This window comes from Scardinius erythrophthalmus (assembly GCF_964197995.2).
Source record: "Scardinius erythrophthalmus genome assembly, chromosome: 22".
Classification (NCBI taxonomy): Eukaryota; Metazoa; Chordata; class Actinopteri; order Cypriniformes; family Leuciscidae; genus Scardinius; species Scardinius erythrophthalmus.
In genome coordinates, this window is record NC_138242.1 from 9,899,420 (window position 1) to 9,971,508 (window position 72,089).

Genomic DNA, 72,089 nt, shown 5'->3' on the forward strand with positions numbered 1-72,089 from the left:
ATATCATAGCAAACATGTTTATTGTCTTCAAAACGACTGTATCTCCATGCTACAGCCATAGTTACAGCGCGATCTCTTGTTAGCTGTGTGTGTGTTCGAGGCTTCCTGGATTGTCACATGATTATGGCACTTCTTCATGTTCTAATACTGTGCACAGGGCGGCGAGGGCGCCCTCAGGCTATTGGTATGAATTGAAAACACATTAATAGAGTATACAAACGCTCATAATGATTACATCGACGCATTTGGGTATAAATTCAATAAATATTATTCCTGTCTATAGAAATCTGATGTAAACCTATGAGAATATATCAATATTTCTCCAAATCTGCACATTTTTTAGCTAAAAGCCCGGAAGGACGTTGTTTTGTGTATCGCTGTCATGACGACGGCACGGGAGTTTTTTTATGAATGAAAGTGGCTGACGCGCATAATTCATATCAAAGGTATCGACTCATTTTTTCATTTCATAACTCCTGACACAAATTAAGAAATAACTGTCGCTATAAGTTTCTCAGAATACAATAGTGGTCAAATTCTGAAACTTGAGTCTTATATCTTTGTAATGATGTATAGTTTGTCAAGGTATAACATTAAATCTGATAGTAACTTTGAACTATTTATAAAAAAAAACGCTTCAGTGCGCCCGCGCTCTGGCAACGGTTAACAGGTTAAAGGGGGGGGGTGAAATGCTATTTCATGCATAGCCTACTGAGTTTTTTACACTATTAAAGAGTTGGATTCCCATACTAAACATGGACAAAGTTTCAAAAATTAAGTTGTACGTTTGATGGAGTATTTCTGTGCCAAAAATACTCCTTCCGGTTTGTCACAAGTTTCGTAAAGTTTTTTTTCGAGTATGGGCCTGTGTGACGTCAGATGGGGCGGAATTTCCTTATACGGGTCCTAAGGGCACTTCTCCCGGAAGGGCGTAGACCAGAGCGAGAGAGCGAAAGCAGTACGCCCATCAAAGCGCTGTGCTCGGCTTTAGGGAAGTCATCGGCTGCGCTGCCCAGTTCAACGCCGGATTTGCAGATCTTCTTCTCAGATCCACGGTCGTGCGTTGGAACCGCAGGCGGTGAGTAAAACTGCTTCAAATGTCTGTGTGTTGTTAGCTATCGCATAAGCACAGCAAGTAAACAACATTCGTGATACTTCTACCTGGTACAGCCTATCTTTCTTTTATAAATATAATAAAACTAAAGACTTTTTGGAGATATGAAGGATGCAATACTACTCTATAGGTACTCAAGATTAACATGAGATTGACTGAAACTGAGTGTTTAACCCCCCTTTAAATATGTCTTTTTGGTGATCAAAGATAAGTTTTAAGAGATCAAATGATTGACTATAGGGGGACTTTAACATTATATATTCCAAAATACTAACTAAAGGCAGTAACAATTTAAACAATACATTTTATTTGTGATTTGATGTTCAGCTGTTCTTTTGTATGTCAACTTTTCATCAGTCGTCAAGCTCGGTAAACTCTGGTCACAGACACGGAAATGTAGGCTAATTTCACCAAGCTGATTGCTCACTAACCCCCCCCCCCCAACCTTTTGCCACTTAAGTGCCTTTTTGGCATTAGTAATGCCCACTCTGTGCCCTCCAAACAACATTTTACTCCTCTTTTCCACCTCGCCAACGATAATTTCTACTTCACATTAAGCGAAGTTACATTTCTTGGTTTTCCTCTCTGTGTTTGCCATGATTTCACAATCGATGAATATTAACTTGTGGGCGTTTCACAGACTATTTATGGGCAACTATGGGCGTGACATGAAGCCGCAAAAGCTGTGCTACATTTAGAATTGATTGTGATTTATTAAGGGAAAACTGCGTAGGATGTGCGTGCGCACGGTTTTATAAATCCGAATAGTACGCACGTCCTTTGTTTCATCCGTACGCCACTTCTGACGCAAATCCTACAGTACGCAAAGTTTTATAAATGAGGCCCCAGGTCATTTCAAGTTTGATGTGACAAAGCAGTGATATCTAAGTAGGTGAGTTGTTTACTATTTAATTAGTCTTCCCATTAATGCCATAATTTTCTTCATTCAGGCTGATTTGGCAAACCTGCACACATTTTTTTAACAAAAACAAAACAAAACAGGATTGCTCCTGTCTGCCTTGCTGCTGATTTGTGTCTGTATGCTCCGTATAGCTTTCTGCTTTGAATCTCAATTTACTATCATTCCTTGTTGTTTATATTGCTAAATATAACTTACTCATCAACATACATAAGATATTGTCTAATACTGCCTATCACATTAATCTGACATCGCTAGCTTTTATCTAAATCGTTATCGCTACGATTAGCTTACATAGTAAATCACGCTTGACATTTGTGCTGGCTAATATACAGGCCACCAGGGCACCATACAGACTTTATCAAAGAATTTGCTGATTTTTTTATCGGAGTTAGTACTGGCTGCAGATAAAGTCCTAATTGTTGGTGATTTTAATATACATGTAGATAACTAAAAAGACTGGGATTGGCATTTAGAGACATTCTGAACTCTTTTGGAGTTAGACAACACGTGTCAGGACCCACTCATTGTCATAATCATACTTTAGATCTTATATTGTCACATGGAATCAATGTTAATGCCGTTGAAATTCTGCAGCACAGCGATGACATCTCAGATCAATATCTTGTCTTGTGTATCCTCCATTTAGCCAAGGTTGCAAAGCTGACTCCGTTACAAATATGTTAGAACTATCACTTCTGCCACTAAAGATTACTTTATTAATAATATTCCTGATCAGTTTCATTTCCTCAGCATCCCAGATAGCTTAGAAGAACTCGATATTGCGACAGAAACTTTTGACTCTCTCTTTTCCAGCACTTTAGACACAGTTGCTCCTTTGTGCTTAAAAAAGATTAAAGAAAATAGTCAAAAGCCGTGGTACAACGAGCACACTCGGACCCTTAAAAGAGCACCCAGAAAAATGGAGCACAACTGGAAGAAAACAAAACTAGATGTTTTTTGAATTTCAGAGAGAGAGAGAGAGAGAGAGAGAGAGAGAGAGAGAGAGAGAGAGAGAGAGAGAGAGAGAGAGAGAGAGAGAGAGAGAGAGAGAGAGAGAGAGAGAGCACGATTACATACAGAAAAGCCTTAAAAACTGCTAGATCTGCTTATTTTTAACTTATTTTTTAAAAGAAAACAAACAACCGGAATTTATTTGACACAGTGGCTAAATTAACAAGAAATAAAGCTTCTACTTCTGAAGTTTCCAAAGAGCATAGCAGTAATGACTTTATGAACTTCTTTACTTACAAGATTTATAATATTAGAGAGAAAATTATAACTATGCAACCATCTACTACAGTATCGCATCAGGCAGTGCATTGTGTCCCTGAGGAAAAATTCCATTCATTCGTTGCAATAGGAGAGGAAGAATTGTCTAAACTCATTAAATCATCTAAATCAACATTGTGTATGTTAGACCCAATACCGACCAGGGACGGACTGGGGCTAAAAAACAGCCCTGGACTTTCTCCCAAATAGGCCCATCATCCGGCCATTCGCCTCTAGCCGTGTGCGACAGACACTAGCCAGGATGTCCTGATATATTCCACATACTGTAGCCTATCAGACAAGGTATTCACAGTAAGTAACATCTCAGAACCAATGCTGATAATTTTGGGGTTGTGTTTATTAATGAAGCCTCAGCCTTCAAATAAAAACAAAAAATGTGCAATGACATAAAATACAAATAATGAAGTGTCACTGCCAACAGAAACCCCAAATTACACAAACTTGTAATTATAAAACATAGTTACTATATACCAGGGGTCTCCAACCTTTTGTGTGCAAGTAGCCTATGTGTATACTCAATAATATACATATAACATGGTGGTGCTTTTTTACTTTTCACCATCATATGCAAAATAATACAATATCTTGATATTCTGGTTCAGACTTACAAGCATTTAAACAAAATCAACAATTCCTGAAAAATAATGAAAATATGTATTGATCTTTTTATTTTATTTTCTATAAACCAATTGTATGTGTTATCAAAAACAGTAGACCAAACATTTAGTATTTATAAATGCAAAAATAAATAAATAAACTGCCATAACTTCTAAACAAAAACATTACTGCATTACATTTAATACTGTATATACATGACTATATTAATATAACAGCATTTTTCATATGAATATATACAGGCACATTTCTGCCAAAAAAAGCTTGTTTTACTACAGTTAATTCATAAGTTGTGGAGTGAAATGTCTTTTAACTGGTTTGTTCTTGAGATAGAGAATTCTGTGCTTAATTTAACTGCTTCTTAGTGGATCGCGCAGCTCTGTGTAGTAATGTTCGCGCTCGCGCTTTTTGAGCGTTTGCCATTTGATGTTTCTGCTGTTGGCTGTTCATATTGCTTTATTTATTAGACTTTTTTTTTTTTTTTTTTGTGCCGACGGCCCTTGGTTGGACGGCCGTTCTGGACTTTTCCAGAACGCACAGATTGTCAGTCTGTCCCTGATACCGACTGCTACTGAAAGAAATGCTTCCAGAGGTCATAGATCCTCTTCTTAATATCATTAATTCATCTTTGTCACTAGGATATGTACCGAAAACTTTTAAGCTGGCTATTATTAAACCTCTTACTAAAAAAACACAACTTGATCCTACAGAATTAGTCAATTACAGGCTGATCTCAAATCTAGCCTTTTTGTCAAAGATACTAGAAAAGGCAGTATCCTCACAACTTTGTCCCTTTTTAAAAATAAATGGTATCTGCGAGGATTTCCAGTCAGGATTTAGACCATACCATAGTACTGAGACTGCTCACATTAGAGTTACAAATGATTTGCTCTTATCATCCGATCGTGGTTGTATCTCTCTATTAGTGTTACTTGATCTTAGTGCTGCATTTGATACCATTGACCTCAACATTTTTTTAAATAGACTCGAAAATTATGTTGGCATTAGTGGAATTGCATTAGCATGGTTTAAATCATACTTATCGGACCGTTATCAGTTTGTAGCAGTAAATGGAGTACCACAAGGCTCAGTACTAGGACCGTTGCTGTTCACTCTGTACGCTACCCTTGGGAGATATCATTATGAAGCATGGGATCGTTTTCACTGTTATGCCGATGATAGCTAGAATATCAAAATCGACTGCTGGTAGTAGATCCTTTTCCTATTTAGCACCTAAACTCTGGAACTCTTCTTAACATTATCCTGGAAGCAGATATCTTTAACCTGGCATACACATAGAAAATTATACATTCCTATTATTCAAATCAGTTAAATGATTATTAGGCTGCATAAATTTGGCCAGCCGGAACCGGGAACACTTCCTACAACACCCAATGCACCCATTACATCATAAGAAGAATGGCATCTTCTGCTTATTCCGAGGTTTACTGTAATCAGCTGGATCCAGGCCGTATCCAGATCAGATGGTGGACCTGCGCATATACACGACCACAATGCATCCCTGAAGTGTCAGCAGAGATTGTGTCAACTAGACTCTCCCCTGTGAAGGCCTCATCGACACGACAGCCATCAGCACTGATCCTCAACAAACCCATCTCCATACCAGCGTGACTCCGATCTTCAACCAGATGGAACTGGATAATATTTTGATTGTTCCAAACCAATCTGACTTCTGACCTATAATGCTGCCTGAATCATAATCATACACTGTTCGTTTATTGGCCAGAGGAGAACTGGCCCCCGGACTGAGCCTGGGTTCTCCCAAGGTTTTTTTTCTCCATTCTGCCACCTGATGGAGTTTTGGTTCCTTGCCACTGTCACCTTTTTTCCACCTTTGTTGCCATTGGCTTGGCTTGCTTAATTGGCGACATTAAATTTAACATTTTAATTTAATATTCAACAGTAATATTGATCTGCCTGCATTGACACTATTATACAAAAACTGAACTGAGCTGGACGATGACATCACGGTTTACTCCAGAGCAGCTATATATAAATGAACTAAATTAATAACTTTTTTTTTAAAACAAAAATGAAACACCACTGAACATACTTAAGCTGGACTGTGATGCTATTTTCTTCTGGAAACAAACTCTTTTGCATTATTCTCCTGTTATCTCTGTAAAGCTGCTTTGAAACAATCTGTATTGTAAAAAGCGCTATATTAATAAATGTGACTTGACTTGACAAAACAAGGGGCGGGATTTATTGCACAAACCAATCATAACCGATCATAGTCATCTTCATTCAAGTCATCTTCATTTATATAGTGCTTTTAACAATGTAGATTGTTTCAAAGCAGCTTTACAGAGACAAACGTATAATTTATGGTAACAGAGATTGTTTTGGCCCTATAGCGGTATATTGGGGATATTGTTTTCATACCCAATTATAGCACGATAGGGCTATTGACTCCTCTCACTTGACATTCCCCCATTCATTCTCAATTACCCCCCACCAAACCCAATGCATTCATTATTAGGGGGTATGTTAAAGAGACCATATTATGGATTTTTGAAAATGACCTTTCATGTAGTGTGTAACATAGCTCTAAGTGAATGAAAACATCCTGCAAAGTTTTAAATCTGAAAGTGCACCGTATATAAAGTTATTGTCTTTCAAAAGTAAGAGTCGACTCTATTGAAATTAATCGTTTTTCAAACGAGTCATAAGCCGTTTTGTTGTGATGTTAAGATGAAACATTATCATATTGCCCACCCACTTATTGTGCATGCAGACCAGAGTCCTGCACGGGTCCGATTTTGTAAACCCGCACCCGCCCGTAGCTACCCGCAGTGCTTCAAACCGCATCTGACCCGTTTTCCGACAGCAGCACTAATTAAAATCCGCACCCGACCCGACCCGCTTAAAATAGAACCGACACCCGACCCACACCCGAAATAAAATAAGTTTAGCCAATCACATTATAGACACACTTACAAAAATGTTTATTGCGAGGTCATCCAGAAGTTATTACACGACAATTAACACAAGGACAAGTTCAGCCGAAGCTGTAAAAAGGACGGTACATGAAAAACATGTTTTTTTTTCTAAAACTATCGTTACCACAAAACTGAGTAGCTTATCACATTTTACCAATGAACAGACGCGACTACAACACTATATGCCACAAAATTTCGTCTAGCCTACATCTCACAATTTTGGGTTCAAACACGCCCTGCACACCACACATACTTAACAGTGTTAAATTTGAAAAATACTCTTCGATAGAACTGGTTTGTTACCACAGTTATCTGGCGTTCTTCCTCAGCAATGAAGTTCCACATTTGCGGCTATCCAACACGAAAATGCATGCAGCAAATAAGCCTTTCACAATATTTTCTTCAGATAACTCCAAATTTCTCCCACACACTGGACTTGCTTTTTGATGACTATTTGTCGATAACTTTACAATCTCCTCTAGCTATTCTTTTCTTCAACTCCTCAGCATCCATCTCGACGACTGCAAGCAGATCGCGCGCGCGGTTATGATGAATTTTTAAAAGTGAAAGTAGCCTATAACGTTATAGATTCCAGGGAGGGCATGGCGCGTGGGCACAAATAAACTGATGTGGCTTTTAAATTATTTATCAACTTAAAATACAGGCATATTTTTGTATGTGTTCCTAAAAATATGCATATTTTTACGTTTGCATGTGATTGTTTTAAACCCGTGTTTAGACCCGTGTTTCCCCCGTGTCTGACCCGACCTGCACCCGTATCCGACACAGTTGGATATTTTTCACCCGTTTCAGCAAAATTTGCGGGTACCTGTGGGTACCCGAACCCGTGCAGGACTCTAATGCAGACACCAGGGAAAATTTGAACCCCCTCAAACCGGTAACTGATTCCTGTGGATACTGGATAGCATCATGTCCAGAAGACGCTGTGATCTACAATGTGAAGGTAAAAGCCAGTTTTTTTACACTGCCAAAGGACGAGCATGTGAAGAATCAGTGGTTAAAATGAATCTTTACCACCATACCATAGCAGTATAATCCTTAACTTTTGCTGTGTTCCCTTTATTTTTTTGACGACTCCTTCTCAAATCTCGGGGTTCAACGCAGGATTTGCAAACCGCTTGCTCTTGAAAGATGGTGTCCAAAATACTTAGTTTTGAGTTTTATATTATGTAGGTCTCCTGTTAACTGGTTAACTCACATTATTACTGTCTTACTGAAATACTGCTAATCAGTTGTAGGCCACTATTACCCTAAAACTGTGTCTGTTAATGCAGATTGTCTGTCGTCCTCACTACTTTGAGGAAAGATTAAGCATGGAGCAAGATTTGTTTTACCAAAGTTTATGTTACATCAGTCATTCGGCTAATGTATGCACTGTTATTGATACAGTTTCCACATGTTCACCGCAATAAATTAGAAAAATACTCGGTAAAAAATTAAGTACAAGTAAAATAATCGGTTTGTTGATGGACATGCACTTGTTAATGCTGATGGTGAGGAATTACAGTTGCAACATCTCATAATGAACCTCAAACTGAGTAGCATATCACTGAGAAACGTCCTGTGCGAGTCGTCCTTGCGATGGAGGTTCGGGTTGAATGACTAGTTCTACCAATGTTTCATCATCGGACTTGTGCTCAGATTGATATGGTAAAATCATTTAGTTTAATTTTAGTTTACGGTGTAGGAAGCCTCCGGACACGCAGAACTGACGTTGTTATGGCAATGGGCGTATTTGTTTTCGAGACGTGCACTGTATGAGGTAGACTAATCACCACAGACTGAGCTGTCTGGCCAATCAGAGCAGAGTAGACCAATCACAACAGACTGAGCTCTCTGGCCAATCAGAGCAGAGTAGCTTGTGGAAAGGAGGGATTTAGAGAGATGGATTCATCTGAGGAGTCGTTTAAGAATCATTGAAAATGTGGTGATGTGCAAATGTATATTATGAGAAAATGAAACAGTTTTTTGACCTTTGATGCATGAGAGACGCGGACTCCCGCAGTAACTTTACCTGCTGGTGTCGATGTTGGACAGTGTTACTTACACACTTTTTAATATTTGTCACATTTTGTAATATTTGCGTAGTTTTGTTTTTGTAATACCGATTATTTTCTTTTTTGAGGAGACAATGCCTCCCTTGCCTCCTCTAAAAAAAAATAAAAAAAAAATGTGCCTGTAATGTAAGTTAGGCCATCTTAACACTTACACCCAGTCTCCAAATATTAGTTATATGAATACATATATTTTTCTTGATGTCTATTGCTTACATGCACTTGCATTTTAACTTTTCATTCTTAAAGATATTTTCACATCTGAGCTGAACAAAATACATGCTCTCTCTCAAATTAATGATATCACAGCTGTTCTCTCAGCTGAAAGTCATGGGTCATGTCAATGTGTGTTTACTTTCACTAAATCAGTAATAAACCAGAAGTGTGTAATTCTGCACCACTAGTGTCACCAAATGAAATGTAATGTTTTCAAGCACATTTCTCATCTCCATTCGGAAGACAATCTACCAATGGCTTACTTTTTGTTGATGTTGAACAATAAACAGGGTTACAAGAAAGTATTTGAACAATTATACACTTTCAAACCAGACATCTGATTCATAACCTGTTATGACAGGAGGGCGTATGTTCCCGGTCTAGGTCTAAACTGGATTCTTTTAGATGATGAGCGGCGCGTTTAAAACATGATCTCATGCAGATCTAGCACGTACACATTTTTTTGTCAAATCCGCTGCTGCAACATCTGTAGATGCACCTATGCTACACAGATACCTGTTTGGACAGGCTGCAGTGGAATGTAAGGCCGTGCCTGCATTACAGAGGGTGGGAGAGCGTGAAGTTTCACCTCGTGCCGTAACTGTGGCCTGATGTCGCCGAGCTACAAGCGTGCTATCGTTCATGCCATCTCTCATCTCACTCTCTTCCTCCGAGTCTTCCTGGAACGCAGGATTCACAGCGCCTTCCATCAAGCCTCTTTCTGCTGAGGACAGAAAGACAGAGTGCATATGAAAATATGAGAAAATATAAGAGAAGGTCAGAGTGGCACATTATTCCACAGCACATTTAACAAACGAAAAATCCCTCCCTCTTAAAATGACACAGAAACACAATGAGGTTAAAATTAAACCCAAATCACGAAGAGGAAGGGTGTGTATAAAAGAGGGAAAGAGAGAAAGACGAAGAAGATGAAGGAGAAGAAGAAGAAGAAATGATTAAAATAATTACAAATTGCGCCCTGACAAGCAAGAGCAAAATTTAGCCCAGAGCCATTTGTCTGTAATTAGTTAATTAATCCTTACACAAATTATGAGCAATAACTCATCACGCGGGACTCACCCATCAGAAATTCAGCCGACTTGGATTTCTTCTGCTCAGGTTGCTCCACAGCCTTCTGCTGCAACTTCTGGAGGGAAATTGTTAAATGAATAAATTAGCTGCAGAATGAAGATCATCATTTCTGATCCGCAACTAACGCAGTATTTTAAATATGGGACGACACGGAAATGTCATTTAATTTACAACGCCGCTAAAGGGGTCAAGCGCTAATTGAACAACAGAGTGGAAGAAACTGGAATCATAAATAGATAAGTTGACATGAATGCCTGATGAAGGTCACATTAAAATACTTACAATGTCCAACCCCCCACCCTCACAAAAAATCCCACCCCAACCCGAGAAAAACAATGTTTTCTCCTCCGAGAAAAACAATGTTTTCTCCTCCAAAAAAAAAGATGCATTTTTATGCACACTAAATGTTGGAGGTTTGTCGTACATATGAATATGCAAATCATCATAAACACATTGCAAGCAGCATAAAGGCTCAAACACACAAGGAAGAAAATAGGACGAGAGCCCTTGCACCAAATTAAAAACATAAACCAGGTTTCTCACACTGCTTACCAGAAACTTGAACATTGAAACCTGAAACCTGAAACTTGAACATGCAATGAAAGATGTGTACGGAAATATTTGAAGGGGGCAGTCTCTTAAAAATATTGCTCATACTTTTACTTTTACAAATTGTTTCTACAAGTACAACATTAAAGTAATGAATGTAAACAACAAAACTCTCTTTTGTACATTTTGTGTAAAAAAAAACAAAAAAAGTTAAATCTCTTTTATATCTGACTGTTTAATCTGTTGTATCCCAGTACACCCTTTCTGTGAATTCTATCATCCTATTTTTATTGTAGCTTTTGAGCGAAGTCAACACAATAACAGCACACTGGAATAAAGTGTTTACTGCCATGCATTGTCAAAAATTGCGTTTTTATACATTTTGTGGTTAAAATTTGCTAAAAATCCTAAAAACCTGTCTAAAAAAATGACAGGACCCTTTAAGAACATGGGTTTAATGTGTTCAACTTTACTTTTTATCCTGGGCATAACAGTGGAAATGTTCAAAAGGTTCTTTGTATTCAAGTTTCATACAATTGACTTTAAAAATAAACCAACCAAGAAATAATCACTGGAGTGATTAAAAATCATGGCAATTGCCCCATTAGTTATTATAAATGATAATAATAATAATAATAATAATAATCTTTTTTTTATTCTTTATTGAATTAGTTTAATACATTTTTCATGAAATCCGAGATCTGTGACTGCAGTACTTAAATCTTAAATATGTAAATGAGCCCTCAATGGCACAGATTAGCGATAAACACTGCAAAAAATATTAACAGAGCTTACAAATAATCAAAACATAAAACATCATCTTAAAGACAGCAGTTTAAGTGGGAAATGTTTTTCATCTTACATGACAAAGCAATTAAAGTTGAGCAGGACACACTCCAATCTGGAGCAGAGTTTAGAAATCTGCTTTAACATCCAACAAGCCCTAAAGCCACAAATTCATTTGCACCGCCGAGATTAATGCTAATCTAATTGTAACTTATTTAAAAACCATTTGCTATTTTCCCCTACTGTCTTCAAATCAATTTCTCCAACAGGAAGATGGTGAGACTGACCAGATCTTTTAAATGTGTCAATTAAGTATCTTTTTATCCTCCATTTGTTATGTATAGTCATTCTATCATGACTGAAACTTTATTGTTGGAATATATATATATATATATATATATATATATATATATATATATATATATATATATATATATATATATATATATATATATATATATATATATATATATTTTTTTTTTTTTTTTTTTTTTTTTTTTTTTTTTTTTGGAGCATGTCCCGCATGGAAATTTACAAGTGATAATTGGGCCACCACTTGAGAAATAAGCAAATAATGATTTTGCCAAAAGCAAAATGACACATAATTATCCTCACCAATTCAAAATTTCATATTATCCGTCCAGCGCTCCCTTACACTGGTGGATTTCAATTATCTCCCAGTAACAAATCTCTTTAATTACTTTCTGAAGTTGTCACACCAGCATTGTCGTATTCCTCTATTTTTCCCTTATGAATTTTTGCACATGTACACATGAACATCCATGACTTTGCATGCATTATAACCACATTTAGTGCTATAGCTTGACTAACACAATCAATAAAGCTTCTAAAATAAATATCTTGTTTTAATCTGCCCTGTTTGGTGCAATATATGCATATGATTAAAATGCATTATTATGATAGATGAGTAAATCATTGAGAAGTAGCTTTAGAAATGTATACACTGTTCTTAATATCACTGACTGTAAACCTGATACTGGACAACCTAAAGCAATCCATTAAATTTAGCGCCATTTACACTGGACATGTTCTTTTGTTTTTTTCTGCAATATTTATGTATGTAATGAATTTTGACCTGCTTGAACAATATTTTAAAATTGATCCAATATTTATCACTTGAAATCATAACGATCAAAGATTTATGCTAAGATAAATTCTGCATTTTTACTTTAATTTCACCAAAGAACGCGTATAAAAATACATTGTACAAATTATACACAAATACAAGAGTATTTACAAGAAGTCTGTTTCTCTCAAATGTAATGTGTGCCAGCAAACATATGTTGCTAGCCAAGAGCATTTGGTCATTTTTGCTAAGACACTCGTTTGGAACAAAGCATGTATATTTCAGTGAATATTCAGTTGTACTCAACTCATCTCTCTGTTCGTATGTAAACAGAAACATGCTCTGGGACCAGCAATCTTCTGTTTAACATTGAAATGAATCAACCTTACTGTGATAAAACAAGGTAATGATCATTATTCATCAGCAGGGCCCTGTGCCAAACTCTGTCACCAAACACTGAGCAACTGCCACATTCTTTTAATATCATAAATACTTAAATACACATGGCCAGTGCATCAGTAATTCAGCGTCGGGCTGGTATAAGGTGCCAAGTAATCCTGCTGATATCTGCCTTAAACCCAGTATACAACAAGAACGGGAGGGAAAACGGCCCCACTGACATCCAGAGGCATCCAGTCTTCTGTTAAGAATGAAAATTCTGCCTTTTCTTTCAATGAACACGAACAAGATGTCACTATGTGCTGCGCACTGGACAAAGAAGAGCAAGAAATCCTCTAATGGATGACAAGAGAAATGCATGAGCTTTATAAGAGAATGTGATTGTTGTCGAAAGGAATTGGGAACACGGATGCCTTCTCCAGCCTGGGATCCGTTCGGCTGGGCGTAAGGCTGGTGGGCATAGACCAGTTCCAGAGTGAATTTTGCATACTGTACGGATCATTGCCCAGTTCAGAGCAGTCACATTGAATCTGCCTTCAACCAATTGTGCTTCATGAAACCGTCAACCCTCATTTACGTCTGACTGTTTTCTTCTGCTGGCTGCGGTAAACAAGCCCTACGACAATCTCTCTCTCGCCCTGTTGATGTGCTGACAGCCTCTGTCCTCTATGTTACAGCTTTAACCTTAAGCTTAAACACACACACTCACATGCACAAACCCAAAATCCAGGACTATAAAGCATCTACATTCCAAGAATGGATCTTAATTTTTTGATGATCTTATAAAAAAGATGCACACTAACATGAGTACTCTGTAACTCATCTCTCATAAACAGTGACTTCTCATCTCATAAACTGTTGAGCCAGTTCTGTACAAAGCAGCTATTTTCTTTCTGTCCGCTAAACGGAAAATAAAGAATAAGGTGTCCATAATAACCTACAATTTTAGTCAAAACCTGTGATTTTTTATGTTTAGCATTGAACATTTGGGCCATTGCCTCTGTTTTTCTGCATTTACAATATTCTTATTCAGTGAATAATAAAGAAATAAGCCACGAGAGGCTGTTACAGTGCTTTTTAACACTGGTAAAGTGTAAGTGGTGTTCTTAGGCACAATGCAAAGTGGCACCCCAGATCATAGTAATATCACTGTAATACTGTCTCAAATGGGTTACTGGCGGCTACAGCAATATCATAATTGTCACAGATGTTTAATTTATATTTACTAATATTAATCATTGGAATAAACCATTCATCTGCCAAGTAGTATAGCTCATTAGGCTAAATGAAAGCTGTTTACTGTTGCCATGCAATGTAGCAATTTGCATTAATATAGGATGTGCAGTCACAGATGTGATTATAGTGATTTTACAAGCTTTAAAGCCACTTCATCCAATAAGAATTCAGAACTGTAACTACAGTAATCAGCTTTATAATACTTCACAGAAATGGCACATGCCTGCATCCTTCAATGACACTCATATATGTGTGACTATATTTCACAAACACTGCAATAAGATCTGGATATTTTAAATTCATATTGAAACAAGGAATGATGAAAGTGCTAACTCGCTTTGTACAGACCCTCACTGCAGCTCTATCTTCATGTATTTTTAGAGCATGCTTTTTCACAAAATATGAATTGTTATTAAACTAATAGCTTTATGTTGAACAACAACCATGTCAGTTGGTGAAAACAGGAAAACATAATTAGAATTCAGACTTAATTAATCTATGCTGGCCCCTTTAAGTGAATTAACCAATTATTTATGCATGTGTGCCCCTTTGATGCTAACTGATTAAGAGGGAAAAACACAACCTTGAAAAATTACAGAACTTTCTTTGTCGTTTTAAAAATGGCACTAAAAACTAAGGGGGGGAAATAATTTTGCAAACATTTGTGTTATATATATATATATATATATATATATATATATATATATATATATATATATATATATATATATACATATACATACACACACACACGCACACACGCACACACGCACACACGCACACACACACACACGCACACACACACACACAGTCTAGCCATTATCTCACAATAAATATTTAAAACAGTTCATTGTTGCCACAAGAGCTCATCACATTTCATGTGAGTGGCATCCAGTTATTCTGTAACATTTTATGCAAAAATGGCTGCCTAACCAAGAAATTACAAAAAGTGAACATAGCATCTATAATTATTTCCAGTTCATTTGTTACATTGAAGGTCAAGTGAAGTGCACTGCATTGTGTACAGTATGTCTGAACAATGTGCTCTGATATTGTACATTTCAGGGTAGGGCTGCAACCAAAGATTATTTTGATAATAGATAAATCTAACAATTATTAGAACGATTAATTGACTAATCGTCAATTGTTTACCCAATTAATCAGTAGGCTTTGATCAATAATTCAGCTTTTGCAATTAGTTAAAATATTGAGTTATACCTATTTTAACTAATTAATAAAACTAAATGTTTTATGAAGCTTACAGTGATAAAGTGTCCATCGTATGCACACTTCAGAATCTCGCCAGAAGTAGTAGGTAATCTGGGTACTTTTTGCCTACTCTTTTACTGTGAATTCGGACATACTTATTTTGTCACATAGGCCTACTGTTTCTCTTACGAGAGGTTCTCTTGTATTGCGTAAGTTGCTTACGCTACGGGTAAAGTCATATTTTCTCGAGATATGAAGCCAAAAATTATCCTTAATTTTGTATTTATTGTCAACGCAGTGCAGCAGCTAGCAGACCTAGAGCAAGCTATCTAGCACGCTCATTGGCTGACCTGTGGCGACTGCAGCAGCCTACCACTGAGCCCTGCGTGACGTCGCGCCCTCACGCGTCACAGCCCGCCACAATGGGGGTGGCTTAGCGTATAAGAGGACGGGCTCGGGGGCTGCTTACCTGATTTTCATCTCTTCAGCGAGGCTCTTCGCATCGCTGGATCCGGAGAGAAGCCGCCGCCGTCGAAGCAAGCGACTAGCAAGTGAAGGACAGCGTCTGAAGAAGCCGGTCGTCTTCGCCGCCTTCAGCCATCCGTGCCTGCTGCGCTATCCGGCGACAGTATCCTTTTGTTTCTGCTGTGTGTGATCGCCGCTGCGACACACACTCTCTGTCTAAAAGAGCGCGAGGCGTTTGCTTCAAAATGCCTCGCAGTTCCTGTGGCTCTTGCAGAGCCCCGCTCAGCGACGGAGATCGCCATGTGATCTGCGCTCTCTGCCTGGGTCGAGACCACGCAGCCCTCGCTCTGTCTTCAGGAGGCTGCGTCCATTGCGAAGAACTGACAATGTCGACCCTGCGGGCTCGACTTGACTTGTTCGACGCCGAAGCTGTCACTCCGCCTGTCTCTGCTGGGCTGCGCAAGAAGCGCTGCTCACAGAGGCCACCGGAGTCCGATGCGGCTTTTAAGTGCTCGCCGGAACCCTTCCCTCGAGCCTCGCTATCTCCTTCTCCGCCCCGTCGGCCGTCGACCAACTAGGCCTCGAGTGGTCACCGCCTCAGGAGCCCACACCCAACAGGCTCGACGGGTGCTTTCTGCCTAGCCGCCGCCAAGCGCCCGCCTCTAGGTCAGCACCCTTCCTGCCAGAGCTCCACGCTGAGGTCTCTAAATCGTCGAACGCTCCATTCTCCGCGAGACTCCGCTCCCCTGTCTCCTCGATGCTCTCTCAGGTAGACGGAGCCGCCGAGAGAGGGTACAACTCGATCCCCCCAGTGGAAGAGGCGGTAGCAGCGCACCTTTGTCAGCCCTCTGCGGGATGCCGTTCAAAGGCTGCCCTCCCGTCTAAAGCCTGCCGTGCCACATCAGCTCTCGTCGGCCGTGCTTTCTCCGCCGCCAGACAGGCTGCTTCCGCCCTGCACTCCATGGCAGTTCTGCAAATCCTCCAGGCCGATCTCCTCCGTGAAATGGATGAGAAAAGCCCGGACCAGACTGTCATTACGGACTTATGCAGCACGACGGATCTTTCCCTTCGTGCTACTAAGTCCGCGGCCCAGGCTATTGGAAGATGCATGGCCTCGCTCACCGTCACTCAACACCCCGCCCTCCCCCACCGGTCTCTTCGGCCCAGCGGTAAGCGGGATTGTCGACCGTTTTTCGGAGGTGCAGAAAGCTACGCAGGCCATGAACCTCTTCCTGCCTCGACGCTCGAGCTCAGCTGCAGGCCGCTCTCAAGCTCAGCCTCCTGCACGAAGCTCTACCCAGTGTCCATCCCAGCCTCCGTCTTTGCAGCGACGACAGGGCGGCCGCCCTAGATCGCGCTCATCAAGCCGTCCCAGGCCGCCTCCCTCGCGGGGACCCCAGCCTAAGATCGCGATGAAACCTGAGCCCGCGAAGTCCTCCTAGCAGCCGCAAGGAGGAAAAGATGGTTGAGTCCCGCTGCGGCCGGACCGCCATCAAAACGTTCCGCTCTGTCAGTCCCCTTACAAAAGGCTACTGCAGAAGTGTATACTGCAGCCAATGAGTCAGTTGTACAACTCGCTCGCCTGCACACAAACGCCGTTTTCACGGCGACCCAGAGAAATCTCAAAAAGAGTATAATGTCTGGTTATCCGGCTCACGCCGATGGTGTTTTGAGTGTAGAAAATGTGCCCACGTCCCAGTGTTCACCCCAACACACAAACACGGTCCCCCTGTGTCTCTCACTCTCACAGAGCCCACTCTTATAAAGCTGGCGCACGCCGCTCGTGTGTTAAACGTAGGAAATGTGCCCACGATACAGTGCCCACACCTACTGACCGCCCGCTCTGTTGCACAGTTATCCCAGGGGACAGAACCCTTAAAGCTGCCGCATACCGGTCATGTTGTGAATGTTACTTCCTCGTGCCCAAGAAGGATGGAGCTCTCAGACCTATCTAAGATCTGAGATATTTGAACAAAGCCCTCATGAGGCGACCGTTCAAAATGCTCACAACCAGACAAATCCTCACGCAAATTCGCCCGAAGGACTGGTTTATTTCTCTCGAACTGAAAGACGCATACTTTCAGATTCAGATAATACCCCGTCACAGGCCATTCTTGAGATTCGCCTTCGACGGTCAGGTATATCAATACACCGTCCTTCTGTTCGGCCTGTCTTTGGCACCCCGTACATTCACGAAGTGCATGGATGCGGCTCTTGCTCCCCTAAGAAATCAGGGTATGCGAATTTTGAACTATTTGGACGATTGGCTGATACTGGCACAGTCGGAGATAGAACTTATATCTCACAGAATATTCCTCTGAATATTTGTTCAGTTGAACAGTTGTTCCTCTGAAAACATTTCAGAGAATGTTGGGCTGTATGGCTTCAGCTGCAGCAGTGCTTCAGCTGGGCTTACTGCGAATGCGCCCGCTGCAACGCTGGCTGAACACTCGAGTGCCTCACCGAGCCTGGGCCTCCAGCGGCATGCGAATCAGAGTGACTCAGAGCTGCGTTTCAGCTCTGGAGCCCTGGATAGGTACCAGCTGGGAGTGACAATGGGAGCTGTCTCGTACCGAAAGGTTATCTCGACAGACGCCTTCAACCTAGGTTGGGGCGCTCTCTTCGAGGGCAGACCGGCTTTTGGCCTCTGGTCAGACCGGGAGAAACGCCTTCACATAAACTGTCTGGAGATGATAGCTGTTGAGAATGCTCTGAGGCGCCTCCCATACTTGCGGGGCCACCACATACCGGTCCGCACGGACAACATGTCTGTGGTGTCCTACGTGAACCGCCAGGGCGGTGTCAGATCCAGAAATCTGGCGGAACGCCTCCTCGTCTTGGCTCAGCACTCGCTGCGCTCGCTGAGAGCCGCGCATGTGCCTGGCCACCTGAACGACGGCCCAGACAGACTGTCCAGGGACAACGTTCCCCCGGGAGAATGGTCCCTGCATCCTCAGACAGTCCAGTTGCTGTGGCGCCTTTTCGGCAAAGCGAAAGTCGACTTTTTTGCGTCAAAAGACAACTCTCATTGCCCAAGGTTCTTTTCGAAGAGCGAGGACGCGCTCGCCCAAGCTTGGCCCAGCTGCCCGCTGTACGCTTTCCCTCCGATCTCACTGTTGCCACAAGTAATCAGGAGAATCAGGGAAGCGCTCCACTCGGTGCTCCTCATAGCCCCGAGATGGGAGAAACAAATCTGGTTCCCAGAGTTGATGCGGCTGTCAGACTTTCCTTTCTCCAGAGATCTCCTTTCTCAAGCCGGCGGTTCGATTTGGCATCCTCATCCAGAGCGCTGGTCTCTGTATGTATGGATAATCAACGGATACCCGTTGCCTTGCCAGAAGGGGTTGTGAACACGATCATGCAGTCCAGAGCTCCCTCCACAAGAAGGCTATACGCGTCTAAATGGTCTGTGTTCACCAAATGGTGTGCCGACAAGGATCTAGACCCACAAACTTGTGGGGTCTCGTGGGTGCTTTGCTTCCTTCAAGAGCTGCTGGATATGGGCAGGTCCCCCTCCACACTCAAAGTGTATGTTGCGGCTATTGCAGCGTTCGCAGAGTCGACTCGCGGCCAGTCAATAGGAAGGAACGAGCTCATCATCCGCTTCCTTAGAGGAGCCAGGGGGATGAATGCCGCGTGTCTTGAGTTCGGACCCAATGACTCTAAAGTCATTCTCAAACCGAGACATGGTTATTTCCCAAGGTGTTTGGCACTCCCTTCAGAGCGCAGGTCATTTCTCTATCGGCTTTACCGGCATCCGGTAGCGAGGTCAACGGTAACCTCCTCTGCCCTGTCAGGGCGCTGAAAGTTTACATCACGCGCTCCGCCGCCTTCAGGCGCTCGGAGCAGCTCTTTGTTTCGTTTGGTGGTTGCTGCGCCGCTCTGTATCCCCTACTGTGTGCTTATGTACATGTGCTGGCCCACTCTGTTGGCCGCCTTATTCCCACTTAAATGTGTCCCCCGGGCGTTCCCCTGGGACTTATGTGGTGGATGCTTGGAGCGCACGGCATTGACAAGGGGTTCCCGTAGCGTAAGCAACTTACGCAATTCGAGAGAATCTCTCGTAAGAGAACGTACTCGGTTACCTAACGTAACCTCGGTTCTCTCTAGAAGAGGGAACGAGTATTGCGCAACCTGCCGTGCTCGCACCACGAGCTGATCTCGCTTCAGTTGATGAAAACCAGGTAAGCAGCCCCCGAGCCCGGTCCTTTTATACGTTAAGCCACCCCCATTGTGGCGGGCTGTGACGCGTGAGGGCGCGACGTCACGCAGGGCTCAGTGGTAGGCTGCTGCAGTTGCCGCAGGGCAGCCAATGAGTGCGCTAGATAACTTGCTCTAGGTCTGCTAGCTGCTGCACTGCGTTGACAATAAATACAAAATTAAGGATAATTTTTGGCTTCATATCTCGAGAAAAGATGACTTTACCCGTAGCGTAAGCAACTTATGCAATACTCGTTCCCTCTTCTAGAGAGAACAGAGGTTACGTTAGGTAACCGAGTACGTTTTCACCTATTATATAGTAGAGAAGTATGAGTATGAAGTAACATGAAGTATGTTTCATAGTAGTATGCTACAGTGTTGTCACATGACAAACATTGAACATTAATTCAGAACAGTTGTTTTGGTTGTTACTTTACAAATAAATGTGCAAACCATTCTTTTTTGTGTGCAAACCTACCTTTTGACTGTTTTCACCAATGGTCTTAATATAACCCATACAAATTCTGTTTGTTGGTGTAAGGTCAAGAGATTCTGTGAAATTTAATCAAGTTTTTCACTTAAAAATCAGTTGATTGGATTTTCCATCCATCCATCCATCCATTTTGCTAAACAAAAATGTACACTGAAAAAATATTAATATAAAAATGTGCTTAATGTGGTAACGTAAATTAACTGGTTTGGCTCAAATCAAAAATATAATTATCATGTTCGAATCAAACTGACTATATTAAGCTAATTTTAAGTTTCATGTAAACATATAGCTCCTTACAAGAACACCTACCACATTTTACTGTGTAGAATACAATTATATGTAACCAATAACTCACTATAGCTGGGTTTTCCAAAATATCACAAATAATTATGTTAAGATTTTTGGTAGATTATGCCCTACATATTAGGTAAATAGGCTATATTTTGTCACCATAAAAAAGTATTGATATGCTAATTTATATTTATAAAGTGAATATTTCATATGACTGTCTCAACCCGGCCAGCATCCTACTACGGAAGTCAATGGGTGCCATCAACAGTCTGTCTTGGCGAGTATCAACTGAAGCAATTGAACTTAGGTTCGGACCGGGCAATCGAACCAAGTGTGTAAGCACTAAATATAGTAGGACATCTGAGTATTCCATGCAGAAAATGTGCATGCTGTGAACAGTTCAGTACTGATACAGTGCATACTGTATACTGCAGAAATAGTAAAAGAAGTATGTTAGTATGCACCTACTTTAAATTTAAGCAGAAAAATAAAGATTAAGAAGAAAAGTATAATAAACATGCCAATATGTACTGTTTTGTGTGTAAAACCAAGAAGTGGCAGTCCAACCCAGCTGAATGAGGGGCCAGGTCGGGATCATGAGAACTCATTGGGATTTTAAATAGGCTTTTTGTTCAGCTACTTGAAAATTCCTCAGCTTTCTGTTATGCCGTTTCCTTCACTCAATTCCCAGCTGACCTCTCACAGGCCATTGCAGCAAATGTTAAATGTGAATGGTAAGTCTGCCTTTGACTTAATAGAAAACTGTAAGCTAAAGGCTCTGACCCCGTACTGAAAGCATACTCACATCCATCGCCACAGTTGTACTGCTCCTTGTGTGTTGACCTTTGACCTTTACCTGCAGAAACAGAATTACAGGTTATTAGTGTCATTTGGCTCCTTGTGTTTATCAAGTAGCCTACGTACAAGCACGTGTCTGTGTTTCAAATTGTATTAATTCATGAAATTTTTAAGATCAAATTGAATAACTTGCCTTTTTGAGGAAATGCTGTGTTTTATTTACATCTTATGTTTAAAGATCATATACATATTTTTAGATGTTAAACATTTGGTTTTCTGTGATTTACTGAACATTCTGGTGTAAATTCTGCTTGAATTAATATGTAGCACATTTTAAAGTTGCAATAGGTGATCTGGGAAATGCTAACTTTAGCCTGCTAGTATTGAAAGCATACCCAGACATCAACATAGTGTCGGCCCAAATCCGGGCCACATCTGGTACGTGTGGATTCCACACATACCAGATATGGGCCGGATCTGGGCCGACACTATGTTGCTGTCTGGGTACGATCCCACCCTGCCTGCAAATCGCCGTCCAAAGCCACACCTCCTCCAAAACACATGAACGAGCACAGACCACAAGCGAGACGACCAGACTAGAGACATACTGTAAGAAAAATTTATTTATTATCAAAGGTAACAAATTATTTCCCCTTATTGTTTAAGTCCTGTTTATTCATTTCTATCAGATACGGCCTGTTTAGTATTTCTATCTGCTCTCTCCATGGTAATTCACATGGCCTGCACAAGTTTTTGCAGAAATAGCAAAACAAACCCCAGGCAAAATGTGAAAGATTATACCATACTATGCGGGTTACTGTGAAACACTATACTTTTTCACACTAAACGCTGCTCCACCGGGTGCGATTGTAAAACATGTTAAGCTATTGAATCTGCACTTTGTATATATGGGGAGAACTGTGTGTAGTAACAAGTGAGTCTGTGTTTTGGTAATTGTTTCAAATTACATTGTGTGCAATAACAGAGGAAAAGCTATCCGCCACCTCTCCTGCAAAGGCGAACGTAAAGAGCACAGGAAATCCCTCTGCCTCACACCTCAGACACGCCAGCTCACTCAAATAAATAGACAGGAACAGAGAAATGCCTTCCGTTCACTCGCTCACTCCTGTCGAATCGCTGTCTGTGTGCTTCAATTCATTCTGTAAGTCAGCTCAGCGCTCACAGCACACATAATTCTCTTTGATGAAGCACTGGGTCTCTGCGGTGTCTCCACACGTGCATCTTATTGGATTATGGATGGGTTTTCAGACCAGTGTTTCTCATTTGCTGATTTGTTTTTTCAGTAACTAATAAGTTAGGGAGGATAGATATTTTATAGGGGCCATAAAATGCAATACAGCAAAAAGGCCAGACAATTGGTAGTAAAAGCTGCTATTTTCTATAAGCCAAATGTTGTTATGAAAATGACATGCATGCCAGCAGCTTTTCAACCACACAAACGCCTGCTGACTCACTGCTGCTCTGCTCCAAAACAGTTTGTGAAGCAATAAAGTCACAGACTGCAACATATCAAATGATCATCAGTGAGTATATTTAAGTAATCAAGCACAAGAGGCTGTGTTGTATTATAATAAAGTCATGGCTACAGGGCTGCCCACTTTTGAGTTTAGCTTGGAGTGAGATTTTTTTTTTGGGGGGGGGGGGGTTGGTATTTAGTTACCAAAAAACATTTGGTAACTAAATAGAATTTTATGAAGTTTAGTGACAACATGTTACAATGTTTACATTGTACAATGACTGGTAGTAGGCTATACAGTTTTTATTATTGCTTGACAAAAATTTCAAGATTTCAAGATTTCCATTCTTGTGATTTGATTCCGATTTTGATTCAATATTGACTCATTTGGATACATGTTTATTTTAAATTTTATTTAAAAAAATAATCTCACCTAATGCTGTAAACATAGAAGGCCTAATCTGCTGGTATTATTAAAGGTTAAAAATAACAAATTAAATATAATGCAGTTTTTGTTATAATAACAATTATTTAATGGCATAAGTAAAAATATAATAAATATGTAATATAGTGCTCAGCAAAATCTCCTCTCTAGCTATTTTTTCTATTCAATTAACATGGTCATTAAATGGCTTTCCTGAGGTAAATGTAACGTTATGTGACATAATTGTTCTCCTGCTGTTATATATTGACCTCTTTCAGTGGTTGAAAAATCCACGAGTGGTCGATATTATGTATACTTTCGGTAAGTTGTACTGTATCTTTAAATAAAAAAGTAACAGATGATCGGTTCACGTGCACTTGAACTGAGGCGCTCAGCGATCTGTCACGTCACATTTACAAGCGCCAAACGTATTTTTGTCTGAATTTCGTAATAAAATTGACGGAATCTAAGAGCTGAGAATTAGTTTAATATTAAAAGTACCCCTTTGCTCCGCAATTTTTCTGTGCGTGAGAAAATGGATGTGTGGCGTGAGAGCGTGTGAAAAGTGTCAATTGCGTGAGTCTCACGCTCAATGCGTGAGAGTTGGCAGCCCTGTGGCTAAAGGCCTCGGAGTGATGCACAACAGTGTTGCGACGTTTTATGCTGGGTACACACCAAAAGATAATCGGGCTGATTTTGGGCCGATTTCCCCCCTTCCGACAATTCTAGCTATGCCCCGATTATCTTGATGGCTCTACAGATTATCTTATCAGATTTTCCCTTAGTGTGAGGTGTGTTAAGAGTGTCTGAACCTGCTCGGAAGAACGTCGGAGCCGCCCTGATCGCGAATCGTAAATATTCAACATGTTGAATATTTATGATCAGAAATCCTGATGTGTGGGGGGAACTCCGAGGACAAACGCGCGCAGGTTCTGGAGATTATCACTGAAACAAAACAATATCCAATCAGAAAGCGAGATGATGAGATGATGGAAGACGGAAGCATAACAAACGCAGTCATGGCGCTGCACAAAGTGAAATTGATGTGGACGGCAGAGATGGAGGATCAGCTTGTTGATTTGTGGCAACAGCACGAATGTTTATACAACGTGTTCTGTAAAAATCATTCCAAACACTATCATCGCAGTTTCTTCCTGCATTATCGTCCGCCATGCTTATTCTGAAGTCTCGCGAGATTTTGCGAGATTTCCTGTGTTCACAGTCGAGACTCTGGTTGAAAATCTGTTCGTGTGTGGTGTGCTGTCTTTGTCACATCATGGCACACCACACACTATAGGAGCAAAATGGTTAAATCTAGGATTTTTTGTCCTCATGTTTGTGGTCTATAACATTTTGAAAATCTTATAAGATGTAAAAAATCTTTTGGTGTGTACCCAGAATTAGCTAATGCTGGGTACACACCAAAAGATAATCGGGCTGATTTTGGGCCGATTTCCCCCCTTCCGACAACCCTAGCTATGTCCCGATTATCTTGATGGTTCAACAGATTATCTTATCAGATTTTCCCTTGGTGTGAGGTGTGTTAACAGTGTCCGAACCTGCTCGGAAGAACGTCGGAGCCGCCCCGATCGCGAATCGTAAATATATTTAACATGTTTAATATTTACGATCAGAAATCCTGATGTGTGGGGGGAAAACTCCGAGGACAAACACGCGCACGTTCTGGAGATTATCACGTGAAACAAAACAATATCCAATCAGAAAGCAAGATGATTGAAGACACGGTCATTCTCACACACACACACACACTTGCAGGAAGCTGAGTGTTAAGGGTTCGGTGAGGTTCTATAGAGGGATTAAATAACTTTTTTCTAAAGAGACAATAAATCCAATAAAAAATAAATAAAGACAATAAAGAATGAATATATTTCTGTATAAAAGGTTATATACAATGGTGGGTACAATGGTTTTTTTCACGTGAATTTTCTGTGAAAATCATTCCAAACACTATCATCGCAATTTCTTCCTGAATATCATCCGCCGTGCTTATTATGAAGTCTCGCGAGATTTCCTGTGTTCACAGTCAAGACTCTGGTTGATAATCTGTTTGTGTGTGGTGTGCTGTCTTTGTCACATCATGGCACATCACACCCTATAGGAGCAAAACGCTTAAATCTAGGATTGTTTGTCCTCATGTTTGTGGTCTTACTGGTCTATCACATTTTGAAAATCTTATAAGATGTAAAAAATCTTTTGGTGTGTACCCAACATAACCTTGTGAGTCGCAACGAACTAACTTTAATAACCTTGCACCATGACCACACAAATAAGCCTTTCATTTAAACCATTTTCTAAATTGCAACTATTAAACCAGAGCCTTTTGATATGGACTTCAGGCTAACAAAACAACAGATGTGTGGTTTTATAATTTTAGTTCAGTGTGCAATGGTCAGAGGTTCAAATCCCAATCTAATAATTTGTTTTTAACTAAACTTGACAGCCAGTGATGATCACTGATCACCATGCACTTTCATGGATTACAAATGAATTTTCAGTCCGCTTTTTATGCATAAAGAGAATATTTCACTATATATCTTCATTTGGAAGAGTGCTTTGTAATTTAGAGAATGTTCTCTGTAACCTGTAGACAAAATAAGCTTTTGTAGTTTGGAAGGGGACTCGCTTCTACACCAAGCTGGCTTTTTTTTTTTTTTTCAGAAGGGTTAATTATACCGAAAGGCAACAACTGCTGGACTAATATTTTATAATTGTGCAAATAACCATCAAAGCTACCTTTTGTTACGTAGCTCTTTAAAACAATAATTTCTGATTGGCTAAACAGGAAAATTTCCAGTTCAATATTTACAGTATCATGCCTAGAAATTTAATAGAAAAGGGATGGAAAGAAGGCATGGCAGCTTTACAATATAATAATATTAAAACAAAAAATAATACGCCAATTCACTTTATGTGATAAGTGCTTTCTGAAGTAATTGAGCTATACATTTCTAAGTGAAAGACATTTGTCACAAAAAATTAAATAAAAAATTAAAAGCACTATAGTGATTGTTGTAGTATAGCCTACCATTGGTATATTTTATTTGTGTGCCAAAAGTAAAAGTGGTGCATTTTTAAACTGTCTTTATCAATCGAGCTGCTATCAATATGTTGGAGACACCCGGACCCTCCGAGTGAGGTGGGATGCCTGCATTATGTAACTTTCTTTGTTAAAAATGAACAAAATGAATCAATACATCATCAATCCTTCTTCCAAAACATGTTTTTGTCTTACCCTGATTCACTTTGGTAACCCTATTGTAAGTGTTTATATTTTAGACATGAAATAGAAGAAATGTTAGATAGAGAAATGTTGCTCTGGCTACTTCGATGTGTGTATGGTGTGAGAATGGCATGGGTTAATTGTCGCAATGAGCGAGAAAGGTTGACAATTGAGCACACTCTTGAACCTCCAGGGAATCACATGTTTAAAAAAAAAAAAATCTGAACAGAGAGTCTGCTGGCAAAAATGTAATGTGACAAAGCTTGTAATAAAACGAGAATCAACAATGGCTTGGCTTTTCAGATATAGCGATGCTTTTGTTCAATTTAAGTAACATTAAGACATTTAAAGGTGCTGTATGTAGCTTTTCTACCAAAACGAATCATTTTTTTATTGCCTGTGTGTGAAGGGGTTGTAATCTCACATTAAAATTATCCACTTTGCGGGTTTTGCTATTACCACTGAAAGCAAGTATACTTATTTTTATGTGAAGGTCCCGGGTCGGATTTACCGCCAGTGACGTCACCTGCATGCGCGCTCCCGAGCCTCTCGCCTCGTCTAGCTTACTGACTTTGCACTCAACAGCGACGACACTGCAACTTATGACATGGACTTATGACTTATGCAACTTATGACATGTCTGATAACACTAAGAAACGACCTGCGCCCAGCAAAACACAGACTCCAACACAAACTCCACATATTGATAAAAAAAATAAAAAAAATTCTGCTGAAGCTCGTAAGGCCAGACGTGAATCGGATGAACTTCGGGTAAAAAACACGGATCAACATTGGCAGGGCATTTGAATAATGGAGAAACCTTATCTACAAACCTAGAATGTACATTTCCTGAAGAAAATGTGAAGTAGTGCTTGCAGTGGCAAAATTCGGCACGGTTGATAGGGTTCCATACTTATCATGGTACGAGCATGGAGCATTAGTTCAACGTCAAGCTGATATAAGTAGCCTATTATTTTAACGTTGCAGTGGGAGTTTACCTGAGTTTCCAGCATGTTGTGGGATGCTTTGTGTGTTACGTCCTGTTGCGTCTCAGTCTGGCCGGTACCCACAGTGCTCGCTCATAAATTCGAGCATGCGTAAGAGCACGTGCTTGTAAACTTATTGGTTGCAATCTGAAACATCACCGCTAGAGGCCGCTAAAAACTACATACAGCACCTTTAAGTAGCTTTTATAAATATGTCTTAAAAAAAAAAAAAAAACACTTCGTGAGACCAAACAATGGCACTAACATAATTTTAAATATGTCAGTGCAAGTTGATTTCAGTTAAGACAGCTCAAACATTTATTTTAGTCTGGGTCTAGGCCCAGCAAGCAATTTTGCATTTAAAAGACATCTAATAGCCATCCAAAAACAGCCCTAATGTCTAGGCTAAAACAAGGCAAAATTTGTTCTGTCAATGAAAATTTAATAGATGTCTAAACTTAGCCCAAGAATAGAGTCATCTAGAACATGAACTTGTCAAAGAAAGGAAACCAAACACCTTGTGATCACTGTTGACTTTGCACATGATGGAATATCATACATCTCGCAAGTTATTTTAGCAAAAACGACATGTAATCAAATGTAAGTTTATTTTGGCTAGAAGTGGGCTACTCATAACGGGACTTTATTGGGTCTATAGTTAACCTAGACGGTGAAATGACAACTATTGCTTGCTGTGGACTTAAGACTTATCTGTGAATCTGGGCATCAGAGTTTTGGGGTAAGTTTGACATCTGTTTAGGTTAATTTAATTAGTGAGAGGTAGGCAGGCTATTTTTTGGTTGAAGTTCTCTTCACATCCTGATAGCAATCGATAATAGAAGTGTTCTCTCAGAATTTGTGCTTCTGCATGCAATGGACTTTACACACGGTTGCTACCACATCTAGACTCAGTTGCTCCACATTTTTGCCTACCATTTCAATGAACGCCGTTGGGAAAGTGATTTCATTGTTCCTTTTGCTTCTAACTTTTTGAGAAACCTTGCTCACAGAAATCCATCTTATAGCTATGAGATCCATCAGGAAAAGCCACGCGTGTTCATGCCATGCAGGGCTTTTCTTTTTGTGTGCAGAAGCCTTTTGCCGGAGATGAGGTAAATAGCATTGCAGACAACACTAGTAAATTCATGATTTATTAGGCTATCAATTTTTTTTTTTATATATATAACTTGTATCCATTGGGCAGGAAATAATATTAAGTAATAATAAATAAGTAAATAAAGAAATGAAAGTTATGGAACAGTAGCCAAATCAGTCAGCAGGACTCCTGGAGGCTGTGCACATTACCATTTACATTCGGGACGGGTCCCGTCGGATTTGAAAATAAATGCGGAAATAAAATCAGGTTGGATCGGACTTGGGTCTAATTTTATCGGGTCTGTCTCGGGTCGGGGTTTTAAAAAAAAAATAATCATGTATGCAAGTCGGGTTAGGGTAAGAAGTGATTCAGGTCGGGTACATATTTTAGGGAACCGTAATAAGAAGATGACTACCTGTGACGTTCTACCCGGAGCTGTTCACGTCCTCAGACTCAGATTTATGCATTTCTCTGACAACACTATCAATGGTGAAATTAATCTGCAGCAGTCAGGAGGTACAACAAGAGCTCTGATTTTGTTTTACGCTCATTATTATTGAAATTGTATGTGCTTTGAGGCACAAGGTCATTTAACGCCATCTCTCATTTTGTAACACTTTGCAGACGCTGCTGTGTGTCTTGCACTCATGTGTTTTGAATGAGGCGTGGCTTTGGACAGCTCTATGAATAGAGGGTGGGTTCTTATGCTTTAACAGGGTACCCCCAGGATCCTCCAACTTAAATTCAAGGCTTTTTAAGACCTTTTTAATACCATTTCAAATGAAATTCAATGCCAACTTCGTACCAATTCCGACAGAAGTATGAGGGGAAAATGTCAAATCTGTATACATTTTAAACCCTAAAAAATAATTATTTACAAGTAGACTACTTGAATTAAATAGTACATTTTATGTAAATTATCAGTCATATAAAATATATACGCAGCAGCGTTGTAGCGTGCACGTGTGTAGGCCAATGTTAATTTTGGCAGCCATTTTTGATTTAGTCTTACTCTTTATCTTCAGACGAAAATGCTTATTGGTCTTAGTCACATTTGAGTCATTCTGCCTTTCATAGTGTTAGTTGACGAAATGTGTTTGCATTTTTTGTCAACTTTTAGTCATTACTTTTAGTCAAACTCCAGTTACTTTAATTTTGGTAGCTATTTTATATGTAGTCTTTAGACAGAAAATGTCATAATTATTCTCTCTAGGCCAATTTGATTAAGCTTATGAGAAATTAAAATTAAGCTAACAGGCTGTATTGACACTGCACTCTTTAGCAGTAGCACTTGTGCAATTCTACATATCCCTTTTCCTTAGTTCTGCAAATTTTTAGAGTGCCGTACCCCCTCTCTTCCACTTAGACTGCAGTCACATCTTTCCATTAAGGGACAATATTTGCCCCATTTAATCGATTTTTCCATTTCATTTTTCACCTTTATACCTTTAAAAAATAAATAATGCTTTAAATAAAACAATGTTCAATAAGTATTCAATGTTAAAAAACGTTTAATATTAATAAAAATATGATATTAAAATCGCCAGTAGGTGGCGGTAACTCATTGTCTTTGTCAAAGCCACAGATTTTGTTGCAAAATAGAGCAATAAGCCTGACAATACTGTTTAAAATGTAGTACATCACTTAATGTTTCCCTTTTTTTTTTCTTTTTTTTTTTTTTTACTGTTGTATAAAATCAATGTCACATTTGAAATCGTGTGGATAGTCGGGAAACATTGCATTCTTGGTCGCATAATGATCAACATTAAAAACACTGCTGTATATCAGCCTGCATTTTGATCGCAGATTTAGTCGCACAAACAGCGCAAGCGGCTGGTGACAGAACACAAGCGGCGCATGACAGATCTTCTCAAATGAAGATCGCTGAACTCCAGCTTGTCTGTGTTTTCAGATCATCCGCGCTGCTTCAACAACGTAGAGAGAGCGCGCGTGGATGGCTGTGGCCAGATACTACTGAAAAGACGGGGTAGAAAACATGTTCTTTTAACAGAAAAGCTCTGATTAGTAACCATAGTAACGGGTGCGCACGCTTTTGCGCGTTCTTCTATGACGTGAAGCGCGAGGTGCACTCAATGTTACGCGACAAATTTTTAATTAGTCTACAACAGTTAATCTTGTTACGGTATGAATTTAATCATAGAAAATGCAAAAAAATAAATAAGACATTTGTAACAAAATCCAAGACTTTGTATACCAAATTCAAGGCTTTTAAGGCCTTAATTTAAGATTATCAAATTTAAGACTTTTTCAATGCTTTTAAGACCCCGCGGGTACCCTGTTTAAGTGCTTTAGCTTTAAGTGAATTAATGTAAATGTGTTTGCACTTTTTTTTTAAGGTAGGCTAAACAAATGAGCTTTTACAGTGTATTACCATGTATCCCAAAACATCTATTCATATCACAGAGCTTTTTGTTTGCATGAAGAAAGTAGGGCTGTGTATTGGCAAGAATCTGGCGATACGATATGTATCACGATACATGGGTCACGATTCAATATATTGCAATATATTTCGATACTGTGCATAAGGCGATATATTGGGATTTTTTTAAAGTAAAATATATTAAAAATATTTTAAAAAAGACATGATGTGCATAAAAGTCAAAGAAGTTTACTTTAGGTAAACAATTCAGTACACAGAAAATCAAACTGCCAGTTTGGGATTGTGGTTCACAGGTTCTTAGTGAGCAAATTTTTATATGCTCAAGTAGGCCCTAATAAAAGAAAATAGGTACATAGCCCCTGTCACAATACAAAACAACAACGTGAACTGGACGAAAATGAATGAAAGTGGATGAAAGTGAACAAAATGAATGTGTCATATTGAAATCAAGTTTTATGTGATAAAAGATTTTAAAAGAATTGGACGCGCGAATGAGGCGAACCGCGCCGCGCTAAACGCCTCGTGCCGCAGGACCTCCAGACGCGCGTAAACGCGTCTTTGCATTGACTTAACATTGAAATCACTCGCGCCAGATGCTCTATTCGCGTTTGGTGCACGATGCACGCTATTACATTTAGAAATAGACAAGCTTTGTTTCCAAATGCACCAAGCAAAGATATCCTTTCAATTGTATAAACTTTTATAAAACCAGCCAATATAATCACAATAAACACATCCAAAATGAAATATTTAACATAGCCTATATATAACAACTGCACAACGTCTAATTTGTAAACAAAATGATTTACGCACTAAATCCAGCATAGCCTAAACTCCGGCACAATTTGCATATGTTTAAACTCTCAAGACAGACGTCACATCCCGAACCTCACAGCAATTGGCTGCCGACTGCGTTTTTCACTTGATATTTGTATAAAGGAACTTTTTGACGCTCTCGGTCGCTCTCAACGCTTTTTCCGGTCCGCTGTCAATCCTAAAATGTCCAGTGGACACGCACCGTTATAGGCGAGCCTGGCGAGGACACTAGTGGTGCGTCTCAGCATAGCTATCTAGTGGTAGTAGGGATTTAATCAACATAAACGTGAACCACTGTCTTACGGTCTTACCATGAATATTTTTGGACGTAAAAAAAAAAAAAAAAAAAAAAAAATCGATATTGCGTTTTTGAAAATCGATACAGTATTGCAAAATAAAATATCGCGATACTCAAGTGTATCGATTTTTTCTTACACCCCTAGAAGAAAGTGTCACATATTAGAAAACAGCTAAATGTTATGGAAAGAACTGTGATCCTGTTAGAAAGCTGTCTACAGTACAATATTATAATGTCTACAATGTAAAAGAGTAATATTTTATAAGTTCTGTTATATGAATAATCAACAGACTCTAAAAAACAATAAAACAGGGAGCAATGGAGGACAAAGTAGGATTTGTTGTACACAAAAACAACAGCTCAAGATATGGCATATATGTTAAGACATTATTAGGATCAATAACACACACACACACACACACAAACACACAAACACACTTACAACACTTACCTCAGTTAGGTATGAAACACTGGAATATCATTATGAGATGTTAATGTGCTGTTATGGTGTAAATAAAACAGCACATTCAGTCAGTTTTCTGTTTTTGCTTGCAGTTGTTCAAAAGTAATACAAAGTTGATTAAACACATTTAAGGTTATACTGACATGCATTACTGATGCCTGTGCAGTTATCGTGCAAAGCGTCCGTCACTATGGTGACAGTGACGTATACTGGGTTTCACTAAATTATGAGGGACACAACGGTGAAGGCTTACCTCATGCATATTAATTAGGTTGACGTTACTTGGTAACTTTCTTGTAGTGTCCAGTCACGTAATTAATATTCATGTGCCAGCCCTTCTCCATAGTAGGACAGGTTAATTTTTAGCATTCCATTATGACATACATTTATAAAATGTCTGATCTTTGAGGGAAAAAGTTGTGTTTACCAGTTTGGCTGATGAGTTGAGAGGATTCGTGTAGCAGATGGCCTATCCGGCCTATTCTAAATGATCTTTCATTATTGATGGAGATCAGAAAGTGACTTTATGTGCAAAAGAGCCCTTTGTTACCTCTCTGCATTACTTATTGTAATGAGTTCCCATCTAAGGTGAGCTTTCATGCAGCTTTGTAAACATACATTATGTAGTATGACAATTTACACAAAAGATCTTCATACATAATTTACAACCGTACTTCACACAAAGCCAACCATAGGAGCCAAACATCTGCTGTGACGGATGATAGGTTCTACACAACACAACACACAGCTCTCCTGTACATGACGCACCGGTAAATGTTTGGCCTCAAAAGGAACACACACATCATGCACACACGATAACGAGACCAGTCACAAGATACTTAGGAAATATGGAATGTTGAATGTTTCTAAAACTGAGAAATTCTGTGTGTAAATATATTTAGATGACTCTTCAGTTAGGGCACTTTTGACTTTTTTTTTAAGTTAAAATAGTTAAAGTAAAACCTTTATCGCATGTTATGTTAAAACATTTATCGCATGGCCTGAAATAAATTTCTTATCATGTGATTTTGATCAAGTGGATTTTGCTAAGACTTATAAATAAAGATTCTTCACTGGCATCAAGGTTCCATGAAGAACTTTAAACATCCATGGAACCTTTCGATTGCACTAAAGTTTCTTTGTATTAGAAAAAGGGTTCTTCAAAAAAGTTAAGCTAAGTTAAATCTAAGAAAAAAAAAATGGCTCTTTTAAAGTGTAACTACGCTAATTTTCAACCCTCTTTGTATTTGTACAATGTCGCAATGTAAATTAACAATGTTTACTTTTTCTCTGTGTTACGTGGACTGAGAAATTCATGTTTATTTGCCAGCAAAAGTACGCCAAATTACAGAAAACACCATATTCGGCAGCTCCTGTAAAACCTACAGATTAGGGGTATGCCATATCATACCGTCCACGATAACACCGGTATAAATTTTTACATGATAAAAAAAGTGTCATATCGCGATATCAATGATATAGCAACGCGATGATGTATGGCGCATGCGTCTTCTTTCTCTAATCTCTCAAAATGGGTTGCACAAGGCAAGCGTCAAGCGCGCTGCAGGCAGCGATACTAGACTCTCGTGTTTAGGAGTCGGGAAATGACAGAATTGACACTTGCACAATCGGGCCAGCAGTGCATCGTAACTAAAGTTTATAATTTTCACGTCTTTTTAAGTCTTATCAGTTTAAACATTCAAGCGATTTTAAACTATTCAGTACTCGCGTGCTCTCTGAGAGATGGTTTTCTCTGCGTGCATGCGGTAGCCTAAAGCTGCCTCACAAACAGCTCACGAGTAACAAAAGTTATTTTTCGTGGATTATATCGCTTTAACGGGAAAAAACACACAAAATTTTGTCAAAATTCCGGTCTTGGTTAGTATACTCGTAAACACAGTCAGTCATGTCTTAAATAAGCATAAAACGCATGCAAGGGCGGATAGTGATTTGATTTGGGGGCCCTAAGCGATTCCAGATATGGGGCCCCAACAGTCGAACTTTGAACTCAAAACTCTCTCTCTCTCTCTCTCTCTCTCTCTCTCTCTCTCTCTCTCTCTCTCTCTCTACAAATTAATTCACAAAAAAATAAAATAATAATAATAATAATAATAATAAATTCACAAACAAACTATTTACAGTTAATTAATCATATTTGTGATTACACTTCAATATTAATGCGTCAACATTTCTGTAACCTGCAACTGTTGTATTTTGTCAATGTAAAATAAAAGAAAAATGAATTCACAAATAAAATAAAAAAAATCACAAACTCAAAGCTCATTATCAGACAGGTGTTTCGGCCAGAAAGCAGGATTGTCACTCATTAAAAATTCACGTCTGTGTGCTGTTCATATTCACGGGCTATACTCACCGGCACACATCGATCCGATTGAGCTTGATCCGAATTAAATTTCAATCGGATTGAAAGGGGTGGTAAATTTCTTTTCTAATCCAATCTAGAGGACATGTAAACACATGATCGGATTGAAAACCTAAACTGAAAAGAGTGTCAAGAAGTCTCGTCGAACTGCTCACGCATTGTGCAGTATGATAGGAAAGTTCCACTATTCATGATGGGTGGCCCCCGCAATCGAGCAGATGAAATAATAATGTTAAATCTTAATGGTTATAGACAGGCCATACAATATATGATAGAAAACTAACAAGTAATATATGGTTTATATAGGCTTCTTGGTATTTGTCGGGGGCCCCTAATTCCTCGGGGCCCTAAGCAGCTGCTCGCCAGCTTTCACGGTCTATATTAGGGATGGGCATTCGATTAAATTTTCTTAGTCGATCGTCGGGAGAATTAACGATCGACTATCGATTAATCATTAATATTTTTATATTGAAATTCATTATTTCTTCAACTTTTTATAAATTAAAAATGCAATGAAAATACAAAAAATACAGTTTGTTTGTCCTCGATGAGATCTTTATTACAAGAAGATCAACTTGTGGCAGTGAAACTGCACGTTCGGTAACGTTAGACTTGAAGATGCCCTGCGGTGCTCTAAAACAGCGGAACAGCGAGCCGGCGTTCTTAAACAGAGACCCATGGCCACTTCATCCGTTTTCTGTGATCGGATAACTATCCGATCGTGAAAAGACCAAATGTAAATGCCCTCCGAAACGCATTCGAGGAGGATTTAAACCCGATCGCTCAAACCACTTCAGGAGGAGATCTGAGACGCATTCCAGACGAAACTGGACAAGAGTAAATGCATCTGGTTGTTGAAACTACATATGTAAATTTGACTTATCCCAAAAATACTAAGAAATAAACATGTGAGAGCGTTTTATAGGCCTAGGCTATATGTCATGTTATAGCCAGATATGACGGCGTTACTGGAACACGCATCACCACAGATGAGCATCTATTCAAGCCAACGTGCAAACTATCGCAAATCAAAGTGAAAGTCATTCATCAAAACACAATCATCTTCATTAAAAGTAAAGAACCGAAATGATCTTAACAGGGCTGTTGCCGCAATATTGTTGCAGTCTTTGATTTAGAAATTTTCGCTGATGATCAATAAAATGCAGGTCATATCAGTTGCTTTCGGACGTGCAACAATTTAAATATGTAGCGCGGGAATTCAAGATCGGATTTATATCCGTTTTGCAAAAACACATTTATATGACCGGGTGTAAATGGAATCGTTTTGATAAATCAGATAGCTATCCGATCTGAGAAAACGCATGAAGTTCCCATAGAACTTCTGCACCAGTCCACTGATTTCTGTTGAGAAAGATAAGCATGTTGACATGATCTGGGATCAGATGCGACCGCAACCTGGTGACAGCCAGTCAGCCGCTGAAAACACCCGCTCTGAGGGGACTGACGTTGCCGGGATGCACAGGTACCTCCGCGCTAAAATCAATTCCATTGCTTCAAGACTCACACTACGCACCGCAACCTGCATTAGATTAATCGATAACAAATAAACGTGATCGACGAAATTCTTAACGATCGATTATCGATCGTCGATTAATTATGCCCATCCCTAGTCTATATGCACCCTCGATGCACACTTTTGCCGAGCCCGCACTGAAGCGACCTCCGCAGCAGACTTCTTCCCGACAGTCAAAGCGGCGTTACGACACAAATGTGCGGACTTGTAGGAAGACCGCGAGTGCTTAGGGTGCCATTTGGGACAGGGCCAGACAGTATAATGAAAACATTAATGGATCCATACAGTAGCTCTAAAAGTGACGGCACGCAGACATATGTGTCTGTCATTAATGTTGTTGTCAAAACAACAAAAGATAGCTTTAATTGTAAGGAATCAGAATTAATAGCCTATGTATTTAATTTAGTCAGGACTAAAAGACTATCAGTATTATTTTACATGTGATTACTTTATTCAGTTTCTGCAGTATTTCTGAATACTAGTGTTAGATCTACCCAAAAACCTTTCTCTTTATTTCTTTATTTCTCTTTCTCTTACTATTTTGTATTATTTTTTGCAACTTTTTTCAATTTAATTCAAAGATTGAAATCAAGCATCCTTGTGTTGTGTAAACTCTTAACAACAAAATTACGCCATTGTAAAAACGCAATGAGTGAGCAAACATTTAGGTAAGATAAATGTAATAAAAAATGTCAAAAAAAAAAAAAAAAGGCCATTGGGCATTTAGCTCATTGGAAAAGGATGGAAAATGCCCTTCATTTTGTTTGCACTAATAAATGCTGCAGCCTGCCAGCTGTAATCACCAATAAAGCATTGTTCTATATCGTCATAAATAACATTATCGCAAATAGTCTTGAAATATCGTGATATAATTTTGAGGCTATATCGCCCAGCCCTACTACAGATTATAGCCTACTTCCACATTTTTGTATATCCACCAACAGACAGTTGGATCGACGGAGGGTAATTAACAGAAGAGTTATTAAGGGTAGGTTTATCACGGAAAATTGTACAGTACTATACTCTTTAAACAGCATTATGGTAAAAATGTAACACTATATGGCAACAGTTCCCAACTAACAATGACCTGGCAGTCCGCCAGAGTTTTTTGGGCGGAACAAAGTCAGCGGATTGACACGGTTGGACCTCCATGGGCACACCATCGGCAAGCCGAGAGTCTGAAAATGCGGTCGGTCTACCAGCGTTTTTTGGGTGGCACGCCACCAGCGGTTTGCCGCAGCTGGGCCTCCGTTGATACAAGCCGATAGTCGGTCCAGTGTTTCTAGTTTCTACTGAACGCTTACAGGACATCTTTAATTAATATTTATTTATTTATTTTTACCAATAAAAAGAATCTGAAAGCACTGAATAAAAATTAAAAAAAAATGAGACTGACCTAATATAGCTATAGCGAGCCTACATCAAAAGCAAAGTGTTGGTATAAAAATACTGCCTATGAGCACGCTTTCAAAAGAATTAGGGGGTTAAGTGTTCGTAATAACAACAATAAAAAATCTTAAATTATTGAAGTGCCACAATTGTCCCACTATCACGTGGAGGAGTAACATTTTGCACATTTGAACGTGTCATAGAACTTCAAAATGAGTTTTAAATTCATGATTATTAAAGATATTTTTATTTATGTAACGTTCCAAATACATGATGGTGGGTTTTCAGAGTTTGCGTTGTGGAATTCTCTTCATATTAGCCTTCAGCCACAATGTGCTGGATCCTATAACTCACTGCCGCTAAATAGGCCTTTACTGTTTGAATTATTGTACCTGCATGGGAACAATAGGCCTACTAGTTGACACCATTATGACTAAAAGTTTGCTAATAAGTATTTCCTACTAAAGCAAGGTGGTATTTGACTCTGCTAAGGGTACTGTTGCCAACTAATTTAAGTTCACTGTTACACATTTCTGTTATTTGTACAGTTATAATCACCCAGTATAGGCTAATACTGCAAATTCTTAGTAAATAACGGATTCGCTTTGCATGGGAATTTTATGTGACAACAAAAACCACATACAGATTTACTGTATTTTTAAAAATGGCTGTAGCTTAGCCTATAATGTACTTGCCGTAAAGGCCGCCATTCCATCATTTTTTATTTTTATTTTTTATTATCATTATCAATTTGTATGGACAGGTTTTACCCTTCACCATATCTACAACGCACAGTTAAAGTGACCATTTCAAAATACCATTGTTCTTCTGTCAGAAATAGCGCGAGAGCTTGGAGTCAGAAATACTGGATTTACCTACTATCTGGGATTTGTAGTATCGCGCTGAATCACATCCAGTGTAGACAGTATCACTGATTATAATGGGTTCTATTGTCTTTTGCCGCGTCGCATCGCGCCGCTCGCGCCTGGGATAGACATGGAACCATCACTGTAGCGTCGCTGGTTTTACCCGGGCATGGAACTTAGGAGTGGAAGAGTTCCGGAGAACAGAGCTGTGCTGTGTATCGGTGCACTTACCAAGACTGACATCAAGCAAGGTAAAAAATGTGTCTGTGTGTGTTTTCAGGTTCGTGCACCGCAGTTTACTCGTCAACATGGCGGTGACATGGTTAACACGGTTTAACTGCACTGTTTCATTTTACAAACGACTTTGGGTGCGTCTCAATCAGGTCCCTAATTCCCGAGCTCGTCGTGAATCAATATCGTGTTCACGAATTCGGGCACTGGTAAGGACAGTAGGCCTACAGGATGCTGTCTCACTACACATTGGGAAACTGATGACTCCATTTTCGGCACGTGACAACGCCCTGTTTGTACAACATACTGGTATTTATGAACAACAGCAGAGCTGGTCTTTCTGATATTGTTTGTAATGTTATTTAAAGTATGATATTGCTTGTTAAATATACATGCAACATTTCAGTAAATTATAAATGTTTGCTAGATTGTTCATTACTGTCTAGCGCACAGATACTCAACAGGCGGCCCGCGGGCTGCATCCGGCCCATCGGCATTAATTTTATGGCCCGCGTCATGCAAAAGATGAACGCACTTTTTTTAATAATTTGAGCTCAAAAGTTGCGCGAGTATTAGACAGTGTGATTTATATCTATGTATATTGCGGACGGACGATAATCCGTTGGTCGATTAATAAAAAAGAACATTCATCATCGTCATTCTGATGTGTTTGGAATGTTTAGTGAGATTTTATTTAGTTAGGCTACTTGATATCTCCGAAATGTACCATTAACTTGCGCAACAATAGTAAAACAATTAAGCGGTAAAACTGTCAGGCAACTTGTGTGTGAGGCGCGCGAGCTCGTGCATTCAGAGCTGAGCACTTTCACTGCTGATTCGGGTGACGTTAGAGCTGATCCGCGCATCTCTACTGTAGTGTGTAATTGGCCGATGATCCTCTTAACAGCATGAAAAATAGGGCTGACTTCTAATAGTCGAGGATTCGACGATTCGATTCGGAGAGGTCTGATTCGACTATGAACCTCATAGTCGAATACATGGGCGTCAGTTTGGTTTGAAATGTGCTGGGGACAGAGACGCATTCGCATTTTCAGAAGGGCTGGGTACCATTTTTATTTTATTTTTTCGCTTTCGCGCAGGTCATGTTTTGAAAGACGATGTCCTGTAGCTTACTAATGTAAATAAATAAAAATGTATTCAAAAACCTGCTTCACGTTTTCAGCAGGGCTGCGGAGCGGCTGTGAGTTGACTCCACACGGTTCTCATGTGCGTTAAAAAGCTTTACGTGGTTTAATGTACCTAAACAATGATTACCAAATTCCCCTCTCATGTTGCTCCTCATAACCACTTAAAATGGTAAAAAAAATCGAACCCAGAGTCCAATTATTATGGACGTTAACAGATATTAAGCGTTTCTGCTTCACATTTTCAGCAGGGCTGCGGAGCGGCTGTGAGTTGACTCCACACGGTTCTCATGTGCGTTAAAAAGCTTTAAGTTGTTTAATGTACCTAAACAACGATTACCAAATTTCCCTCTCATATTGCTCCTCATAACCACTGAAAATGGTCAAAAAATCGAACCCAGAGTCCAATTATTATGGACGTTAACAGATATTAAGCGTTTCTGCTTCACATTTTCAGCAGGGCTGCGGAGCGGCTGTGAGTTGACTCCACACGGTTCTCATGTGCGTTAAAAAGCTGACTCCACACGGTTCTCATGTGCGTTAAAAAGCTTTACGTGGTTTAATGTACCTAAACAACGATTACCAAATTTCCCTCTCATATTGCTCCTCATAACCACTGAAAATGGTCAAAAAATCGAACCCAGAGTCCAATTATTATGGACGTTATCTGATATTAAGCGTTTCTGCTTCACATTTTCAGCAGGGCAGCGGAGCGGCTGTGAGTTGACTCCACACGGTTCTCATGGGCGTGAAAAAGCTTTACGTGGTTTAATGTACCTAAACAACCATCACCAAATTTCTCTCTCATATTGCTCCTCATGTTTATGAAATGTTATGATATATGTGTGATATATATGTGTTTTTTAGCTCTTTTGTTTGAAATGGAAAAAATCTAGCTGCTATCTAAAAAAAAAAAAAAAAAAAAAAAAAAAGGTTCGACTATCAGTCGACTACGGCAAAATCTAACGAATCAGATTCGACTATGAAAATCCTTAGTCGAAAACAGCCCTAATGAAAAACAAAACTTATTTTCAAATTGTTAGTGGGTTATAAACGTAGCAAAAAGCACTCCCATTACAATTACGAGCTGTCAATGAGTTCACGACATTCTTGCAAACCTCCAGTTATAACCGGCAGTTTAGTTCGGAACGGGGCACGGCTCGCATGAAAAAATTATCAAAGCTGCTTTTGAGCGAATTCTGACAAACTTAAAAGTTAGATGTAGCCTACCGGGATAATAGTTAATAATAATAATAATAATATAGCTATATACATTTGTAAAGCGACCCTGTATAATGTCATCTAAATAAATCATATAGGCTAGGCCTAATATTGAACATTTGATGTAGCCTGGCTAATAGCCTATATTAAGTTGATGAGGCCTAATCAATAATTGTTAAATATTTAAATATAAAGATAATATATGAAGAACTCTTTTCCAAAACGCGATAAACGCCATTTTTAAAGAAAGGTTTGTGCTTTCTGTTTGAGGTCTCTGTGAACGTCCGCTTTCAGAGCGCTCACGTCCGTGATGGAGAAATAAAGCTAGCGCAAGTTCTGCCAGGGAGACTCAATCATTTACGTCACTAATTGCCTTATCAACTACCCTATCATTTCCTTGCTGTAGTATAAAAGGGCAGCACTTACTCATATCTGAGTCCGCAGATGCTGTTGTTCCAGCCACCACCTTCCTCCCCACCACCACTAAGACGGATCTTCTCCTCCATCCTCCCCCATCACGACCACCCAGGTGTCCACTTTCACCATCCCTAACATCACTAGATGGGCTCTTCTCTCCAACCTGAAGTCTTCAAGACGCCCTCCCTTCCATCCACCCCACCACCACCAGAGGGCCCCCTTCATCGCCTCGGGGGGTGAGCGGCGCCCCTGCCTTCATCTTCAGTCAGCAGTCGCTGATTCAATACCCCTGGAATTCGAGTCATGAACGGGGGGCCTCCGCCAAAGAATTTGATTGCTTGCTGAGCTTATTAATAAATGTCTATGCTACAGCATTAATTCTCCCGAGTCTTTCTGGCAGAACTGTCACGTAACATTGTTTTTTCCTCATGAATGCAAACACAAAAAATAAAATTTTTATTTTTGGAGGGTGGATTTATAGCATTTTGGGGAAAAAATTGATGGAATAGCGTTTTGAAAAAAAAAAAAAAAAACGTTGAATTTATCATCAACAATATTGTTGTTTATTTAATAATCATTGTTAGACATGTTCAGACTGAGCAAAAAAAAAAAAAAAAAAAAAAAAAAACCTTTTAACTGGATAAATTGAATATTCACAAAATGTGTGGGTCTAGGTAAAAAAAAGTAATTTTCCTGATAACTATTGAAATGGAATTATCGCGTTTTGGAAAAGAGCTCCTCATACTTCATGTTAATCTACCTTTTTGTTCCAGAATTGTACATTTTTACCATTTTTATTTTCATGTTCAGTATTATTTTAATTTGGACAAAGACTAGCAAGACATACCTTGCAAGGAGGTTTTTAATACTCTGAGTAGCTTTTTTTTTTTTTTTTTTGCTTAATATTAATAATTAATATTGCTAGAAAACTGTTAATCCACTTTTTGTTCAATATTTTTTATTTTTATGTTCAGTATTAGCATACTTTAAATTGGACAAAGACTAGCAAGACTTACCTAGCAAGGTTTTTTAATACTCTGAGTATGAACTCTCTTTTTTTTTTTGCATTAATATCGCAAGAAAATTATTATCCAGATTCATTTTTTTTATTTTATGTTCAGTATTACTTTAAACAGAACAAAGACTAGCAAGACTTATAGCAAGATAGGGAATAAACTGAATTTTTATATAAGTAAAAACTGTAAATATTGTCAAAGTTTTACGATGCAAGTTGTAATTTGTGGCCCTTCACATTTAATATGGTTTAAATGTGGCCCCCTTGGCATCTGAACTTGAGTACCCCCTCTAGCGATATAGTAAAATGGTTTGTCACGTGATTTAAGTTTTGCGCTTCAGAACTTCCATTAAGGGAACATAGCAGGGCTTTTCCAAATAGCCACAATTGCGGTCCTTGCACTTGACCACTTGTCTACTTACAGTACATGACATATGTCCTGTATTTGGCTCAAGTGTTCAAGTAGGCGTGAAGACAACGTAGAAATTTTTATTACCTGATGAGACACACTAGTTGCAAAATTACTTTGATATAGCCTACTGATATAGCTATAGTGTATCAATACTTTGCATTTTACAAACTTCTAAATGTCTGGTTAGTAGTCATTATGTAACAGAAGACACAATTTAAAATTGTGGTGCTTCTAATTAAGTGGTAAAATGCAGTTGCGAATGTTGTTCCAAATACACATAGCCTACTCATCTTTGCACCAATAAAATGACTTTTTAACAATTTGATTTACCACCAAATTACATGTAATATATTAATTTAAATTACAGTGGAATGTTATCCTTGCTATCTCACGATTTCGGGGCACATGATTTCCTGAATCTAATGCATGATGGGATACGCTTAGCCTCGAATACTGCTCCGATGCAGTATTCAAGATAGTGTGCATTCAGGGCACTGCACTTTGGTATTTTTCAAGTGTGGGTATTTGAAAAGGTCCTCAATATGTGTTCTTGTCTATAATTGTGTTCTTGTGGACTTGTGAAACGTCATCAGTCGCTGCCCAAGTAACTGTTCCAATTCAAAGTTCACATCTAGCCAAGTACAGTTCAAATTCCCAGATGTGTTCTTGATCTACTCCTTTTTTCGAGGATGCATCAAGAGGTGACTTTTGCGGACTTGAGAGAGCCAGGTATTCCAGAATGCATCTCTCATCAACCAGAAAGCATCAACAGCGGATGAGAAAACCTAAATACTACTGTCACAAAATGTAGTTTAAAGAGTGTTTCAGGCGAGAATGTGTTGTTTAAAGCTCACATCTGTGGTTTATTTATAAAGATAGCTTCTATTTGAAAATTGTATCTGACGTTTTCGGAGTTGTGAGATCTAGTCGATCATCGGGCGCTGCATTATGGGTTTTCCTAATACTTTATATGTTTTCCTACCTATTTGGCAAAAGGAAAGATGACATCCTTTTTTCTCTATTTTCTCAGGTAGCACAGATTTTTTTTTTTTTTTTTTTTTTTTTTTTTTTTTTTTTTCTTCTGTATAGGCAGCCCAATTTTAATGAAAGCCCATTTTGCCAGAAGTGCCCCTTTAAGAACTGTTCTATTAAATGTTCCTTGGGGAACCCTAAATGGTTTGGCATTGCTGCAACATAACAAAACAAATAAAAAAAACCTTTTGGAACCTTTATTTTAAGGGTGTATAATGTGTCATACTCTTTTATTTCCTTAAATACTCTAAGGGGACTGAGAGTTTAGTAATACACCCTTCACCAGCATTTTGTCGGATAATCAAACCAGATAGGAGAGTTAGTAGATTAACTTTGGTCGACTTGAACTTGGGGTGGGTGATCTTCCCAAAATTTCACATCACAAACATATAACATATTAGAGGTCGACCGATAGTGGATTTTACCGATAGCTAGGTTGGGCCATACTTGCCGATAACCGATTAATCAACCGATAGTTTTTAAAATTGATACTGGATAAAAACAAATTGCACCTTGATCATTCATTTTAGTTTGATAGTGAATTAACTTTGGTTAAAAAATAAAAACCTTAATTTAAAAATGTATTAGTACATGTTAATTAACAAACAAACAATGAACAATCCTTATACAGCAGTTATTAACCTTAGTTAATGTTACATATGGAATTTTATTGTAAGTGTTATCATTTCATATAAATCCAAACAGTCATGCTTAAAGATGGCCAACTTTAAATATCTACAATGCCAGAGCATTAAAATGATATAAATATTATATTACATGTATAGTCTCACACTTTTGCTTCTATTTTATAAACACTTGATGATTATCTAATCAAAATAACAAAATATGTATTAAAGTGATGATGAAAAAATAACCAAAACCGAATGCTTTTCTGATTTGTTTAGTTTCTGTCGGCTGTATGAACATATCAGTTTGCTATCTTACGTCTCTAGCTTTAAATATGCAACTTCTCTGCATATTTAATGCATAAAAGTGACCAGCTGGATATAAACTAATGCAAATAGATGGTAACAATTGTGACATTAAACATTCGGGTCGGACTTACGTTTATTTTTGTCAGTGTTTTAACCGCTTGAGGTACTACTAACGTTAGCGTCCTCTCAGCCTCGAAGGCAAACAAACATACTGTTGTGCTGTTCTTTCTCTACTAATGCAGCATTTAGTCAATAAATTAATCACTTTATAATGATATGACAAAATGTTCTGTATACATACATTTTTAGCTGTCGGTGTTTAAACGCGCGTCTGATATCAGCGCTCTCCACGCAGCTTGTGCTCTCAGTGCAGTGCAGCACGCAGAATCACGTGTCGAAATAAACAACAGGAGGCATCAGTGATAGTTTTTATTACACCTCTAGAGGCCGCTCTTGTACTGCATGATGCCAGCAGAGCCTTCTCAGCTCTCTCTTACTGTGTAATGAATGACAGCGCGCGCTTCTCAGCCGCTCCAGCAACGGACGCAACCAGGAAAAACTATCGGTATGTATTTTTGCCGATAACGATAGTTCCACCAATCAACTATCGGTGCCGATTAATCGGCAAAACTGATGAATCGGTCGACCTCTATAACATATAAGATCTGAATCTCGATTTTCCCACTACTCGATATTGTACTATTGAGAATATGCAGATTGGAACAAGACTGTGGACTGATCTATGGACAAGACTATTGATGTCATTCCACAGTTGGACAAGACTACTGATGTCATTCCACAGTTGAAACAACATACCTTCTGATATTCATTCACGTTTGTTTGTTTTTTTTTGTTTTTTTTTGTGCTATAGCTTGAAGAGATTATTGGTTCATGTGCCGCTTGAACTGAGGCGCTACAGTGATGGGTCAAAAAATGTACAGACAAAAATGTAAAGGGGACCTATTAAGCAAAATTCACTTTTACATGGTGTTTGAACATAAATGTGTGTCGGCAGTCAACCACCCTATAATGATAAAAATCCACCCACTAATTTTTTTAATCCCCATAAAACCTCAACAGTCTCATAGAACAAGCCGTTTGTCACATTGCTTAGGCCCCGCCCACGACTGCTGACGGACCCTGCCGCATTAGCATAGTTTCTGCCCTGAGCAAGTTGTACACTGTCTGCCATTTTCTCAACGCCGGAGCAGCTGTAGCTGCAAGAATGTCTCGTAAGCAATTCAGGCGATTTGTTGTTGGATGTAAGAATGAACATAACAGTCTTCATTTACTCCCGAAATTAGAGCTGCTGAAGACACAGCGGAGTCACTTTAATCAGTTGTATCTGTCTTCTAACCTTCATTATAGTAAACTGCGTTAGGCAATGTTTTTTTTTCATAAATGAAATCTGTTTAGGCTACAGAAATTAAAACTATAATAAATTAAAATTATGGCTGGGCAATATGACCAAAATCTCATATCACGATCTCATATCCCAATAACATATAAATCACGATATAGTACCTTTTCTGTAAATTCAATCAATTAATAATTATATATATATATATATATATATATATATATATATATATATATATATATATATATATATATATATATATACCACATGGAAAATACTTTCTTTTAATATATATAAACTAAAAGAATAGTTGATTTATATATTGAGTATAGTATACACTCAAAAATGTGCTCATTCATATTATTTTTCTCCCTTTATTTAGAACTTCTGGGCAAATGTTTGATTAAGAATGTAGAAATATAAAATATGAATGAAATATAAAACAGTTTTCAAAAACAAATGATTACAGGCCCAACATAAAATATTGATATATAAAATGCAAATGTAAACATAGTACTTTCAAGTTTAAAATGTAGCAGCAATCAGGGCTCTGAATCTGTTCAATGAACGAAAACAAACGAACAAAATTTTGACAGGAACACAACCAGAAACGGAATAAGACACACTTATTTGAAATGGCCATTAACCGGTTATTAATGTTATTTGTAATAAAGCCCATGTTCAGTTTATGTTCATTTATTATAAGGGCTGTGCAGCTATTATGTTGGTCATTGATTTGAATGTGAGGAGGCGTGGCTTAAGCTGAGCGCGCGCGAGAGAGCGGATCATTGTTTCGGTTTGGATCCCGAGGGAAAGTTATAGTCCTGCAATCTTCCCTGAAAGGCAGTAAAATAAGATCGATTAAATCTCTTTCTGCAGCGCCTTGACTTTGTGAACTGCAGGAAAGAATATTTGTGGTCTTCATTGGCAGCGGATGGTATTAAACTTTGTGCTGAAGTTTCCATGGTGACGATTCTTGAATGTGCGTCATTGAAGATTGTGAGTTACATTTTGAGTATTCATTATAGTATTATGGTGCATTATATGTTATGTTATATGAGAGTGTGGTTACCTGATTGTGTGAGATATTATGTTAATAGTGGCATACGTGATCAACCATTATAGAGTTGTAACGTCTCAGCAGTTCTGCCGTGTTAATTGCATATCTGTACAGTTTTCTGTTACTGATTACATTATTTGTTTATTGTAGAACCACATTTGAGAGTCATACATCGAGTGATACACATCCTAGGTCTACTTGCATTTATTGTCGCAGAGGATTCATCATTCATCGGAGGGTCTGAGACGACAGCGTCACATCACTGATAGGTTGCATTTCGAAGAGACTAACACGGACTCTTGTAATCATTGTTTTCACTGCCGAATCACAAGACCAGCTAACCTTTGTATCCTTGAAATTCAAATCTGATTAAATTATTCATTGTTTATTTGTTTATTACTTTGCGTAGGCCTACGCTCTTCATGTACATTTTCTTTACATTTATGTTAGGGATGTCCCGATACCGATACTGGCATCGGGGATCGGGCCGATACTGTCCTCGTATACTCGTACTCCTAAAAATGCGCCGATACCATGCACCGATACCACGTACATTTTGCAAAACGAAACTGGCCGCTGTAGTAAGAACGAGGACACAGGAGTGCTGGTGTACTTGACTATTCATGTTGTGAACAAGCGCCCGGCACCCGGGCCAATATAAACATGTAGTACTGACCATGAACACTAGATGGAGTATACATCCTGTAACATCTCCCTTTTTCTTAATGAAAGTAAGGCTACCTGTCCATACCTAATAATTGAGTTATAGACTGAGGCCTATTGAATATGACAACAAATTAACATGTTCCATCATACCAGCCATAAACAAAATACAGTTGTTGTACGTTTTCTTCTCGTCTTTTTTTTTATATTTTTTTTTTATTTTTACGAGCAAACAACAAACAACCCTTACGGCAAACTTTAAAATACAGATTAAGTCTGTTTGGTGCCCTGGTCAGCCGACCATAGCGTGACATAGCTGGGGGCCTTGTTGGTGTGGACATTGGGTCAACAGCTGAATTGTCAGCATGCCTAAATGGGGTAGCGCATGCTTCGTGACCACCCGGCTCCTCAATCAGTGTCTCTGGCCCCCTCTGGTTTATGAGGGGCACATCCATCGGCGTGCTGCTCTGCGCCTGACCGTCCGAGTTCTGTGGTGTATTTGGCTCTGCTGCCCGAAGATCAACTCTGTTTCGGCTGTATAGTGCTCCCTCCACCTCAACCAGGTAGAACCGCGGGGCAACCCTCTGCACGCAGGATCCCCGTCTCCAGATGCCTGTCCGGTCACCAGGTAATGGCTTCATTCGCACCCCTTGGCCCACCGTGAGCACAGGTAGGTCCTTTGCTGAGCGGTCATAGCTTGCTTTGGAGACCTGCCTCCTGTGACGTAGCTTCTCCAACACTCCAGTCACCACACACGGTTCCAACAGCTTGTTGGCCACCGGTAGTGCTGTCTTAAGACGCCTTGACATCAAGCGCTGCGCCGGACTGCTGTTCATTCTTTCCGTTGGTGTGTTGCGCCACTGCAGGATTGCTTTCTAGGCATCCTCGCCCTCACGGTGTGCTTTTTTGCATAAGTTCTTTGCTATCTTGACTGCAGCTTCAGCTTTGCCATTGGCCTTGGGATAATGTGGTGATGAGGTGATGTGTTCAAACTCCCACTCTGCTGCAAACCGCTTGAACTGATGAGGGAACTGAGGGCCGTTGTCAGAGATAACCCGGTCCAGCAGCCCGTGACGAGCGAACTGTGCTTTGCAGCGTTTGATTGAGGTCTCTGCCGAGAGATCTGGGAGGAAGTCAGTCTCCCAGAAGTCTGAGTGATGATCAACTATCAGGAGAAAGTTTTGCCATTCAGTTGGAAAAGGTCAGCGCTAACTATCTGCCATGGGCGTGTTGGCAGTTCGTGGGACATCATCGACTCTTTCTGCTGTTCAATGGCATACTCATTGCAGACTGTGCATTTGCCGACAAAGTCAATGATGTCAGCTCGCATCCCTGGCCAATACAGAGTGTCACGCGCTTGCCTGTAGCAGGCCTCGCCCCCAATGTGGCTTGAGTGTACCCTTGCTAACATCTCGGTACGCAGTGCTTTAGGAATAACAACCCTGTCTCCTCTGAACAGCACTCCATTTTGAACGCTGAGCTCCTCCTTGTAGGCCCAATATTCTCTCACCTCCAGTTCAGCATCTTCTCTGAGGTCCGGCCAGCCCCTCAGTGTCCCTGACTTCACCGCCTGGAGCTGCTCATCTTTGTCCGTGTGCTGTCGGATTTTTATGAGTCTCTTGTCTGTGACATTAAGATAGTCAGACTGGTTGATGTGCTCTACCTCTCTCTGCTCTGTTTCCAGACTGCAGACTGTGTGCCCACCAAGGCTGGAGTTTGTGTGTGTGTCTGGCACTGTGGCTCTGCTAAGCGTGTCACTCACATACATCTCTAGGCCGGGCTTGTAGACAACTGTGAGATTATAGCCCTGAAGGGACAGCAACATGCTCTGTAGGTGCTTAGGGGCATTCAGCAGTGGCTTGCTGAAAATGGCGACGAGGGGCTTATGATCTGTCTCTGCAGTGACATTGCTGCGCCCGTACAAGTACTGATGAAAGCGTTGGCATGTGAAAACAATGCTGAGGCATTCCTTCTCAATCTGGGCATAATTTTGCTCTGTTGGTGTGAGAGCTCTCGAAGCGAATGCCACAGGTTATCCCTCCTGCAACAGGACGCAGCCCAGGCCATGCTGGCTAGAGTCACTCTGGATTGTCACTGCCTTTGTCACGTCGTAGTAACGCAGCACAGGTGTTGTAGTCACCAGCTGCTTCACTTCCTTCACTGCTGCATCATGTTTTGGAAGCCAGTGCCACACCGTATCCTTGTCCATGAGCCTCCTCAGCGGCTCACAGTCCTCTGACAGGCGTGGTAGGAACTTGGCCAGGTACGTCACAAAGCCAACGAACCGCTGCACGGCCTTCACATCCGTCGGGAGTGGCATGTCCATGACCGCCTTCACTTTCTCCGGGTCAGCTTTCAGTCCACTTGCCGATAGAATGTGCCCGTGAAAGTGAACCCCTGGCACTTTAAACTGGAGCTTCTTTATGCTGAGCCTTAGTTTGACCTGCCTACATCTGTCCATGAGGGCCAACAGCTTGGCATCATGGTCACGCCCAGCCTCTTCGTCAGTATCCCCACAGCCCACGATGAGGATGTCATCTGCTATGGGGTCTACTCCATTGAGTCCCAGCAGGAGCTCGTGCTGCTTTCGTTGGTATACTTCAGGGGCCACTGAAACGCCAAAGGGGAGTTTTAACCAGCGCTTGCGCCCCCAGGGTGTCCAAAAGGTGGTCATGTAGCTGCTTGCTTCGTCCAATCTGCACTGGAGAAAGGCGTCCCTTGCGTCCACCAGGGTGAAGACCCTAGCCTTGGGGAGCTTGTAGAGTATGTCTTCAAGAGTTGGCATGATATAGTGTGACCGCAGCAGAGCCTGGTTGAGGTGCTTTGGATCGATGCATATCCACAACTTGTCTTTTTTTCTTTATGATCACCATATTGCTTATCCAGTCTGTCGGCTCCGTGACCGAGGTGATGTGGCCCTCCGCCTCGTATTTCTCAAGCTGAGCTTTCATTGCTGCCCTCATGGCGACCGGTACATTGCGGGGGGCACTCTGGACTGGCTGAACCGCTGCATTTAGCTGAAAGTGCACCACCCCTGGAACGGATTCTACTGGCGCGGTGAAGACATCCTGATACCTCTCGATGAGAGCCTCCCTTTTCAAAAGCCCAGCCTGGATACTACTGTCCACCGCATTCAGGTCTGCTGGGATGGTGAACTGCATAAGACCAAGGTGCTCACATGTAGACCCAGAAAGCAGGGGCTGCTGACTGGTTTCGACTATCTCAAACTCTAAGGTGCGTCTGCGATCCCGCACGACACACTCTGTCACAAACATACCCATAGAGGTCATTAGCTGACCAGAGTAGAGCTTGAGCTTGGTGCTGCTTGGCATGAGTTTCTCTCGTGGTGCGATCCGTATCTTGTCTTTCAGGCTCATAACATCACACGTGGCTCCTGAGTCTAGCTGGCATTTTTGCTTAACACCATTCAGTTGGAGAACGGCAAACCACTTTTTTCCTCTGGCGCCTACTGCCCCAATGCATTCGGTTGAGAAGAGATCATCTCCACTACCATCTGTTTCCTGGGCTAGCACTGGATTTTCCATGGAGTGAATGTGTGCAGATGCCTCTGATCCCCTGGTTTTCATGCAAACGCGAGCAAAATGGTTAGCTGTACCACAGGCTTTGCACACCTTTCCGTAAGCAGGACATTGCTCTCGCCCTCTTCCATGATGCACACCACAGTATCTGCATGCAGAGACACTGTCTGTGGCTGGCTGGGGTTGCACGACTACTGATTTCTGCTAGTCGATTTCTTATCAAAACAATACTCGAGTTACTCGACTACTCGTGGTTCATGCTACTGTAAATGAAAAGACATGAAATAGCTAGATCTTATCAATAAACATTTATTAATTCATAGCCTAAAGCAACAATTACATAAGTAAACTCTCAAAACATTATAATTATGACATTTCATTTAAAAAATTTCATGTAACAGTCTAAAGCCAAATAAATAGCCGTTCTTGCCTTTCATTTCAGACGTCTGCTTCTAGGGGCCGTTCACATATCGCGTCTTTTTTGCGCTCAAGGTCGTTATTTCAAATGTAGGCGCGCGGCGAGCACGCTCATAATGAAAGCGGTGCGCTAGTTTTTCTAGGCGGGTTTTTCCTTCTCATTTCCAGAAATAGGCTATATCTAGTAGTAAAGCTAATGCAAGGGCTAGAAATCAATTGATCATTTGCTGATACTTCGTCGTCATCATTGAGACCGCAGTTCATAGTTGCATAGCAACGACAGACGTCATGGGCGCGCAAGCGCTTGTAGGAGACAGCGGCACGGCCGCGCTTTCCACACGTTTTTAGACGCAATATGTGAACGGCCTCTTGCAGAGTTGGCCAATTACAATATTTTTGTCGTCCTTGATGAAATACTTCCACAAATCTGACGTGTGGTGTCTGTTGGTGACGTTCGCCATTTTTAATTCATTTAATAGACGCTCGAGTAGTCGATTGTTTCCGACAGCGTCGACTAGTGGTTGAAGTAGTCGATCTATCGACTACTCGACTAGTCTATGCAAGCCCTAGTGGCTGGGGTGCTTTTCTTCAGCTGCCTCCCTGTAGCATGGGGAAATTTTTTTGATGGCTGTCTGAATGCTGCATTAACGCTGTCCGTATGTGGCCTTTCTTGTTCCATGGACCTCAGTGTCATGTCCGTCAGCTCTGCAGCTCTGCATATTTCTATGGCTGTAGTCAGTGTCAGTCCTTTCTCTCTCAACAGCCGTCTACGCGTGGCTTCGTTAGTAATGCCAAGTACTACTTTGTCTCTTATCAACTCATCCCTGAGAGCCCCATAATCACAGGTCGCCGCCTTTTCCCTCAAGCGGGTAAGAAAATTGTCAATGGACTCACCATCCTCCTGTTTGCAGCAGCCGAAAACATATCGCTCATATATTACATTCTTGGCCGGTTTGAAGTACTCCTCTAATTTATCCAGAATGTTCGTCACATCTCCGCGTTCCGCTTCCGTCAACTGCAGGTTGTGCTTGTACACATGTCGACATTCTGGCCCCATTAGCGTCCTCAAAGTGGCAGCTTGGACTGCTGAAGATGCGGCTACCAAGTCCACTGCCAAACTGTAATCTTCAAATTCAGCCCTGAAAATGTCCCAGTTTGCGCTCCAGTCTCCGCTGAGCTTCATTGGACCGGGAGGGGGAATCGTGTGGTTGAATGCCATCTTGTAAACCAATCGTCGTCAGTGAGCCACGGAGCTAAAGCTAGGTAGTTAGCTGGTAGCGCTAGCCAGTAATACTGTATTAAACTAGTGAAAACAAAAGAACGAAATATGCATAGTCACTCACTCCGTAATTGTGCTGATACACTGTCCATTGGCTGTCATTTTCTCGCTTCTGACACCATAAAGTAAGAACGAGGACACAGGAGTGCTGGTGTACTTGACTATTCATGTTGTGAACAAGCGCCCGGCACCCGGGCCAATATAAACATGTAGTACTGACCATGAACACTAGATGGAGTATACATCCTGTAACAGCCGCCGCGAGTGCTTTGTGGAGGTGAACTGAGGCATAGGAAAGTATAATGTCAGCGGTTTGGGCTCATTTCACAGGGTTCGTACAAGGTGCGTGTGTATAGTAACATAGCTGTGGTGCACGAGCTGATAAGAGAAAAACGCGCAGTGGATTAAGTGCGCAACGGCACAGACGCGCGAGCTGGGCGAGCACATCCCTTTAAACAGACATTAGTGGAAAGTTTGTTCAGTCGGATGTTAATGGCAAAGGAAATAAAACGAGGCATGTAGCTTATTAACGTTAACTGACGAGAGAGAGATAGAGAGCGAGCGCACTTCTGTTGAATGCTCTTGATTGCTGATCGTTCACTCACTCAGCACATGTTATTTGGATGAAAAAACTCAATCGTATATGTAAGTAAAGTAAAACATGAACTGTTATCTGATTTAAGTATAACGCGTGGTTTCTAGGGGTGGCACGGTACATGAAAAAACATCCGAACCGTTCGGTTCGCTTGTCTCGGTTCGGTTTGTGTGTGCGTCACACGGTTCGACGCATGCGCAATGTAGCCTCGTGCCCGTTTGTCACCTCAGACAGAGCGTTTCCTTTTTGCGCGAAATAAGAGTTGTGTGGACATACAAATAGACATTAAAAGTGGAGTAAAAAGTTCAGTGCAGGAATGGCAAGTGGGAGAGATAAGGAAGGTTGCCCGGAGTTGGAGGATGCGCCAGCGTCGTATAAGTCTGGTGTGTGGGAAGATTTTGGATTTCTTGTTACCTATGATGACAACAGAAATAAAACAGTTGATAGAACCGCGACTGTGTGCAAGCATTGTGCAAAATGCATTCAGTATGCTAATGGAAACACTTCTAATATGTCAGTTCATCTGAAAAGACATCACGCCAATGTGTCGTTACTAGACAGTGTAAGCAGGAGAGAGCCAGTTAGGAAACAACTTCTACTGTCCGCAGCATTTAAGCAACCTCTCAGTGATAAGTCGGACAGGGCAATAGCCATAACTAAAGCAATGGGGATGTTTATAGCAAAAGATATGCAACCTTACAGCGTGATTGAGTGTGAAGGATTTCGTCAGCTGATGAAAGTACTCGAGCCGCGTTATAATATTCCCTCCCGCCGACACTTCGGCACCACTGTAATTCCAAAACTGTATGACGAGACACGAGGAGAAATCGTTAAAAAATTGTCCGACACAGCCCACGTAGCTCTCACTACAGATGGGTGGACCTCCAGGGCCACTGAAAGTTTCCTCACGGTGACCGCTCACTTTATTACTTCAGAGTGGGAAATGAGAAGCTGCGTTTTGCAAACACGCCCAATTTATGAAAGTCATACCAGTGAACATCTCTCTGAAATGCTGACAGACGCGGTGGCGGAATGGAAACTGGAGAGGGCCAATAGCACAATTCCTGTTACTACAGATAATGCTAAAAATATAGTGAACGCTATCAATTTAGCAGCAGGACTTGGGCCACAGATCGGGTGCTTCGCACACACAGTTAACCTTGCAGCCAAGAGTGCAATCTCACTAAACCAAGTATCCCGACTCCTGGGGAAGGTTAGGAAGGTGGTTAGCTTCTTTCACCGAAGCACAACAGCTGCCCATGCCCTGAAAACCAAGCAGGATATGCTGGAATTGCCCGTTCACAAACTAATACACGACGTAACAACTCGTTGGAACTCCACATATGACATGCTAGAACGTTATGTGGTGCAACAGGCTGCCATCTACTCTGCCCTGATGGACAAGGATATGAAGAAGAAAGTCAAGGACATTGCCTTGTTAACTGAAAGTGAGACCAAACTGGCAGAAGACCTCATTAATATTCTCAAACCTCTGAAGAATGTAATTACCCTCATGAGCACAGAAACATCCCCCTCTGTTTCAATGATTATCCCACTGCAGAAGATGATACTGAAATCAATGACATCGAGTGCAGAGGACAGTACCACAATCAAAGAAGCTAAGGCAGCCATCACTAAAGACCTTAAAGGCAGATACAATGACCCAGGTGTTCAGGATTATCTGCACAGAGCCACAGCACTTGATCCAAGGTTCAAGTCCCTGCCTTACCTGGAAGAAGCCTGTGTTCAGAAAATCTATGATGATCTCACCACGGACATTGTGGACATTGAAAAGCAGGTATTGTGTTTTTGTTTTGTATCACATAAATTTATTTTTATTTTTAATATTTATTTAAAATATAAATATAGATTTTTATTAAAAAAAGCTAATTTATTTTTATCAATTATCCTAATGATAATTGCTGTTGTTTTTTTTTGTTTTTTTACTAAGCCAACCATATTTAATCTATTTGTGTAATATTTTTCTATTCCCCACTGCCCAGTAGAGAATAATTGTTTGCTGCCATGAGAACTATTTGTTGTTATTAACATTTCCAAAATGGCTATTTTGTCATATACTCATCAGGGTCAATGCAGTGAAGCCCAAGCGGCCAGTTCATCCTCAGGAGCGGAGCCGGGGCCATCAGAGACCTCTCCTCCCCAGAAAAAATCTGCCATGGCAATGGTATTTGCAGATTTTTTTACAACAGAGGAAAGAAGCACAAAGCCTTTGTCAGATATCATTCATGAAGAGGTCACCTCATTCAAGGCCACAGGCTGCATCTCTGTGGATGAAGACCCACTCGTATGGTGGAAGAACAATGAGCATAAGTATCCTCACATTGCTAAGTTGGCCCAACGTAACCTTCGCTGTCCAAGGTACATCTGTGCCAAGTGAACGTGTTTTCTCAACGGCAGGGGACATAGTCACTGCAAGTAGGTCTCGCCTCTTGGCAGAAAATGTGGACAAACTGATATTCTTGCAGAAGAATATGAAAATTAAGTGAACAGAGGAGTGTTGTTTTAAACAGTGCAGTGTGTTTGTGCAGTGCAGTGCATTTTTATGCAACATTTTGTATTGATAGCCAGCATTTTTGTTTTTAATATTTTATATACAGTAGCACTTTAAGTTTAGATAAGAACTCCAGTCATATGTTTCCAAATACTGCACTTTAATTTCAAGTGGAAAAAAAAATCTATCCTCACTCTCAGGGAATAGAAGCATTGTTGATACTGTCTTTGTACTGTTTTGGGTTGAACTTATGCTTCACTTTATGATTATAACCTTTGCTTTTGTTATAGCCTCATTATAGGCAATTATGTTTAACGTATTTTGACTTATTTAAAAGACAGAGCTTTAAGAGTTCCTCTCTTTTTCTTTTAAAAGATACAATTTTTGTAAGAGCTACACTGAAGTTGGCAGTTTGATAATTGCAAGTTAATTTCAATCTTTGTGTGCTAAAAGGCACATAAGTTCCTGTTGAGATGGCAATACACATTCTCCTTTTTTGCCAAATAAATGAAAAGTATGTCATCAATGTCTTCTCTCTTGCTGTATCAAAATCTCATCTAGCTTCCCTCAGAGATGGTCCCAATAATCTGCTTAAAGTCAAGTCAAATTCAGTTTGTGCATGATTACAAGATATAACTATTTTTTAAATACTGTATCCTAAATTGTGGATAATTAAGCTATATATAATATGCTGAAGTACATTTCTGGAGTGTTAAAGATAAATTAAAATAAAAACAAGAACCGTACAGAACCGAAAACCGTGACCCTAAAACCGTGATACGAACCGAACCGTGGGTTTTGTGAACCGTGCCACCCCTAGTGGTTTCCTACATTATTACATGACGTGTGCAGGTCAAGAAGTTCCATGAACGCAAACATCCGAAGCGCGCGCCCTGCAAACCAGCGTCTCGGCGTGTGAATACTGAATTAAATTGTCTTTCACGTCTTGCGCTTGTACGGAATTCACACAAAATTATTTAAAAACGCCCGTCTTGGCGAGTATCCTATAGTAAACAAAGTCGGTTATATCTCAAATGAACAGTAGCCATGTTCAAATGCGGTCCGTGCGGTCGGTCTTAAAGGGGCAGCAGTTTGATAAACCTGCTGCTGTGTTTTAATGTTAATCAAACAAAGGACAAAGAAATGCTCACTGCTCTTGACTAAATGGGCTACCCTTTTCAACTTTACAAAAATATCTATCTATATATAATTTATACAGTAATGAATATGCTTTTTTTCACATTTGATTACTTTATTTCTGTACCTGTTAGATCTACCTGAAAAACTCTAAAAACACTGTTTATTTCATTTGTAGCCTTTCTTTGTTCAATTGTATTTATTTGTCCTATTTGTAATTCGATTGTTTGTTCTTATTTTGTTACTGACTGCTTGTTTTAAATTCACATTAATTAGGCTGGTAGTTTTTGTTATAGTATCAAAATTGGATTAAATAATTGATATTTCACTGGTTTTGACAAACATTTGAACCGCTGACCCGATCCTCAGCACTGAGCCCTGCTGAAGCAGCTCTAAATATGTGCTGTGGCTATTAAATGAAAGATAAAATATGATAGAGGAATAGAATGAACAGTGACAGTAACAGAAGCTCATACAATGCATTTTAGCAGGCTTAATTAAGCATGAAAATAACTGAAAGAAATATATATTTGATGAACAAATTAAGCCAACTAATATGATGTATATTCTTTTGGTTTATCTACTAATACATTTAAAAATGACAAATGCAGTGAAAATTCAGGTATCGGTTACGGTATCGGTATCGGCGAGTACCAAAAATCAAAGTATCGGTATCGGACTCGTTCTGCAAAAAGTGGTATCGGGACATCCCTAATTTATGTGATCCTTTGACTGTGAATATGTACACATTGTATTTGATTTGTTATTAAACATTCTTAAAGTAAAATAGTACAACATAGTAAGTCTGCCTCTCGTGGTCATTGGACATCAAGATGTGGTAATCGACCCTCTGAAATGGTTGGCATCGTAACAGTAATTAGTGCAATACAGTTCCTTTTCTACATTATTGTATCGTTCTGTTAAATATTTTAATTTGGCTTTCAACCAATTACGAATTCAAAAAGTGTGATATTGATGCCCTGAAAGCACGCGTACATCATGGAGTCGTCTATTTGATGTGCGTGTTTACATCTGGAAGACGTACGAGTGTTTTCTCATCTCCAATACGTCTATAGGACGTTTCCTGTCAGATGTCAAATAGACATTTAGAAAATGTCTTTAAGAGGTTTATGATTTAGAATGTATAAAACTGACATCTTAAAGACGTCTATCAGATGTTAGTAAATAGCAGATGCTTTCCAGATGAAGCGATCTTTAACAGACATCTTGCAGACGTACGTGTGCTATCTGGGGCTTAAAGCGCTTCTGTGAACGGAGGAAACAGAACAAAACTAAATATATAAAACTAATATATAGGCATATAGGCTACTTCACTTAAATAATTACAGATTAACAAAACAATTTTTTTTGCTGAGCTTGGTTCATGCGACGGGGTCCAAAGTTCACGGAAAGGAAACTGAGACGGCAGAAAACGGCATTGTGCTTTTTTTCTGTATTTTACAATTTTTTTTGCTTCCATCCATATGACCATAAATTACGGAGTAGCAGGTTCCTCAGAAGGACAAAAATTCCTGCGATCGCGCCGACACCTCACACACGCACACGTTCTAGCATTGCTAACTTGACATCGCAGCATGTTCATTATCAAAATAAAATAGTCAACCAAACATATAGAAAGTTAATCAAACCATGTCCATGCTACAGAGGTAGCTCCTCGTTTAGGAGCGAGCTCCTCGGTTTGTCTTGGCTGGTCCTTCTCCTGCTCGGAGCCATCCGGTTCTGTCTCCCCTTCACTCGCCATGTTATTCACGTTTCTGCCTGCATCCCCATGGTTGACATGTAAGATTGCAGTCATCCAAATGATGAAAAAGTTGTCGTAAACAATGTTTTTTGCGACACCACGATATAAACGATAGAGCATAATATGAAACAATATAGTTTTTATATCGTCCATACGATATATATTGTCATATCGCACAGCCCTAATTAAAATAATACCTCTTCTATCTCTATGCAGCATATATTTTCTTGTTCGTTAGGCATCCTGTCACATTTGCCCCATTAGCACCTGTACAATAAAGCCGTTATAGTGCATAGCGAACGTTGTAACAGTATTTTTGTGTGTGTGTTGCTTAGCCATCATTGCTAAATGGCTGAAAAAAACTCTACAACAGCTAAATAAATTGATCAGATAACCATTTGGAAACTTCCTGGGTCATTCTCAAAGTTTTTGCTTCTGCCAGATCTCTTCTTCATCAGTGTCCGACTCCGGTTCATACATATAGGGATGAACACCACTATTTTCGTTGACAGTCATATTGCTTCTCCTGTTTTCTTATTGCCATAGTTATCGAAGCAGAGATTTAAAGGCTCCACCCTATTCTGGAAATGGTGTGGGGCGTGTTTTTTCTTGAAGCTGAGACTTTGGATTTATACCACAAGTAGCCTGCTCTGTTATGTTTGCACATTGTCAGTGACCTTTTTTTAAGTATTTTTTCACTGCGTGAGAACATGTGTGGTGTGAGAGCACCGTGGCTTGTCGAACGTAGCAACAGTAACTAAGGGGGGCGGGTCTTTACGAAAGGTCAATTGAAGTATCACCATATGGCAAAAGTCATTACAGGGTTAATAATATCAATATACAAATCAACAATAATAATTGAAGTGCATTCCTATCTTAACTAAAATCATGGTTGATTGATGTTCCTCAAAGACATTTTCATATGACATGGATTTATTAAACCACACTTCATTATGTTTCTCGGCATTGACTAATTGCATAATATTATAAGACTATCAAACTGCCCATGATGTCTTTTTTTACAGTTGCTGCCATTGCCACACTGCTATTGTTCCACTGATTCATTATTGTAAAGTATGCCATTAGTGTCCACGTGCTTATTAGATAGGTTGTTAGAGAATCTAAATAAGACATCTTGTGACGTGGCTGGCGTCTCTCTTCCATTACTCCACTTGATTGTTACATGATTACAGATAGACCTGAATCCAGCCTCAGCTTATCCAATTAATTCCATATGTAGGGATGAAAGAGGTTGATGATGTTATCTTACCTAATTAACCTGCAAAAAGCTCTGACTGGAGGACGGGCACTATCATCCCTCATGATCAAGTGTTCATTACTATCATTAGTGTAAGGGGACTAAACCTTGGGATGCTAGGGCACCATTAATTTATATTGAGACCCTTTTTACCTTACTTTGCAGAACTTTGTTTGTCAAAACTGAGATCATATAGTCCATGTCTGAAGCTGAAGCTAGCTAAAGAGTCTGCCATTTATTTAATCAGTATGTAATAAGAGAACGTACAGATCCAGCAAATGTAGAGGCTTGTAACTTGTCGTAACTTGCTTTATCTGCTTTGTGTTTTTCTGTTCACTCATGCTTATTTTCCATTGCACAAGACATCGGCAAGTGCTAATGGGTAATGAAATACTGAGTTTGAGTGTCTGAGAGTTTGAAGATAATAAAAAAATGATTGGCTAAAGAGTACGACTGCTCTGTGTAGGAAGAGTTCGCTGCCAGGAAAGTCTCAAAAACACACACACACAAATCCAAGGCGATTCACACGTGTATGACGATTTGTACATTCACATTCAAGGATAAACTTGTACATTTTAAACATTCAAAGGTTTTTGTACACAGTTGTATATCTACGAATTGTGTTTTGCATTTGTGAAATGTATTTTATGAATATATACTTTTATTTTGCGCATGTGAATTGCTTTTTGTGAATGTATATTTTTTTCACGCACGTGAATTTTTTTTGTGTGTACGTGAATTATGTTTCATGCATGTGAAATTGTCTACGCATGTGTGAATCATGTTTTTTGCGTGAATTATAATTGAGACTATTCTGCTTCCATATGCAAGGCGTCGGGAGCAGCTGGGGTTAGTTGTCTTGCTCATGGACACCTCGACACTTGGTCAGGTGGAACCGGGGATTGAACCACCAACCTTCCGGTTTGTAGACAAACTACATGAACCATTGAGCCACTGCCGCCCATTATTCACTAACGTTAAAAATGATTGATAGCCTAGATATTATAACAAATGTAAATGTATTTTTTTTTTTTTTTGTTAGTTAATGATAGTCAATGCATTAATATTAATTTAAACATTAAATAATATTTAATTCTTTAAAATTAAGAATGAGAAATTTCTTAATTTCATACTTTTCATTGAGACTATTTTCCTTCATTATCTGATTTGTTACAGCATATCTATATATTTACTTTATGCCCCTATGAACGAATCAAAATTAATTTAGACATTGAAAACATGCTCACAGTAGAAGACGATTTCAAGCCATTGACTGCAATAAACATGAATTGCAATTTAAATGTAAATCATATTGAATTAGTAGACCAACCAAAAAAGTGTCATCATTGAGTTTTAGTTTGGTAGTTTTGTGGAAACTGTTTAAGTAAGCAGGTTTCTCTCTGACATTAGACAGGCCTTTTTGTCAAAGCGGATCAACAAGCTGTTTGAGAGAAATTACTTTACACTGTTTTGTCAGCTTTTCAGTTTGTTAGGAGGCTTCAGCTTATTTATGCTGTGGAATGCAGGCAGATCAATAGCATTCATAGGGCAATGTGTCATTTGTTAATCGGGTATTGATGAGAATATTGACAGGAGGCTAATTAATCGTAGACCTCGAGAAACCTTCCATGTGTTTCCTTAATTATGTTCTTCATCTTAGTCTGTACTCACACCGGATGAAGTTAGTAAGCAAAGTTCACTGTCCGCTGCCCTCAGTGCTCACAACACTTCACATACTGCTGTTAGGAAAGAAACGATGCAGTCTTTCATTGATGTGAATTTCCGGAGGTGGTACATTTACAGCTTCGTTAATTGCCACACTTTCTTACTTTGTTTTTTTTTTGCTGTGAAGAGAGAGTGTAATCTGTCTGAGCTGATAGTGGGCGTATTTAACTTTATTGTGCATCATTTATGATCCAATTTGATGAGAACTGCACAGCAATTTTCTTGTTTTTATGTTGGTGAAAATAGCTTTTGGTTTTATATATATTTAAATATAACTTAGGCAATTATGCTACGAGGCTAACTATATATATATATATATATATATATATATATATATATATATATATATATATATATATATATATATATATATATATATATATATATATATATATATAATTAATAACTTAACTGAGTTCTAGGTTGGGGCAGGTTGCCACATGTGTTAATCCAATTATAAATTACAATTTCTGCTACCTAAAACAATGGTTTTGACATTTTGGTATGATACCTTTTATTTTATTTGAATTTTTTAATGATTTGTTACTGTTTAAAATGAATTTAAACATCTCAGGTTAAGTATGTAACCTGAGATGGTATGCTCCGCATTAGTCTGTGTCCGAAGCATGTGTTTACACACGACGATCGGTGATTGGCGGAGCGTGCTGACGTAGTGTAGCACTTCACCAAATCCATAAATAGACGCCATACCAGTGTGTCGCCAGATTCTAATTGTCTGAAGAAGATGCACAGGCATGGCCGGGGGCGTGGCAGCCTAATGCGGTGTTTACATGTGGTTTTACATGGCGGATTATGATTGGTCAGATCGCCTGTCAATCAAACTCCCTGCGAAGGGTCAATTGTGAGCATGGGCTTAGACCAGATTAACCCTGAATGACCGGAGACCCTGGGGTTGAATCTGTGTCCAGACGGTAGAACTTGATGAATGTGTGCGGAGAGGACCAGCCTGCCGCAACACAAACATCTTGCAACGGTGCACTCCTAGCAAGAGCTCTGGAAAACACAACACTTCTAGGCCCTATCCCAAATGGCACCCTTAACACTTTTGGTCTTCCTCTGAGTTCGCACTTTCGTGGCTTAACGCCGCTTTGACTGTTGGGATGAAGTCTACTGCCGAGCACCAGTGCGGGCTCGGCAAAAGTGCGCATCAAGGGTGCATATCAACCGCAAAGGGACGCTCGTGAGCACCCTTCTAAAACCTAAAATGACTAAATGGGACACCCTACGGTCTCATGGACTTAACGGACATGTGCATGCGGCAGCCATTGTAAGTCCACAAGACCAAAAGTGCATATGAAGTGTGCCATTTGGGACAGGGCCCTAGTGGAGTGGGCCCTAACCACTAGAGTTGAAGTCATACCGTGTGCTTCATAGGTGTGGAAGATCGCGCCAGTGATCCAGTGTGAGATGTGCTGCTTGATCGCATTCCCTCTATTGCAGCCACCAAAGCAGACCAGGAGCTGAGAGGAATTACATGTAGATCCTCAAAGCACAAATATACAGTGCAGACTTTCTTGCTCTTGCGGCTTGAGGCGCAGGGAAGAAAGCCTGCAAAACAACTGGCTGACCAGCCATAGATGAAACTTAGGGTGCAGTATAGCTTTGACATCACCTGGAGCAAAGTCTAGGCAAGTGACAACTGACAGGGCCTGCGAATTTCCTACTTTCTTTAAGAAGTCAATGCTCTGTTTACACTGTTGGGCCAAAAGCAAGCATGCTAGTGTGTGCCAGGGCCAGTAGCGTTTCCAGTTACTTCTGGGGCTTGATCTGGGCCAACAGCCAGGGGTTTCTGGCCCGCCGAATACCTTAGTCCAAAGCGTGCCAACTGGGGCTTGAAGAGTGGCCGTGAACAGTGGCCGTGAACAAAGGCAGAGTTTACCTGAGTCAGGAGAGGGTCAACAGCGCTATTTGTAGCGTGTAACACGTGTCTAGCGTGTCATACTAGCGTAACATTCAATATGGGCCAATTGGTCAGAAGGTAGATGCGACTACTGGAGAGAGGAAGACAGCACAACAGGTGAGTGAACAATCAATACAAAGTCTTGCTTCTGATTCAGTTTGATTTTGTATTAGGAGAAATACACTTTTGCTAAAAATGTGTGAATCACAAAGGTAAACAATTAAAATACAATAAATGATAATATTCACACTCTTCTTGTTGTTTTTTCAGATACGTGGACTCAGTTTTGGACAGTAGTAATGAACACTTTCGACTCTATTGGAAACAGATTCTCATATACTTATGAATAATAAAATAAATAAAAGAAATCTCTGTGTCAGATTCCTTGTAACACAACAAAATTAAAGAAACAATAGATATTGCTTTCACACAAAGTATTTCAATCAATAGCTCAAATACCTCAAAATCAAATGGACAATCAGTTTGATTCAATACACAGAATGGAATTCTGAACTTTCACTTTGAGTTGCAAATGAATCACTTTCTCCTCAAAACTTAATAGTCTGTCCAATGTGAATCAGAGACTCAAGATTTGACAAATCAATTCAGTTAACCGGAGTTCATGAATCGAATCGATGAGTTCAGAGAACTGTTGATTCTTTTAGAATGATTCAGGATCACAATCAATGTCTTTTGTTGAGAAATCAAAAAGGAAAAATAGAAAAAACAAGATGATCTCAATGAGTCCGAGTCCCGGTTGTCCAAAAGTAAAAGAAAGAATTATCCTACCAGTTTGATAGCTCAAAACACAGTTCAACAGAGAAAACGATTCCATGGGTGGCTCGCCATATACAATCTGCACCTCGTGCGTCCAGCACGAATCAGGGAAATCATCACAGAAGAACTTGAATCTCACAAAAAACCCAGCCTTGTAAAACACAAGGCAGAACTATAATTAGGGCCCAAGCCCTGAAAGGGCGAAGGCCCTATTGTTTTCGGTAGGATTATTAGGGCCCAAGCCCTGAAAGGGCGAAGGCCCTATTGTTTTCGGTAGCATTATTAGGGCCCAAGCCCTGAAAGGGCGAAGGCCCTATTGTTTTCGGTAGGATTATTTATTATTATTAGGGCCCAAGCCCTGAAAGGGCGAAGGCCCTATTGTTTCCGGTAGGATTATTATTATTAGGGCCCAAGCCCTGAAAGGGCGAAGGCCCTATTGTTTTCGGTAGGATTATTAGGGCCCAAGCCCTGAAAGGGCGAAGGCCCTATTGTTTCCGGTAGGATTATTAGGGCCCAAGCCCTGAAAGGGCGAAGGCCCTATTGTTTCCGGTAGGATTATTATTATTATTATTAGGGCCCAAGCCCTGAAAGGGCGAAGGCCCTATTGTTTCCGTAAGGATTATTATTTTTTTTTTTCTTCATTATTTTTTTTTTTGCCTTTTTGCCACTTTTGGGGCCCTTAACATGCTCAAAAACTCTTGAAATTTTGCACACACGTCAGAACCTGTGGCCATCAGGGCCGGGCTGAAGCTGGTACTGGGGCGTGGCAGGGGGGCTCGACAGCGCCCCCTGGAATGGGGTCCGAAAACTTGGTCCATAAATCAAACACGCTTGCATGTAATAATATGAAACTCAGTACACATATAGATCTCATCGGGCCGAACAACTTTCGTGCTCTAAGTTTTACAAAAGCCCAACAGGAAGTCGGTTATTATACGTTGTTTGGAAAACGCATACAATGGAATGTGAAATACTCCTCCTAGGGATTTCATCCGATCGCCACCAAACTCGGTGAGAATAAAGTCAAGACATTGAGGATGAATTCTTGCGAACGGATTTTTGATATCTTGAACGGTTTGGCCGTGGCGAGGAAACGAATTTATGGCGAATAATGGGACACAGGAAGTGTGTTATAACTTCTGCATACATTAACTGATCTTGATGAAACTTCAGCAGTGTGTTCGATGTAAGAGGCCGATCACATGGATGTGACTATTGTGAGTCAAAGTTATAGCGCCACCAACTGGCAGCAGGAAGTGTGTCACTTTCAAAATGCTTTGAAGTCACCCTCTTAATTTTACCCGATTTGCTTCAAACTTTCTGTGTATAATGTAAACACAGGGCAGATGTAGACCTGTGAAAGGATTATTGATATCTTAGATACTGTTGCCGTGGCAACGCATCAAGTTTTAATATTCTTTTCGGATGCGTTTGAGACTCTTAACATGCTTGAAATTGGATGAAACTCGACAGACACATAACACTTATTAGCCAGTAGACATGTGAAAAGTTTCAGAAACGGGCATGGCAGGGGGGCTCAACAGCGCCCTCTTGAACAGGGTCTGAAAACTTGGTCCATATATCAAATACGCTTGCATGAATTAATATGAAACTCGGTACACATTTAGATCTCGTCGGGCCGAACAACTTTCCCTCTGTCAAGTTTCACGACAGCCCAACAGGAAGTCAGCTATTATGGGTTGTTTGGAAAACGCTTGCTGTGGAATGTGATGTACTCCTCCTAGAGAATTCATTCAATCACCTCCAAACTCAGTCAGCATGAAGTAAAGACATTGAGGATGCTAAATTGTGGACGGATTTTTGATATCTTGAACGGTTTGGCCGTGGTGAGGAAACGAATTTATGGCGAGAAAAGAGAGACACGAAGTGTTATAACTTCTGCATACATTAACTGATCTTGATGAAACTTCAGCAGTGTGTTCGTGGTAAGAGGCCGATCAGATGGATGTGACTATTGTGAGTCAAAGTTATAGCGCCACCAACTGGCAGCAGGAAGTGTGTCACTTTCAACATACTTTTGACAAAAGTGGGGGGGTTAGTTTTAAATACAGTAAAAAAAAAATGTTTTTATATTGTTCTCATCAAGCCGGACAACTTTCTAATTTACATTCATTAGCTCAGAGCAAAAGGAAGTCAGATATTTTGGTCTGAATGTGGATTTTTTTGCAAAATCAGCCTATGAATTTTTAGCCACTCCTCTTAAACTATTTATTTTATTCCCACCAAACTTTTTCAACATGATGAAAATACATTAAATATGCTAAATTGTGAACGGATAATAAATATCTCAAACGGTTTTGCTATGGCGAGGGATTAAAGTAATGTCCAAAAAGGAAAAACTAAAAGCCTCAAATTTTCTAAAAATGTAATTATATACCATTTATTTCTATATAAAAGTATACAAACATCACAACTAAACATTTTATTATTTTTTTTCAATTTAAGAATGAATTTTAAGTTTAAAAACTGCCAGAATGGTTGTTTAGTCTAAACAATACATAAATAAAGTCAAACATAGTGCTATACTGCCCTCTTGTGTTCAAAATCAGGTAGGCCTATTATATCTATATAAAAATATACTAGGTATGTGACGGTGAGAATATTTTACCACCGGTTAACTGACGTGTGACACCGCTGGGGGCTTTTTAATCGCTAACTTAAAAACGAAAGTAAAATATGTTCGTCCGCACTGACATTTATATTGGTTGAGCGAGCGTTTCAAATGAATTCCTATGGAAGTAGGAATTAACTGAAAAACGTTCACTCTGTTCTGCTCGTTCCTCGCCGTGGACGCGCACCATTATGAATGCCCGTGCAGCCATGAGCATTTTAGTTTCATTTTAAAATTAGCGCCTTTCGGGGGGTGGATTGCTTGAAATTATTTTACAAAAGCACAATTTTGTGTTTTATTGCAACTGTACACAAATATAAGTTAACACTTTGCAGTTTGAATGTCGTCCTGTATAATGACGGAGTATGTTTTTATGTGTCTACTGTTCAATCGCGCCCACGCCACACACACACACACACACACACACACACACACACACACACGGTTTACTATCTTTGTGGGTACTCTCCATGGACTTAATGGTTTTTATACTGAACAAACTGTATATTCTATCTCCTCACACTAACCCTACCCCTAAACCTACCTATCCCATAAAACTTTCTGCATTTTTACATTTACAAAAAAACTCATTCTGTATGATTTATAATCTTGTTTACCCATGGGGACCTCTATTTAGGTCCCCACTGTGACACGAGTCCCCATGAGTCTGTGTGCATTCAGATTAAAGCCCCCACCGGGGTAGAAAAACATGAACACACAAACACACACACACTCCAGCATTACAATCTTGACATCGCAGCCTGTTCATTATAGCCTTAATAAAATATAATAATAAAATAGTCAACCTAACATATAAAAATTACACTGCTCTAAATAGTCAGTAGTACAATTCGTACATTCACAGTAAGCACCGCTCGCTCCACTGTGATGTTTCCAAGCAAATTTTTGCGCATGTGAAGAGGATGATTTTTTCCATCAATATTGGAACACGAGTGAAGAACAAAGCCTATAATAAAGAATAGTTTAGCATCCAAATACATCGCAAATGTTGAAACATTTTGATTCTGATGAGAGGGTTACGTGAGCCCAACACTTCTTACTTTCATTTTTACTTTTACATTAAATTTAAAGGATTTGTTGTGGAATAATTTGAGTGTATCATAAAATCTGAATAATAAAAAAAAAAAATAATAATAATAATAATAAAAAAAAATGAATGAATAAATAAATATATATATGTATGCATATATATATATATATATATATATATATATATATATATATATATATATATATATATATATATATATATATATATATATATATGTATGTATGTATGTATGTATGTATGTATGTATATATATATATATATAGCTGCGAGCAGCGATGAAGGGCCAAAGCCGGCGGCACCGCCACCCTGAAGGCACCGGGGTTGCGGTGCCACCGGCTTGGGCCCGTAATCGCTGCTCGCAGCTATATTTATTATTATTATTATTATTTTGTCAACCTTTCGGGCACTTTTGGGGCCCTTAACATGCTCGAAAACTCTTGAAATTTTGCACACACGTCAGAACCCGCGGCCATCAGGGCCGGACTGAAGCTGGTACCCGGGCGTGGCAGGGGGCTCGACAGCGCCCCCTGGAACGGGATCCAAACACGTGTCCATAAATCAAACACGCTTGCATGTAATAATATGAAACTCGGTACACATATAGATCTCATCGGGCCGAACAACTTTCGTGCTCTAAGTTTTACGCCAGCCAAACAGGAAGTTGGCTATTTAGCGTTGTTTGGAAACGCATGCTGTGGAATTTAATGTACTCCTCCTAGGGAATTCATCGATTCGCCTCCAAACTCGGTGTGCATGAAGTCAAGACATTGAGGATGCTAAATTGCGGACGGATTTTTGATATCTCGAACGGTTTGGCCGTGGCGAGGAAACAAATTTATGGCGAAAAAATGAAACAGGAAGTGTGTTATAACTTCTGCATACATTAACTGATCTTGATGAAACTTCAGCAGTGTGTTCGTTGTAAGAGGCCGATCACATGGATGTGACTATTGTGAGTCAAAGTTATAGCGCCACCAACAGGCAGCAGGAAGTACATCACTTTCAAAATGCTTTGAAATCAGTGTCTTATTTTTACCCGATTTGCTTCAAACTTTATGTGTACAATATAGACACACGGCAGATGTAAACCTGTGAAAGGATTATTGATATCTTAGATACTGTTGCCGTGGCAACGCATCAAACTTTAATATTATTTTTTGATGCTTTTGAGACTCTTAACATACTTGAAATTGCATGAAACTCAACAGACACATCACATTAGCCCGTATTAGCCCGTAGACATGTGCAAAGTTTCAGAAACGGGCGTGGTGGAATGGCTCAGTAGCGCCACCTTTAGTCAAAAATGGGGGCTTAGTTTTTCCTAGAATCACAAAACTTGGTATGTGTATTGTTCTCATCAAGACGGACAACTTTCTAATTTACATGAACCATCTCCGACCAACAGGAAGAGAGATATTTTGGTTTGAATGTGGATTTTCTGAAGAATTTTCTCTCCCTCTCTCTGTGTCTGTGTGTGTGTGAGGGGAGGGGGGGATTTGACTATTGCTTTTATATTGTTAATCAAGGTTTCAGGGGCTTTTGGGGTCCTTAACGTGCTCAAAAACTCTTGAAACTTTGCACACAGGTCAGAACCCACGGCCATCAGGGCCGGGCTGAAGCTGGTACCCGGGCGTGGCAGGGGGGCTCAACAGCGCCCCCTTGAACGGGGTTCTAAAACTTGATCCATATATCAAACACGCTCGCATGAATTAATATGAAACTCGGTACACATAGATCTCATCGGGCCGAACAACTTTACCCCGGTCAAGTTTTACGCCAGCCCAACAGGAAGTCGGCTATTATGGGTTGTTTGGAAAACGCTTGCTGTGGAATGTGAAATACTCCTCCTAGAAAATTCACCGTGTCCCCTTCAAACTCGGTGTGCATGTAGTCAAGACTTTGAGGATGCTAAATTGCGGACGGATTTTTGATATCTCGAACGGTTTGGCTGTGGCGAGGAATCGAATTTATGGCGAGAAAAGAGAAACACGGAAGTGGAATAACTTCTGCATACATTAACTGATCTTGATGAAACTTCAGCAGTGTGTTCATGGTAAGAGGCCGATCAGATGGATGTAGCTATTGTGAGTCAAAGTTATAGCTCCACCAACTGGCAGCAGGAAGTGTGTCACTTTCAACATGCTTTTGACAAAAGTGGGGGGGGTTAGTTTTAACTACAGTAAAGAAAAAATAGTTTGTATATTGTTCTCATCAAGCCGGACAACTTTCTAATTTACATTCAATAGCTCTGGCCATCAGGAAGTCAGATATTTTGGTCAATGTGAATTTTTTTGCAAAATCAGCCTCTGAATTTTTAGCCACTCCTCTTAAATTATTTATTTTATTCGTACCAAACTTTTTCAACATGATGAAACTACATTAAATATGCTAAATTGTGAATGGATAATAAATATCTCAAACGGTTTTGCTATGGCGAGGGATTAAAGTAATGTCCAAAAAGGAAACACTAAAAATCTTCTAAAAATGTAATTATATACCATTTATTTCTATATAAAAGAATACAAATATATCACAACTAAACCCATTTTATTCTGTTTTTGCAATTCAAGAAGAATGAAAAAGTTAAAACAGGCTATTTAGTGCTATTTGGTTCAACAAAAAAGCAAACATAGGGCTATACTGCCCTCTTGTGTCCAAAAGGACATCAAAATAGTATATAAAACTTTTTACCAGGTAGGCCAATATTGTATTTAAATATACATTTATTAGGTATGTGTCTGAGGATATTTTCCCACCGGTTAATCGACGTGTGACACGAGTGGGTGCTTTTAAATCGC